This window comes from Zea mays, chromosome 9 (genome assembly GCF_902167145.1).
Source record: "Zea mays cultivar B73 chromosome 9, Zm-B73-REFERENCE-NAM-5.0, whole genome shotgun sequence".
Classification (NCBI taxonomy): domain Eukaryota; kingdom Viridiplantae; phylum Streptophyta; class Magnoliopsida; order Poales; family Poaceae; genus Zea; species Zea mays.
In genome coordinates this window covers 12,189,210-12,260,584 of record NC_050104.1, presented here as the reverse complement: position 1 = coordinate 12,260,584, position 71,375 = coordinate 12,189,210, and the positions used below count along the sequence as shown (strand labels likewise).

At 48.9% G+C, this 71,375-nt stretch overlaps 1 protein-coding gene across 4 annotated transcripts; it reads left to right on the top strand.

Moving 5' to 3' along the window:
* The first annotated feature begins 30,501 nt into the window (after nt 1-30,501).
* Nucleotides 30,502-57,864, top strand: LOC103625985 (polyadenylate-binding protein-interacting protein 7). Of its 4 annotated transcripts, none has more exons than XM_020544203.3 (7): nt 30,502-30,826; nt 40,501-41,289; nt 41,966-42,083; nt 42,176-42,367; nt 42,589-42,659; nt 42,833-42,957; nt 57,629-57,864. In XM_020544203.3, exons 2-7 carry the CDS (start codon nt 40,900-40,902, stop codon nt 57,648-57,650), a joined length of 918 nt encoding a protein of 305 aa, XP_020399792.1. In that variant the 5' UTR covers nt 30,502-30,826; nt 40,501-40,899; the 3' UTR covers nt 57,651-57,864. The 4 variants fall into 4 exon arrangements, 3 of the variants coding, with proteins under 3 accessions (XP_020399792.1, XP_035818341.1, XP_020399793.1); XM_035962448.1 differs by lacking the exon at nt 57,629-57,864 and adding an exon at nt 56,520-56,642; XR_004852547.1 differs by lacking the exon at nt 57,629-57,864 and adding an exon at nt 56,520-56,642 and having other exon boundaries at nt 41,966-42,367; nt 42,589-42,719.
* Nucleotides 57,865-71,375: the final 13,511 nt, after the last annotated feature.

Here is a 71,375-nt window from a genome sequence, read left to right as displayed (position 1 = left end):
GGGGCTATAAAAGGGACCCCTAGGCGCATGGAGGGAGACACCAAGCAACCTTAGAGCATTCTTGATCATCCACACTCAGTCTTTGCGCATCCGTTTGTTATTCTAAGTGATTCGAGCTCCGTTCTTGTGAAAACTGTGAGATAGTCTTTGAGCTCGATTCTTGGCCGTGTGTGTGCGCATTTCGCTGTGGATTTGTGTGTGTTGCTTCCCTCCCTTACTCCGTGCTTCTTTGTGAATCTTAAGTGTAAGGGCGAGAGACTCCAATTTGTGGAGATTCCTCGCGAGTGGGATAAAGATAAGCAAGGCAAAACACCGTGGTATTCAAGTGGGTCTTTGGACCGCTTGAGAGGGGTTGATTGCAACCCTTGTCCGTTGGGACGCCACAACGTGGAGTAGGCAAGCGTTGGTCTTGGCCGAACCACGGGATAAACCACTGTGTCATCTCTGTGATTAATCTCTTGTGGTATTGTGTTTTGTTGAGACTCCTTTCTAGCCACTTGGCAATAATTGTGCTAACACTTAACAAGTTTTTGTGGCTATAAGTTTAAGTTTCCACAGGATCACCTATTCACCCCCCCCTCTAGGTGCTCTCAATTGGTATCAGAGCCATTCTCTTCAAGAAAGGGACTAACCGCCCGAAGAGATGGATCCTAAGGGGAAGGGAATCGTGATCAACGACAAGGAAAAGGAGTTCTTCGTCAACGAGCCAAAAGATGACAAATCCAACGACTCTGGCTCGGGCCACAGACGTAAAGATGGGAAGAAGAAAAAGACAAGACGTATCAAGGAGATCGTCTACTACGACAGCGACGAGTCTACTTCTTCCCACAAGGACGACGACTACGACAAACAAAAGACGGTTAACTCAAACTTCTCTTTTGATTATTCGCGCATTCCGCACAGCTCAAATGCTCATTTGCTCCCCATTCCACTTGGCAAGCCTCCTCACTTTGATGGAGAGGACTACGGATTTTGGAGTCACAAAATGCGTACACACCTATTTTCTCTCCATCCAAGCATTTGGGAGATTGTGGAAAGTGGAATGAAATTTGATAGCTCGGATAGTCCTTCATTTATTAATGAACAGATCCATAAAAATGCACAAGCTACTACTGTGTTGCTAGCTTCTTTGTGCAGGGACGAGTATCACAAGGTGAGCGGCTTGGACAATGCCAAGCAGATTTGGGACACCCTCAAGATCTCTCATGAGGGGAATGATGTCACCTTACTCACCAAGATGGAGTTGGTGGAGGGCGAGCTCGGACGATTCGCGATGATAAGGGGCGAGGAGCCGACGCAAACATACAACCGGCTCAAGATCCTTATCAACAAAATAAGGAGCTACGGAAGCACGCGATGGACGGATCACGACGTCGTCCGCCTAATGCTAAGGTCATTTACCGTTCTTGATCCTCATCTCGTGAACAATATTCGTGAGAATCCCAGGTACACGAAGATGACGCCCGAGGAGGTTCTCGGAAAATTCATAAGCAGGCGGATGATGATCAAGGAGGCAAGATACGTGGACGACGCCTTGAATGGACCAATCAACGAGCCTCAACCCCTTGCTCTCAAAGCAACAAGAAGCAAGGAGGCGCTACCTAGCAGGGTGGCACAAATTGAGGCAGCCGGACTTAATAATGAAGAGATGGCCCTCATCATTAAAAGATTCAAGATGGCGCTTAAAGGTCGCAAGGGACAGCCAAGCAAGACCAAAGCCAAGGGGAAGCGTTCATGCTTCAAATGCGGTAAGCTTGGTCATTTTATTGCTAACTGTCCCGACAATGATAGTGATCAGGACCAAGGGAACAAGAGGGAGAAGAAGAAGAATTATAAGAAGGCAAAGGGCGAGGCTCATCTTGGCAAGGAGTGGGATTCGGACTGCTCCTCGTCTGACTCCAACAATGAGGGACTCGCCGCCACTGCATTCAACAAGTCATCCCTCTTCCCCAACGAGCGTCACACTTGCCTCATGGCAAGAGAGAAGAAGGTAATCACTCGTAATGATGTCACTTATGATTCTTCTAGTGACGATGAGTCTAGTGATGATGAAATAGATTATTCTAGTTTGTTCAAAGGATTGGATAGAAATAAAATTGATAAAATCAATGAATTAATTGATGCCTTGAATGAGAAGGATAGACTCTTAGAGAAACAAGAGGATTTATTGTATGAAGAACATGATAAATTTGTAGAGGCACAAAAATCCTATGCTTTAGAAGTTAAAAGAAATGAAGTACTTTCTAGTGAATTATCTTCTTGTCATGAAAACATTGCTACTTTAAAGAGTGTTAATAATGACTTAAATGCTAAACTAGAAGTAGCTAGTAAATCAACATCTTGTGTAGAACATGTTGTGATTTGCACTAGGTGTAAAGATTTTGACATTGATGCATGTAGTGAACACCTAGCTTCAATTTCTAAATTGAATGATGAAGTGGCTAGTCTTAATGCTCAACTTAAGGCTAGCAAAAGCGAATTTGATAAGCTAAAATTTGCAAGGGATGCCTACACGATTGGTAGACACCCCTCAATTAAGGATGGACTTGGCTACAAAAGGGAAGCCAAGAACTTAACAAGCCATAAGGCTCCCATTCCCGCTAAGGAGAAAGGGAAGGCCCCTATGGCTACTAGTGCTAAAAGGAACCATGCCTTTTTGTATCATGATAGGAAAAATTCTAGAAATGTTTTTAGAAGTTATGATGCCTTTGATTCACATGCTTATGATTCTTATGCTATGACTGCCTCTAGTTCTCATGTTGTGCATGATAGAAAGGTTTGTAGAAGAAATGTTATTCACAATATGCCTAGGAGAAATGTTGCTCATAGGAAAGTTCATGGACCTTCTACAATTTATCATGCCCTAAATGCTTCCTTTGCTATTTGTAGAAAGGATAGGAAAATAGTTGCTAGGAAGTTAGGGGCAAAATGCAAGGGAGACAAAACTTGCATTTGGGTCCCTAAGGAAATTTGCACTAACCTTGTAGGACCCAACAAGAGTTGGGTACCTAAGTCCCAAGCCTAAATTTGCCTTGCAGGTTTATGCATCCGGGGGTTCAAGCTAGATTATCGACAGCGGATGCACAAACCATATGACGGGGGAGAAGAAGATGTTCACTTCCTACGTCAAGAATAAGGATTCCCAAGATTCAATTATATTCGGTGATGGGAATCAAGGCAAGGTAAAAGGGTTAGGTAAAATTGCAATTTCTAATGAGCATTCTATCTCTAATGTATTTTTAGTAGAGAGTCTTGGATATAATTTGCTATCTGTTAGTCAATTATGTCATATGGGATATAACTGTCTATTTACAAATGTAGATGTGTCTGTCTTTAGAAGAAGCGATGGTTCATTAGCTTTTAAGGGTGTAAACTTTATTTAGTTGATTTTGCAAAAGAAGAGGCCGGTCTAGATGCATGCTTAATAGCTAAGACTAGCATGGGCTGGCTGTGGCATCGCCGCTTAGCACATGTGGGGATGAAGAACCTTCACAAGCTTCTAAAGGGAGAACACGTGATAGGTTTGACTAACGTGCATTTCGAAAAAGATAGACCTTGTGCAGCTTGTCAAGCAGGTAAACAAGTGGGAGGAGCGCATCACAGCAAGAATGTGATGACCACTTCAAGACCCCTGGAGCTGCTGCATATGGACCTCTTCGGACCCGTCGCCTATCTGAGCATAGGAGGGAGTAAGTATGGTTTAGTTATTGTTGATGACTTTTCCCGCTTCACTTGGGTATTCTTTTTGCATGATAAGTCTGAAACCCAAGGGACCCTCAAGCGCTTCCTCAGGAAAGCTCAAAATGAGTTTGAGCTCAAAGTGAAGAAGATAAGGAGCGACAACGGGTCCGAGTTCAAGAACCTTCAAGTGGAGGAGTTCCTTGAGGAGGAAGGGATCAAGCACGAGTTCTCCGCTCCCTACACACCACAGCAAAATGGTGTGGTAGAGAGGAAGAACAGGACGCTAATCGATATGGCGAGGACAATGCTTGGAGAATTCAAGACCCCCGAGTGTTTTTGGTCGGAAGCCGTGAACACGGCTTGCCACGCCATCAACAGGGTCTATCTTCATCGCCTCCTCAAGAAGACTTCGTATGAGCTACTAACCGGCAACAAACCCAATGTATCTTACTTTCGTGTATTTGGGAGCAAGTGCTACATTCTAGTGAAGAAGGGTAGAAATTCTAAGTTTGCTCCCAAAGCTGTAGAAGGGTTTTTGTTAGGTTATGACTCAAATACAAAGGCGTATAGAGTCTTCAACAAATCATCGGGTTTGGTTGAAGTCTCTAGCGACGTTGTATTTGATGAGACTAATGGCTCTCCAAAAGAGCAAGTTGTTGATTGTAATGATGTAGATGAAGAAGATGTTCCGACGGCCGCTATACGAACCATGGCGATTGGAGAAGTGCGGCCACAGGAACAAGATGAACGAGATCAACCTTCTTCCTCAACTATGGTGCATCCCCCAACCGAAGATGTCGAACAGGTACCTCAAGTGGAGGCGCTTGATCAAGGGGAGCACAAGATGATCAAGTGATGGAGGAAGAAGCGCAACCGGCACCTCCAACCCAAGTTCGAGCGATGATTCAAAGGGATCATCCCGTCGACCAAATTCTGGGTGATATTAGCAAGGGAGTAACTACTCGATCTCGATTAGTTAATTTTTGTGAGCATTACTCCTTTGTCTCTTCTATTGAGCCTTTCAGGGTAGAGGAGGCCTTGCTAGATCCGGACTGGGTGTTGGCCATGCAGGAGGAACTCAACAATTTCAAGCGCAATGAAGTTTGGACACTGGTGCCTCGTCCCAAGCAAAATGTTGTGGGAACCAAGTGGGTGTTCCGCAACAAACAGGACGAGCACGGGGTGGTGACAAGGAACAAGGCTCGACTTGTGGCAAAAGGTTATGCCCAAGTCGCAGGTTTGGACTTTGAGGAGACGTTTGCTCCTGTGGCTAGGCTAGAATCAATTCGTATCTTGCTAGCATATGCCGCTCACCATTCTTTCAGGTTGTATCAAATGGATGTGAAGAGCGCTTTCCTCAACGGGCCAATCAAGGAGGAGGTGTACGTGGAGCAACCCCTTGGCTTCGAGGATGAACGGTACCCCGACCACGTATGTAAGCTCTCTAAGGCGCTCTATGGACTTAAGCAAGCCCCAAGAGCATGGTATGAATGCCTTAGAGACTTTTTGATTGCTAATGCTTTCAAGGTTGGGAAAGCCGATCCAACTCTTTTTACAAAGACATGTGATGGTGATTTGTTTGTGTGCCAAATTTATGTCGATGACATAATATTTGGTTCTACTAACCAAAAGTCTTGTGAAGAGTTTAGCAGGGTGATGACGCGGAAATTCGAGATGCCGATGATGGGCGAGTTGAACTACTTCCTTGGGTTCCAAGTGAAGCAACTCAAGGACGGCACCTTTATCTCCCAAACAAAGTACACGCAAGATCTGCTAAAGCGGTTTGGGATGAAGGACGCCAAGCCCGCAAAGACTCCGATGGGGACAGACGGACACACCGACCTCAACAAAGGAGGTAAGTCCGTTGATCAAAAAGCATACCGGTCAATGATAGGTTCGTTGCTTTACTTATGTGCTAGTAGACCGGATATTATGCTTAGCGTATGCATGTGTGCTAGATTTCAATCCGATCCTAAGGAGTGTCACTTAGTGGCGGTGAAGCGAATTCTTAGATATTTGGTTGCTACGCCTTGCTTCGGGCTCTGGTATCCAAAGGGGTCTACCTTTGACTTAGTTGGATACTCAGACTCCGACTATGCTGGATGTAAGGTCGATAGGAAGAGTACATCGGGGACGTGCCAATTCTTAGGAAGGTCCCTGGTGTCATGGAACTCTAAGAAACAAACCTCCGTTGCCCTATCCACCGCTGAGGCCGAGTATGTTGCCGCAGGCCAGTGTTGCGCGCAACTGCTTTGGATGAGGCAAACCCTCCGGGACTTTGGCTACAATCTGAGCAAAGTCCCACTCCTATGTGATAATGAGAGTGCTATCCGCATGGCGGAGAATCCTGTTGAGCACAGCCGCACAAAGCACATAGACATCCGGCATCACTTTTTGAGAGATCACCAGCAAAAGGGAGATATCGAAGTGTTTCATGTTAGCACCGAGAACCAGCTAGCCGATATCTTCACTAAGCCTCTAGATGAGAAGACCTTTTGCAGGTTGCGTAGTGAGCTAAATGTCTTAGATTCGCGGAACCTGGATTGAATTGTAGCATACATGTATTTATGCTTTTGATCATGTTCCTTTTTGCATTTTGTTGCTTATTATGGTGCTCAAGTTGTACAAACACTCCCTGGACCTCACAAGTCCGTTGCAAAGTGATGCACATGTTTAGGGGGAGATGTGTTACAACTTGACCCTTTAAGACTAACCATGTGCTTGAGTTGATGATTTAGTCTCGAAGGAGGATTGAAAGGGAAAAGGTGGACTTGGACCATGAAAGACTTCCACTGCACTCCGATGAGAGGGTAACTTATTCCAAGTTCATCTCATGAAATCTTATTGCCATTTGCTCTTAATTGAAGACTTTGGTGAGGCAATGGGGTTAAAGGGCCAAGATTGATCCCGTTTTGGTGCTTGATGCCAAAGGGGGAGAAAATAAAGGCCAAAGCGATAAATGGATCAGCTACCACTTGAGAGATTTTGAAAATAGTAGAATAGAGTTTTTGTTTTGTCAAACGCTTTTATTGTCTCTCTTGTCAAAAGTTGGCTTCTTATGGGGAGAAGTGTTGATTATGGGAAATAGGGGGAGTTTTTGAAATCTTTGATCAATCTCTTTTGGAATGACTCTCTTTATGCTTCAACATGTGTGTTTGACATAGAAATAGAGATTTGAGTTTGATTTGCAAAAACAAACCAAGCGGTGGCAAAGGATGATCCATATATGCCAAAATTGAATCAAAATCAATTTGAGTTTTATCTGAGGTGATTTTGCACTTGTTCTAGTTGCTTTATGTTGTGTTGGCATAAATCACCAAAAAGGGGGAGATTGAAAGGGAAATGTGCCCTTGGGCCATTTCTAAGTATTTTGGTGATTGAGTGTCAACACAAGTGCTTAAATGTGAATCAATGCCCATGGATGAACAAAGTGCAAATCTAGAGCAAAGGTATGTTTCTAAGTCTTAGTACATTGGTTTTGTGTACTAACATACTTGTCTAAGTGTCAGAAACAGGAAGAAGAAGAAAAGAGGAGAGTTGGCTGTGTACAGCCAAGAGGCTGTTTCGGTCTGGGGCACCGGACTGTCCGGTGGTGCACCGGACAGTGTCCGGTGCGCCAGGCTGCCTCGGCCGAAGAGGCCGCTCTCGGGAATTTGGTGGCGGCGTACGGCTAAAATTCACCGGACTGTCCGGTGTGCACCGGACTGTCCGGTGAGCCAACGGTCGGCCGCACGATCTGCGCGGGACACGTGGCCGAGCCAACGGTCGGAAGGGGGCACCGGACTGTCCGGTGTGCACCGGACATGTCCGGTGCGCCAACGGCTCCCGCATCTGCAACGGTCGACCGCGCTGTTTAAGGAAGGAAATCGGGCACCGGACAGTGTCCGGTGTGCACCGGACTATCCGGTGCGCCCGACGACAGAAGGCAAAGATGGCCTTCCAGATTTGTTCTCAACGGCTCCTAGCTGCCTTGGGGCTATAAAAGGGACCCCTAGGCGCATGGAGGGAGACACCAAGCAACCTTAGAGCATTCTTGATCATCCACACTCAGTCTTTGCGCATCCGTTTGTTATTCTAAGTGATTCGAGCTCCGTTCTTGTGAAAACTGTGAGATAGTCTTTGAGCTCGATTCTTGGCCGTGTGTGTGCGCATTTCGCTGTGGATTTGTGTGTGTTGCTTCCCTCCCTTACTCCGTGCTTCTTTGTGAATCTTAAGTGTAAGGGCGAGAGACTCCAATTTGTGGAGATTCCTCGCGAGTGGGATAAAGATAAGCAAGGCAAAACACCGTGGTATTCAAGTGGGTCTTTGGACCGCTTGAGAGGGGTTGATTGCAACCCTCGTCCGTTGGGACGCCACAACGTGGAGTAGGCAAGCGTTGGTCTTGGCCGAACCACGGGATAAACCACTGTGTCATCTCTGTGATTAATCTCTTGTGGTATTGTGTTTTGTTGAGACTCCTTTCTAGCCACTTGGCAATAATTGTGCTAACACTTAACAAGTTTTTGTGGCTATAAGTTTAAGTTTCCACAGGATCACCTATTCACCCCCCCTCTAGGTGCTCTCAGATAATGAGAGTGAAATCCGCATGGCGGATAATCCCATTGAGCATAGCCGCACTAAACACATAGCCATTCAGTATCATTTCTTAAGGGATCACCAACAAAAGGGAGATATCGAGATTTCATACATTAATACTAAAGATCAATTAGCCGATATCTTTACCAAGCCACTTGATGAACAAACTGAGAGCACCTAGAGGGGGGGGTGAATAGGTGATCCTGTGAAACTTGAAAACTTAAGCCACAAAACTTGGTTAATCGTTAGCACAATAGTTGCCAAGTGGCTAGATAGGAATCCTCAACAAAATACAATAACCAACAAAGATCAATCACAGAGATGACACGGTGGTTATCCCGTGGTTCGGCCAAGACCAACGCTTGCCTACTCCACGTTGTGGCGTCCCAACGGACGAGGGTTGCAATCAACCCCTCTCAAGCGGTCCAAAGACCCACTTGAATACCACGGTGTTTTGCTTTGCTTATCTTTATCCCACTTGCGAGGAATCTCCACAAATTTGGAGCCTCTCGCCCTTACACTTAAGATTCACAAAGAAATACGGAGTAAGGGAGAAACTAGCAACGCACACAAGACTCAAAATCAGAGCAACAGCACACACACAAGTCGCAACAAGAGCTCGCAACACAACTCAATGAGTCCACAACTCAACAAGAGCTCTAGATGCTATCACAATGAACCAAATGCGTGGAATCGATGTCTTGGTGCTTAGGAATGTTGTAGGAATGCTTGATATCCTCCTCCATGCGCCTAGGGGTCCCTTTTATAGCCCCAAGGCAGCTAGGAGCCGTTGAGAGCAGTTCTGGAAGGCTGATCTTGCCTTCTGTCATCGGGCGCACCGGACAGTCCGGTGCACACCGGACACTGTCCGGTGCCCGATCTCCTTCCTAAAATGGCGCAGCCGACCGTTGCAGATCTGGGAGCCATTGGTGCACCGGACATGTCCGGTGCACACTGGACAGTCCGGTGCCCCCTTCCGACCGTTGGCTCGGCCACGTGTCCCGCGCAGATCACGCGGCCGACCGTTGGCCCGGCCGACCGTTGGCTCACCGGACAGTCCGGTGCACACCGGACAGTCCGGTGAATTTTAGCCGTACGCCGTTGGCAAATTCCCGAGAGCGGCCACTTCGCTCAAGGCAACCTGGCGCACCGGACACTGTCCGGTGCACCACCGGACAGTCCGGTGCTCCAGACCGAACAGCCTTTTGGCTGTACACAGCCAACTTTTCTTTGACTCGGTTTCTCCTGTTTCAAGCACTTAGACGCAATACATTAGTCTTCAAAACAATGTACTAAGGCTTAGAAACATACCTTTACTCTTGATTTTCACTTTGTCCATCCATGGGTATAGATTCACATTTAAGCACTTGTGTTGGCACTCAATCACCAAAATACTTAGAAATGGCCCAAGGGCACATTTCCCTTTCAATCTCCCCCTTTTTGGTGATTTATGCCAACACAACATAAAGCAACTAGAACAAGTGCAATATCACTTCAAATAAAACTCAAATTTATTTTGATTCAATTTTGGCATATATGGATCATCCTTTGCCACCACTTGGTTTGTTTTTGCAAATCAAACTCAAATCTCTATCTCTAAGTCAAACACACATGTTGAAGCATAAAGAGAGTCATTCCAAAAGAGATTGATTAAAGATTTCAAAAACTCCCCCTTTTTCCCATAATCAACACTTCTCCCCACAAGAGGCCAACTTTTGACAAAAGAGACAACAAAAGTGATTTGACAAACCAAAAGCTCTATTCTACTGTTTTCAAAATCTCTCAAGTGGTAGCTGATCCATTTAGTGGTAGCTGATCCATTTATCACTTTGGCCTTTATTTTCTCCCCCTTTGGCATCAAGCACCAAAACGGGATCAATCTTGGCCCTATAAACCCCATTGCCTCACCAAAATCTTCAATTAAGAGCAAAATAGGCAATAAGAGCTTAAAGATGAACTTGGAAAAGTTACTCTTTTCATCGGAGTGCAGTGGAAGTCTTGCATGGTTCAAGTCCACCTTTTCCCTTTCAATCCTTCTTTGAGACTAAAGCATCAAACTCAAGTACAGGGTTAGTCTCAAAGGGTCAAGTTGTAACACATCTCCCCCTAAACATGTGCATCACTTTGCAACGGACTTGTGAGGTCCAGGGAGTGTTTGTACAACTTGAGCACCATTATTAAGCAACAAAGTGCATAAGGAATATGATCAAAGGCATAAACACATGTATGCTATAAATCAATCCAGGTTCCGCGAATCTAAGACGTTTAGCTCACTACGCAGCCTGCAAAAGGTCTTCTCATCTAGAGGCTTGGTAAAGATATCGGCTAGCTGGTTCTCGGTGCTAACATGAAACACTTCGATATCTCCCTTTTGCTGGTGGTCCCTCAAAAAGTGATGCCGGATGTCTATGTGCTTTGTGCGGCTGTGTTCAACAGGATTTTCCGCCATGCGGATAGCACTCTCATTATCACATAGGAGTGGGACTTTGCTCAGATTGTAGCCAAAGTCCCGGAGGGTTTGCCTCATCCAAAGTAGTTGCGTGCAACACTGTCCTGCGGCAACATACTCGGCCTCAGCGGTGGATAGGGCAACGGAGGTTTGTTTCTTAGAGTTCCACGACACCAGGGACCTTCCTAAGAATTGGCACGTCCCTGATGTACTCTTCCTATCGACCTTACATCCAGCATAGTCGGAATCTGAGTATCCAACCAAGTCAAAGGTAGACCCTTTTGGATACCAGAGCCCGAAGCAAGGCGTAGCAACCAAATATCTTAGAATTCGCTTCACCGCCACTAAGTGACACTCCTTAGGATCGGATTGAAATCTAGCACACATGCATACGCAGAGCATAATATCCGGTCTACTAGCACATAAATAAAGTAGAGACCCTATCATTGACCGGTATGCTTTTTGATCAACGGACTTACCTCCTTTGTTGAGGTCGGTGTGTCCGTCGGTCCCCATCGGAGTCTTTGCGGGCTTGGCGTCCTTCATCCCAAACCGCTTTAGCAGATCTTGCGTGTACTTTGTTTGGGAGATGAAGGTGCCGTCCTTGAGTTGCTTCACTTGGAACCCAAGGAAGTAGTTCAACTCGCCCATCATCGACATCTCGAATTTCTGAGTCATTACCCTGCTAAACTCTTCACAAGACTTTTGGTTAGTAGAACCAAATATTATGTCATCGACATAAATTTGGCACACAAACAAATCACCATCACATGTCTTAGTGAACAGAGTTGGATCGGCTTTCCCAACCTTGAAAGCATTAGCAAGTAAAAAGTCTCTAAGGCATTCATACCATGCTCTTGGGGCTTGCTTAAGTCCATAGAGCGCCTTAGAGAGCTTACACACGTGGTCGGGGTATCGTTCATCCTCGAAGCCAGGGGGTTGCTCTACGTACACCTCCTCCTTGATTGGCCCGTTGAGGAAAGTGCTCTTCACATCCATTTGGTACAACCTGAAAGAATGGTGAGCGGCATATGCTAGCAAGATACGAATTGATTCTAGCCTAGCCACAGGAGCAAACGTCTCCTCAAAGTCCAAACCTGCGACTTGGGCATAACCTTTTGCCACAAGTCGAGCCTTGTTCCTCGTCACCACCCCGTGCTCGTCCTGTTTGTTGCGGAACACCCACTTGGTTCCCACAACATTTTGCTTGGGACGAGGCACCAGTGTCCAAACTTCATTGCGCTTGAAGTTGTTGAGTTCCTCCTGCATGGCCAATACCCAATCCGGATCTAGCAAGGCCTCCTCTACCCTGAAAGGCTCAATAGAAGAGACAAAGGAGTAATGCTCACAAAAATTAACTAATCGAGATCGAGTAGTTACTCCCTTGCTAATGTCACCCAGAATTTGGTCGACAGGATGATCCCTTTGAATCATCGCTCGAACTTGGGTTGGAGGTGCCGGTTGCGCTTCTTCCTCCATTACTTGATCATCTTGTGCTCCCCCTTGATCACACGCCTCCTTTTGATGAACCTGTTCATCGTCTTGAGTTGGGGGATGCACCGTTGTTGGGGAAGAAGGTTGATCTCGTTCATCTTGTTCCTGTGGCCGCACTTCTCCAATCGCCATGGTTCGTATAGCGGCCGTCGGAACATCTTCTTCATCTACATCATCACAATCAACAACTTGCTCTCTTGGAGAGCCATTAGTCTCATCAAATACAACGTCGCTAGAGACTTCAACCAAACCCGATGATTTGTTGAAGACTCTATACGCCTTTGTATTTGAGTCATAACCTAACAACAACCCTTCTACAGCTTTGGGAGCAAACTTAGAATTTCTACCCTTCTTCACTAGAATTTAGCATTTGCTCCCAAATACACGAAAGTAAGATACATTGGGTTTGTTACCGGTTAGAAGCTCATACGACGTCTTCTTGAGGAGGCGGTGAAGGTAGACCCTGTTGATGGCGTGGCAAGCCGTGTTTACGGCTTCCGACCAAAAGCACTCGGGGGTCTTGAACTCTCCAAGCATCGTCCTCGCCATATCGATTAGCGTCATGTTCTTCCTCTCTACCACACCATTTTGCTGAGGTGTGTAGGGAGCGGAGAACTCGTGCTTGATCCCTTCCTCCTCAAGGAACTCCTCCACTTGAAGGTTCTTGAACTCGGACCCGTTGTCGCTCCTTATCTTCTTCACCTTGAGCTCAAACTCATTTTGAGCTCTCCTTAGGAAGCGCTTGAGGATCCCTTGGGTTTCAGATTTATCCTGCAAAAAGAATACCCAAGTGAAGCGGGAAAAGTCATCAACAATAACTAGACCATACTTACTTCCTCCTATGCTTAGATAGGCGACGGGTCCGAAGAGGTCCATATGTAGTAACTCCAGGGGTCTTGAAGTGGTCATCACATTCTTGCTGTGATGCGCTCCTCCCACTTGTTTACCTGCTTGACAAGCTGCACAAGGTCTATCTTTTTCGAAATGCACATTAGTCAAACCTATCACGTGTTCTCCCTTTAGAAGCTTGTGAAGGTTCTTCATCCCTACATGTGCTAAGCGGCGATGCCACAGCCAGCCCATGCCAGTCTTAGCAATTAAGCATGCATCTAGACCGGCCTCCTCTTTTGCAAAATCAACTAAATAAAGTTTGCCGTCTAATACACCCTTAAAAGCTAGTGAACCATCACTTCTTCTAAAGACAGACACATCTACATTTGTAAATAGACAGTTATATCCCATATTGCATAATTGACTAACTGATAGCAAATTATATTCAAGAGACTCTACTAAAAACACATTAGAGATAGAGTGCTCATTAGAAATTGCAATTTTACCTAACCCTTTTACCTTGCCTTGATTCCCATCACCGAATATAATTGAATCTTGGGAATCCTTGTTCTTGACGTAGGAGGTGAACATCTTCTTCTCCCCCGTCATATGGTTTGTGCATCCGCTGTCGATAATCCAGCTTGAACCCCCGGATGCATAAACCTGCAAGGCAAATTTAGGCTTGGGACTTAGGTACCCAACTCTTGTTGGGTCCTACAAGGTTAGTGCAAATATCCTTAGGGACCCAAATGCAAGTTTTGTCTCCCTTGCATTTTGCCCCTAACTTCCTGGCAACAATTTTCCTATCCTTTCTACAAATAGCAAAGGAAGTATTTAAAGTACAATAGATTGTAGAGGGTTCATTCACTACTTTCCTAGGAGTATAAATAATGTTCTTTCTAGGCACATGATGAATAGCATTTCTCCTAGACATATTTCTACCATGCATATAGGAAGAACTAGAAGCAAACATGGCATGAGAGTCAAAATCATCATAAGTATTATAACTCCTATAAGTATTTCTAGTTTGTCTCCTATCATGATACATAAAAGCATGGTTCCTTTTAGTACTACTAGCCATAGGAGCCTTCCCTTTCTCCTTGGCGGAGATAGGAGCCTTATGGCTTGTTAAGTTCTTGGCTTCCCTCTTGAAGCCAAGTCCATCCTTAATTGAGGGGTGTCTACCAATCGTGTAGGCATCCCTTGCAAATTTTAGCTTATCGAAATCATTCTTGCTAGTCTTAAGTTGAGCATTAAGACTAGCCAACTCATCATTAAGCTTGGAAATTGAAACTAGGTGTTCACTACAAGCATCAATGTCAAAATCTTTACACCTAGTACAAATTACAACATGTTCTACACAAGAATTAGATTTATTTGCTACTTCTAATTTAGCATTTAAATCATTGTTGACACTTTTTAAAGTAGAAATGGTTTCATGACAAGTAGATAGTTCAAAAGAAAGCATTTCATTTCTCTTAATCTCTAATGCAAGTGATTTTTGTGCTTCTACAAATTTGTCATGTTCTTCATACAACAAATCCTCTTGCTTTTCTAGTAATCTATTCTTGTCATTCAAAGCATCAATCAACTCATTAATCTTATCTATCTTAGATCTATCTAAGCCCTTGAATAAGCATGAATAGTCTATGTCATCATCATCACTAGAATCATTATCACTAGAAGAAGCATAAGTGGAGTCTCGAGTACTCACCTTCTTCTCCCTTGCCATAAGGCATGTGTGACGCTCGTTGGGGAAGAGGGATGACTTGTTGAAGGCGGTGGCGGCGAGTCCATCATTGTCGGAGTCGGAAGAGGAGCAGTCCGAGTCCCATTCCTTGCCTAGATGCGCCTCGCCCTTTGCCTTCTTATAGTTCTTCTTCTTCTCCCTCTTGTTCCCTTGATCCTGATCACTATCATTGTCGGGACAGTTAGCAATAAAATGACCAAGCTTACCACATTTGAAGCATGAGCGCTTCCCCTTTGTCTTGGTCTTGCTTGGTTGCCCCTTGCGGCCTTTTAGTGCCGTCTTGAATCTCTTGATGATGAGAGCCATCTCTTCATCATTAAGTCCGGCCGCCTCAATTTGTGCCACCTTGCTAGGTAGCATTTCCTTGCTTCTTGTTGCCTTGAGAGCAAGAGGTTGAGGCTCATTGATTGGACCGTTTAGAGCGTCGTCGACGTATCTCGCCTCCTTGATCATCATCCGCCCGCTTACGAATTTTCCGAGTACCTCCTCGGGCGTCATCATCGTGTACCTGGGATTCTCACGAATATTGTTTACGAGATGAGGATCAAGAACAGTAAAGGACCTTAGCATTAGGCGGACGACGTCGTGGTCCGTCCATCGCGTGCTTCCGTAGCTCCTTATTTTGTTGATAAGGGTCTTGAGCCGGTTGTAAGTTTGGGTTGGCTCCTCTCCCCTTATCATTGCGAATCGTCCAAGCTCGCCCTCCACCAACTCCATTTTAGTGAGCATGGTGATGTCGTTCCCCTCGTGAGAGATCTTGAGGGTGTCCCATATCTGCTTGGCGTTGTCCAAGCCGCTCACCTTATTGTACTCTTCCCTGCACAAAGATGCTAATAGAACAGTAGTAGCTTGTGCATTTCTATGGATTTGTTCATTTATAAGCATAGGGCTATCCGAGCTATCAAATTTCATTCCATTCTCTACAATCTCCCATATGCTTGGATGGAGAGAGAATAAGTGACTACGCATTTTGTGACTCCAAAATCCGTAGTCTTCCCCATTGAAGTGTGGAGGTTTGCCAAGAGGAATGGAAAGTAAATGCGAATTCGAACTGTGTGGAATACGAGAATAATCAAATGAAAAGTTCGAATTGACCGTCTTCCTGTAGTCGTTGTCGTCGTCCTTTTGGGAAGAGGTAGACTCATCGCTATCGTCGTAGTAGACGATCTCCTTGATGCGTCTTGTCTTCTTCTTCTTCCCATCTTTGCGTCTGTGGCCCGAGCCCGAGTCATTGGACTTGTCATCCCTTGGCTCGTTGACGAAGGACTCCTTCTCCTTGTCGTTGATCACGATTCCCTTCCCTTTAGGATCCATCTCTTCGGGCGGTTAGTCCCTTTGAGAAGAGAACGCCTCTGATACCAATTGAGAGCACCTAGAGGGGGGGGGGGGTGAATAGGTGATCCTGTGAAACTTGAAAACTTAAGCCACAAAACTTGGTTAATCGTTAGCACAATAGTTGCCAAGTGGCTAGATAGGAATCCTCAACAAAATACAATAACCAACAAAGATCAATCACAGAGATGACACGGTGGTTATCCCGTGGTTCGGTCAAGACCAACGCTTGCCTACTCCACGTTGTGGCGTCCCAACGGACAAGGGTTGCAATCAACCCCTCTCAAGCGGTCCAAAGACCCACTTGAATACCACGGTGTTTTGCTTTGCTTATCTTTATCCCACTTGCGAGGAATCTCCACAAATTTGGAGCCTCTCGCCCTTACACTTAAGATTCACAAAGAAATACGGAGTAAGGGAGAAACTAGCAACGCACACAAGACTCAAAATCAGAGCAACAGCACGCACACAAGTCGCAACAAGAGCTCGCAACACAACTCAATGAGTCCACAACTCAACAAGAGCTCTAGATGCTATCTGAAAGGGAATTTGGCTTACACCTAGTCCCTAATTAATTTTGGTGGTTGAATTGCCCAACACAAATTTATTGGACTAACCAGTTTGCCCAAGTGTATAGATTATACAGGTGTTAAAGGTTCACACTCAGCCAATAAAAAAAAGATCAAATTTTGGATTCAACAAAGGAGCAAAGGGCCAACCGAAGGCACCTCTGGTTTGGCGCACCGGACTGTCCGGTGTGCCACCGGACAGTGTCCGGTGCACCACCGGACATGTCCGGTGCACCAGAGGACTCCAACGCAAACTCGCCACCTTCGGGAATTTCCAGAGGCACTCGCGCTATAATTCACCGGATTGTCCGGTGTACACCGGACAGTGTCCGGTGCGCCAAGGAGGAGCGGCCTCAGGAACTCGCCAGCTTCGGGAAACTCCAACGGCCAGTCCGCTATAATTCACCGGACTGTCCGGTGTACACCGGACTGTCCGGTGCGACTCCGGAGCAACGGCTATCTCCGCGCCAACGGCTCTCTGCCGCGCATTTAATGCGCGCTCTGCGCGCGCAGAAGTCAGGCGCGCCCATACTGGCACACCGGACAGCAAACAGTACCTGTCCGGTGTGCACCGGACACCCAGGCGGGCCCACAAGTCAGAAGCTCCAACGGTCAGAATCCAACGGCAGTGATGACGTGGCGGGGGCACCGGACTGTCCGGTGTGCACCGGACTGTCCGGTGCGCCATCGAACAGACAGCCCAGCCAACGGTCAAGTTTGGTGGTTGGGGCTATAAATACCCCAACCACCCCACCATTCATTGCATCCAAGTTTTCCACTTCCCAACTACTACAAGAGCTCTAGCATTCAATTCTAGACACACCAAAGAGATCAAATCCTCTCTAAATTCCACACAACGCCTGAGTGACTAGAGAGAGAGATTTGCTTGTGTTCTTTCGAGCTCTTGCGCTTGGATTGCTTCCTTCTTTCTTGATCCTTTCTTGATTCTTTCTTGTGATCAAACACTCACTTGTAATTGAGGCAAGAGGCACCAATTGTGTGGTGGCCCTTGCGGGAAGTTTGATTCCCAAGTGATTTGAGAAAGAGAAGCTCACTCGGTCCGAGGGACCGATTGAGAGAGGGAAGGGTTGAAAGAGACCCGGCCTTTGTGGCCTCCTCAACGGGGAATAGGTTTGCAAGAACCGAACCTCGGTAAAACAAATCCGCGTGTCACACTCTTCATTTGCTTGGGATTTGTTTTTGCTCCCTCTCTCACGGACCCGTTTATATTTCTAACGCTAACCTGGCTTGTAGTTGTGATTATTTTTGAGAATTTCAGTTTCGCCCTATTCACCCCCCTCTAGGCGACTTTCAATTGGTATCAGAGCCCGGTGCTTCATTAGAGCCTAACCGCTCGAAGTGATGTCGGGAGATCACGCCAAGAAGGAGATGGAGACCGGCGAAAAGCCCACTACAAGCCACGGGAGCACTTCATCGGAAGAGTCCCGCACCAAGAGGAAGGAGAAGAAGAAGAGCTCCTCCAACAAAGGAAAGGAGAAGAAATCTTCTTCGCACCACAAAGAGAAGAAGGAGAGATCTTCCTCCCACAAGCCACATCGGAGAGGGGACAAGCACAAAAGGATGAGGAAAGTGGTCTACTACGAGACCAACACTTCATCAACATCGACCTCCGACTCCGATGCGCCCTCCGTAACTTCTAAACGCCAAGAGCGTAAGAAGTTTAGTAAGATCCCCCTACATTACCCTCGCATTTCTAAAAATGCACCTTTACTTTCCGTCCCATTAGGCAAACCACCAACTTTCGATGGTGAAGATTATGCTAGGTGGAGTGATTTAATGCGATTTCATCTAACCTCACTCCACAAAAGTATATGGGATGTTGTTGAGTTTGGTGCACAGGTACCATCCGTAGGGGATAAAGACTATGATGAGGATGAGGTGGCCCAAATCGAGCACTTCAACTCTCAAGCGACAACAATACTCCTCGCCTCTTTAAGTAGAGAGGAGTATAACAAAGTTCAAGGGTTGAAGAGCGCCAAGGAGGTTTGGGATGTGCTCAAAACCGTGCACGAAGGAGATGAGCTCACCAAGATCACCAAGCGGGAAACGATCGAGGGGGAGCTCGGTCGGTTCCGGCTTCGCAAAGGGGAAGAGCCACAACACATGTACAACCGGCTCAAGACTTTGGTGAACCAAGTGCGCAACCTCGGAAGCGTCAAGTGGGACGACCACGAAATGGTTAAGGTTATTCTAAGATCTCTCATTTTCCTTAACCCCACTCAAGTTCAATTAATTCGTGGTAATCCTAGATATACTAAAATGACCCCCTAGGAAGTTATCGGGAATTTTGTAAGTTTTGAGTGCATGATCGAAGGCTCAAGGAAGATCAACGAGCTTGATGATCCATCCACATCCGAAGCTCAACCCGTCGCATTCAAGGCGACGGAGGAGAAGAAGGAGGAGGCTACACCAAGTCGACAACCTATAGACGCCTCCAAGCTCGACAATGAGGAAATGGCGCTCGTCATCAAGAGCTTCCGCCAAATCCTCAAACAAAGGAGGGGGAAAGACTACAAGCCCCGCTCCAAAAAGGTTTGCTACAAATGTGGTAAGCCCGGTCATTTTATTGCTAAATGTCCTATATCAAGTGACAGTGACCGAGGCGACGACAAGAAGGGGAGAAGAAAGGAGAAAAAGAAGTACTACAAGAAGAAGGGCGGCGATGCCCATGTTTGTCGGGAGTGGGATTCCGACGAAAGCTCAAGCGACTCCTCCGACGACGAGGACGCCGCCAACATCGCCATCACCAAGGGACTTCTCTTCCCCAACGTCGGCCACAAGTGCCTCATGGCAAAGGACGGCAAACGGAAGAAGGTTAAATCTAACTCCTCCACTAAATATGAGTCTTCTAGTGATGATAATAATAGTGATGAGGAGGATAGTTTGCGTGTTCTCTTTGCCAATCTTAACATGGAGCAAAAAGAAAAACTAAATGAATTGATTAGTGCTATTCATGAAAAGGATGACCTTTTGGACTCCCAAGAGGATTGTCTAATTAAAGAAAACAAGAAACATGTTAAGGTTAAAAAGGCTTATGCTCTAGAAGTAGAAAAATGTGAAAAATTATCTAGTGAGCTAAGCACTTGCCGTGAGATGATTAACAACCTTAGGAATGAAAATGCTAGTTTAAATGCTAAGGTTGATTCTCATGTTTGCATTGTTTCAACTCTCAATCCTAAAAATAATAATGATGATTTGCTTGCTAGGATTGAAGAATTGAATATTTCTCTTGCTAGCCTTAGAGTAGAAAATGATAATTTGATTGCTAAGGCTAAAAATTATGATGTTTGCAAAGTTACAGTTTCCGATCTTAGAGATAAAAATGATATTCTTCATGCTAAGATTGTTGAACTTAATTCTTGCAAACCCTCTACATCTATTGTTGAGCATGTATCTATTTGTACTAGATGTAGAGATGTTGATGTTAATGCTATTCATGATCATATGGCTTTAATTAAACAACAAAATGATCATATAGCAAAACTAGATGCTAAAATTGCCGAGCACAACTTAGAAAATGAGAAATTTAAATTTGCTCGTAGCATGCTTTATAATGGGAGACGCCCTGGCATTAAGGATGGCATTGGCTTCCAAAAGGGAGACAATGACAAACTTAATGCCCCTCCTAAGAACTTGTCTAACTTTGTTAAGGGCAAGGCTCCCATGCCTCAGGATAACGAGGGCTACATTTTGTACCCTGCCGGCTATCCTGAGAGCAAAATTAGGAGAATTCATTCTAGGAAGTCTCACTCTGGCCCTAATCATGCTTTTATGTATAAGGGTGAGACATCTAGCTCTAGGCAACCAACCCATGCTAAGTTGCCTAGAAAGAAAACTCCTGGTGCATCAAATGATCATAACATTTCATTTAAAACTTTTGATGCATCTTATGTTTTGACTAACAAATCCGGCAAGGTAGTTGCCAAATATGTTGGGGGCAAACACAAGGGCTCCAAGACTTGTGTTTGGGTACCCAAAGTTCTTGTGTCTAATGCCAAAGGACCCAAAACCATTTGGGTACCTAAAGTCAAGAACTAAACTTGTTTTGTAGGTTTATGCATCCGGGGGCTCAAGTTGGATACTCGACAGCGGGTGCACAAACCACATGACAGGGGAGAAAAGAATGTTCTCCTCATATGAGAAAAACCAAGATCCCCAACGAGCTATCACATTCGGGGATGGAAATCAAGGTTTGGTCAAAGGTCTGGGTAAAATTGCTATTTCACCTGACCATTCCATTTCCAATGTTTTTCTTGTTGATTCATTAGATTACAATTTGCTTTCCGTTTCACAATTATGTCAAATGGGCTACAACTGTCTATTCACTGATGTAGGTGTCACTATCTTTAGAAGAAGTGATGATTCAATAGCATTTAAGGGAGTGTTAGAGGGTCAGCTATACTTAGTAGATTTTGATAAAGCTGAACTCGACACTTGCTTAATTGCTAAGACTAACATGGGTTGGCTCTGGCACCGCCGACTAGCCCATGTTGGAATGAAGAATCTTCATAAGCTTCTAAAGGGAGAACACATTTTAGGATTAACAAATGTTCATTTTGAGAAAGACAGGATTTGTAGCGCATGTCAAGCCGGGAAGCAAGTTGGAACCCAACATCCACACAAGAACATTATGACGACCGACAGGCCGCTTGAGCTACTCCACATGGATCTATTCGGCCCGATTGCTTACATAAGCATCGGCGGGAGTAAGTACTGTCTAGTTATTGTAGATGATTATTCTCGCTTCACTTGGGTGTTCTTTTTGCAGGAAAAATCTCAAACCCAAGAGACCTTAAGGGGATTCTTGAGACGGGCTCAAAATGAGTTTGGCTTAAGGATCAAGAAAATTAGAAGCGACAACGGGACGGAGTTCAAGAACTCTCAAATCGAAGGCTTTCTTGAGGAGGAGGGCATCAAGCATGAGTTCTCTTCTCCCTACACCCCACAACAAAATGGTGTAGTGGAGAGGAAGAATCGAACTCTATTGGACATGGCAAGGACCATGCTTGATGAGTACAAGACTTCGGATCGGTTTTGGGCCGAGGCAGTCAACACCGCCTGCTACGCCATCAACCGGTTATATCTTCACCGAATCCTCAAGAAGACATCCTATGAACTCCTAACCGGTAAAAAGCCCAACATTTCATATTTTAGAGTTTTTGGTAGCAAATGTTTTATTCTTGTTAAGAGAGGTAGAAAATCTAAATTTGCTCCTAAAAATGTAGAAGGCTTTTTACTAGGATATGAATCAAACACAAGGGCATATAGAGTCTTTAACAAGTCCTCAGGACTTGTTGAAGTTTCTTGTGACATTGTGTTTGACGAAACTAACGGCTCTCAAGTAGAGCAAGTTGATCTTGATGAGATAGGTGAAGAACAGGCTCCATGCATAGCGCTAAGGAACATGTCCATTGGGGATGTGTGTCCTAAGGAATCCGAAGAGCCTCCACATGCACAAGATCAACCATCCTCCTCCACGCTAGCATCTCCACCGACTCAAAATGAGGATGAAGCTCAAGTTGATGAAGTAGAAGATCAAGCAAATGAGCCACCTCAAGATGACGGCAATGATCAAGGGGGAGATGTAAACGATCAAGACAAGGAGGATGAAGAGCAAAGGCAGCCACACCCAAGAGTCCACCAAGCAATCCAACGAGATCACCCCGTCGACACCATTCTCGGTGACATTCATAAGGGGGTAACCACTCGATCTCGTGTTGCACATTTTTGTGAACATTACTCTTTTGTTTCCTCTATTGAGCCACACAAGGTAGAGGAAGCACTACAAGATTCGGATTGGGTGGTGGCAATGCAAGAGGAGCTCAACAATTTCACAAGGAACGAGGTATGGTACTTAGTTCCACGTCCTAACCAAAATGTTGTAGGAACCAAATGGGTCTTCCGCAACAAGCAAGATGAGCATGGTGTGGTGACAAGGAACAAAGCTCGACTTGTGGCCAAAGGATACTCCCAAGTCGAAGGTTTGGATTTCGGTGAAACCTATGCACCCGTAGCTAGGCTTGAGTCAATTCGCATTCTATTAGCCTATGCTACTTACCATGGCTTTAAGCTTTATCAAATGGACGTGAAAAGTGCTTTCCTCAATGGACCAATCAAGGAAGAGGTCTATGTTGAGCAACCTCCCGGCTTTGAAGACAGTGAGTATCCTAACCATGTCTATAAGCTCTCTAAGGCACTTTATGGGCTCAAGCAAGCCCCAAGAGCATGGTATGAATGCCTTAGAGATTTTCTTATTGCTAATGGCTTCAAAGTCGGAAAAGCCGATCCTACACTCTTTACTAAAACTCTTGAAAATGACCTGTTTGTATGCCAAATTTATGTTGATGATATAATATTTGGGTCTACTAACGAATCTACATGTGAAGAGTTTAGTAGGATTATGACACAGAAATTCGAGATGTCTATGATGGGGGAGTTGAAGTATTTCTTAGGATTCCAAGTAAAGCAACTCCAAGAGGGCACCTTCATTAGCCAAACGAAGTACACTCAAGACATTCTAAACAAGTTTGGGATGAAGGATGCCAAGCCCATCAAGACACCCATGGGAACCAATGGGCATCTCGACCTCGACACGGGAGGTAAGTCCGTGGATCAAAAGGTATACCGGTCGATGATTGGTTCATTGCTTTATTTATGTGCATCTCGACTGGACATTATGCTTTCCGTTTGCATGTGTGCAAGATTCCAATCCGACCCTAAGGAATCACACCTTACGGCCGTAAAACGAATCTTGAGATATTTGGCTTATACTCCTAAGTTTGGGCTTTGGTACCCTCGGGGATCCACATTTGATTTGATTGGTTATTCGGATGCCGATTGGGCGGGGTGTAAGATTAACAGAAAGAGCACATCGGGAACTTGCCAGTTCTTGGGAAGATCCTTGGTGTCTTGGGCTTCAAAGAAGCAAAATTCGGTCGCTCTTTCAACCGCCGAAGCCGAGTACATTGCCGCAGGTCACTGTTGCGCGCAATTGCTTTGGATGAGGCAAACCCTGCGGGACTACGGTTACAAATTAACCAAAGTCCCTTTGCTATGTGATAATGAGAGTGCAATCAAAATGGCCGACAATCCTGTCGAGCATAGCCGCACTAAACACATAGCCATTCGGTATCATTTTCTTAGGGATCACCAACAAAAGGGGGATATCGAGATTTCATACATTAACACTAAAGATCAATTAGCCGATATCTTTACCAAGCCACTTGATGAACAAACTTTTACCAAACTTAGGCATGAGCTCAATATTCTTGATTCTAGAAATTTCTTTTGCTAGTTTGCACACATAGCACACAAGTATACCTTTGATCATATCTCTTTTGTATATGCTATGACTAATGTGTTTTCAAGAGTATTTCAAACCAAGTCATAGGTATATTGAAAGGGAATTGGAGTCTTCGACGAAGACAAAGGCTTCCACTCCGTAACTCATACTTCGCCATCACTCCAAGCAACTCTCTATTCTTTGGGGAGAAATGAGCATCAAAGAAAAGGACTTCGTCTTTGGGAGAGAGTAAGAGCCCAAAGCTAAAGGACCGGACTTCGCCTTTGGTATAATCTTAACTCATTTATTTATGACCAAAGGGGAAGATAGCACTTCGAGGGCTCTAATGATTCCGTTTTTGGCGATTCATGCCAAAAAGGGGGAGAAATGAGCCCAAAGCAAAAGGACCGCACCACCACCGATTTCAAAAACTTAGTGTTGAATATTTATCAATTGATTTTCCTATTGTGTTCAAAAAGGGGGAGAAAGTAGTATTTCAAAATGATATATCAAAACCCTCTTGAACACTAAGAAGTGGATCTCTTCTAGGGGGAGTTTTGTTTAGTCAAAGGAGAAGCATTTGAAACAAGGGGAGAAGAATTTTAAATCTTGAAAATGCTTTGCATAATCTTATTCATTTACCTGTGACTATTTGCAAAAGAACTTTGAAAAGGATTTCCAAAAGAGTTTGCAAAAACAAAACATGTGGTGCAAGCGTGGTCCAAAATGTTATTTAAGAAAGAAACAATCCATGCATATCTTGTAAGTATTAATATTGGCTCAATTCCAAGCAACCTTTACACTTACATTATGCAAACTAGTTCACTTATGCACTTCTATATTTGCTTTGGTTTGTGTTGGCATCAATCACCAAAAAGGGGGAGATTGAAAGGGAATTTGGCTTACACCTAGTCCCTAATTAATTTTGGTGGTTGAATTGCCCAACACAAATTTATTGGACTAACCAGTTTGCCCAAGTGTATAGATTATACAGGTGTTAAAGGTTCACACTCAGCCAATAAAAAAAGATCAAATTTTGGATTCAACAAAGGAGCAAAGGGCCAACCGAAGGCACCTCTGGTTTGGCGCACCGGACTGTCCGGTGTGCCACCGGACAGTGTCCGGTGCGCCACCGGACAGTGTCCGGTGCACCACCGGACATGTCCGGTGCACCAGAGGACTCCAACGCAAACTCGCCACCTTCGGGAATTTCCAGAGGCACTCGCGCTATAATTCACCGGACTGTCTGGTGTACACCGGACAGTGTCCGGTGCGCCAAGGAGGAGCGGCCTCAGGAACTCGCCAGCTTCGGGAAACTCCAACGGCCAGTCCGCTATAATTCACCGGACTGTCCGGTGTACACCGGACTGTCCGGTGCGACTCCGGAGCAATGGCTATCTCCGCGCCAACGGCTCTCTGCCGCGCATTTAATGCGCGCTCTGCGCGCGCAGAAGTCAGGCGCGCCCATACTGGCACACCGGACAGCAAACAGTACCTGTCCGGTGTGCACCAGACACCCAGGCGGGCCCACAAGTCAGAAGCTCCAACGGTCAGAATCCAACGGCAGTGATGACGTGGCGGGGGCACCGGACTGTCCGGTGTGCACCGGACTGTCCGGTGCGCCATCGAACAGACAGCCCAGCCAACGGTCAAGTTTGGTGGTTGGGGCTATAAATACCCCAACCACCCCACCATTCATTGCATCCAAGTTTTCCACTTCCCAACTACTACAAGAGCTCTAGCATTCAATTCTAGACACACCAAAGAGATCAAATCCTCTCCAAATTCCACACAACGCCTGAGTGACTAGAGAGAGAGATTTGCTTGTGTTCTTTCGAGCTCTTGCGCTTGGATTGCTTCCTTCTTTCTTGATCCTTTCTTGATTCTTTCTTGTGATCAAACACTCACTTGTAATTGAGGCAAGAGGCACCAATTGTGTGGTGGCCCTTGCGGGAAGTTTGATTCCCAAGTGATTTGAGAAAGAGAAGCTCACTCGGTCCGAGGGACCGATTGAGAGAGGGAAGGGTTGAAAGAGACCCGGCCTTTGTGGCCTCCTCAACGGGGAATAGGTTTGCAAGAACCGAACCTCGGTAAAACAAATCCGCGTGTCACACTCTTCATTTGCTTGGGATTTGTTTTTGCTCCCTCTCTCACGGACTCGTTTATATTTCTAACGCTAACCCGGCTTGTAGTTGTGATTATTTTTGAGAATTTCAGTTTCGCCCTATTCACCCCCCCTCTAGGCGACTTTCACTATCACAATGAACCAAATGCGTGGAATCGATGTCTTGGTGCTTAGGAATGTTGTAGGAATGCTTGATATCCTCCTCCATGCGCCTAGGGGTCCCTTTTATAGCCCCAAGGCAGCTAGGAGCCGTTGAGAGCAGTTCTGGAAGGCTGATCTTGCCTTCTGTCATCGGGCGCACCGGACAGTCCGGTGCACACCGGACACTGTCCGGTGCCCGATCTCCTTCCTAAAATGGCGCAGCCGACCGTTGCAGATCTGGGAGCCGTTGGCGCACCGGACATGTCCGGTGCACACCGGACAGTCCGGTGCACCCTTCCGACCGTTGGCTCGGCCACGTGTCTCGCGCAGATCGCGCGGCCGACCGTTGGCCCGGCCGACCGTTGGCTCACCGGACAGTCCGGTGCACACCGGACAGTCCGGTGCACACCGGACAGTCCGGTGAATTTTAGCCGTACGCCGTTGGCAAATTCCCGAGAGCGGCCACTTCGCTCGAGGCAACCTGGCGCACCGGACACTGTCCGGTGCACCACCGGACAGTCCGGTCCTCCAGACCGAACAGCCTTTTGGCTGTACACAGCCAACTTTTCTTTGACTCGGTTTCTCCTGTTTCAAGCACTTAGACGCAATACATTAGTCTTCAAAACAATGTACTAAGGCTTAGAAACATACCTTTACTCTTGATTTTCACTTTGTCCATCCATGGGTATAGATTCACATTTAAGCACTTGTGTTGGCACTCAATCACCAAAATACTTAGAAATGGCCCAAGGGCACATTTCCCTTTCACAAACTTTTAACAAACTTAGGCATGAGCTAAATATTCTTGATTCTAGGAACTTCTTTTGTTGATTTACACACATAGCTCATTCATATACCTTTGATCATGTCTCTTTCACATGCTATGACTAATGTGTTTTCAAGTCTATTTCAAACCAAGTCATAGGTATATTGAAAGGGAATTGGAGTCTTCGGCGAAGACAAAGGCTTCCACTCCGTAACTCATTCTTCGCCATCGCTCCAAGCAACTCTCCATCTTCGGGGGAGAGAGCCTAAGTCCAAAGCAAAAGGACTCCGTCTTTGGTATAATCTTCACTCTTATGTCTTTTACCAAAGGGGGAGAAAGTAATTTCAAGGGCTATAATGACTCTGTTTTTGGCGATTCATGCCAAAGGGAGAGAGAGTATTAGCCCAAAGTAAAAGGACCGCACCACCACCTATTTTTAAAATGATTTTCAATTGGAAATTTCAAATTAGTATCTTATTGTGTTCAAAAGGGGGAGAAAGTAGTATTTCAAAATTGATATCTCAAAACCCTCTTGAACACTAAGAGGAGGATTTCATTTAGGGGGAGTTTTGTTTAGTCAAAGGAAAAGCATTTGAAACAGGGGGAGAAAATTTCAAATCTTGAAAATACTTTGCAAAATCTTATTCGTTTACCTTTGACTATTTGCAAAAGAACTTTGAAAAGGATTTACAAAAGAATTTGCAAAAACAAAACAAGTGGTGCAAGCGTGGTCCAAAATGTTAAATAAGAAAGAAACAATCCATGCATATCTTATGAATTTATATTGGCTCAATTCTAAGTAACCTTTGCACTTACAATTATGCACTTCTATATTTGCTTTGGTTTGTGTTGTCATCAATCACCAAAAAGGGGGAGATTGAAAGGGAATTAGGCTTACACCTATTTTCCTAATTGATTTTGGTGGTTGAATTGCCCAACACAAATAATTGGACTAACTAGTTTGCTCTAGTGTATAAGTTATACAGGTGCCAAAGGTTCACACTTAGCCAATAAAAAGACCAAGAAATGGGTTCAACAAAGAGAGCAAAGGGATAACCGAAGGCACCTTGGTCTGGCGCACCGGACAGTGTCCGGTGCACCAGGGAACTTCACGATGAACTCCTCACCTTCGGGAAAATCCAGAGGCGCTTCGCTATAATTCACCGGACTGTCCGGTGTACACCGGACAGTGTCCGGTGCCCCAGGGGAGAGCGACTCTGGAACTCGCCAGCTTCGGGAATTTGCTCCGCTATAATTCACCGGACGTGTCCGGTGTACACCGGACTGTCCGGTGAGCCAGCGGAGCAACGACTACTTCGCACCAACGGTCACCTGCAGAAGCATTAAATGCGCGCAAGAGCGTGCAGAAGACAGGCACGCGCGAAGTGGCGCACCGGACACTCTACAGTGCATGTCCGGTGTGCCACCGGACATCCAGGCGGGCCCAGCAGTCAGAGCTCCAACGGTCGGAACTCAACGGCCTGGTGACGTGGCTGGCGCACCGGACACTTTCCGGTGTGCACCGGACTGTCCGGTGCACCATGCGACAGACAGCCTCCACCAAACGGCTAGTTTGGTGGTTGGGGTTATAAATACCCCAACCACCCCACATTCAAGTCATCCAAGTTTTCCACCTTCCAACTACTTACAAGAGCTAGGCATTCAATACAAGACACACCCAAGTGATCAAATCCTCTCCCAATTCCACAAAAGCTTTAGTGACTAGTGAGAGTGATTTGTCGTGTTCTTTTGAGCTCTTGCGCTTGGATTGCTTTCTTCTTTCTCATTCTTTCTTGAGATCAATACTCACTTGTAACCTAGGCAAGAGACACCAATTGTGTGGTGGTCCTTGTGGGGAAGTTTTGTTCCCGGTTGATTTGAGAAGAGAAAGCTCACTCGGTCCAAGGGAAGGTTTGAGAGAGGGAAGGGGTTGAAAAAGACCCGGCCTTTGTGGCCTCCTCAATGGGGAGTAGGTTTGCAAGAACCGAACCTCGGTAAAACAAATCCGCGTGTCACACTCTTTATTCGCCTGCGATTTGTTTTGCACCCTCTCTCGCGGACTCGATTATATTTCTAACACTAACCCGGATTGTAGTTGTGATTAACTTTGTAAATTTCAGTTTCGCCCTATTCACCCCTCTCTAGGCGACTTTCAGTGTTGTTGCTCCATGCGCCTAGGGGTCTCTTTTATAGCCCCAAGACAGATAGGAGCCGTTGGAGATCAACTTGGAAGGAAAATCTTGCCTTCTGTCGAGTGGTGCACCGGACAGTCGGGTGCACCACCGAACAACTATAGTACATGTCCGGTGCTCGATTTCTTTCCATATTGGGCGCTGCCGACCGTTGGTCCTACGGGCCAGTTGGCGCACCGGACACTGTCCGGTGCACACCGAACAGTCCGGTGTGCCCAACCGACCGTTGGCACGGGCCACGCGTCGCCCGCTGATTGCGCAGTCGACCGTTGGCCGCGAGCGCTGTTGGCTCACCGGACAGTCCGGTGATTTTTAGCCGCAGCGTCTTTTTTCCCGAGAGTGGCCAGTTCGCCGCTGGGCCAGCTTGGGCACCGGACACTGTCCGATGTACCACCGGACAGTCCGATGCGCCACAGGCTGGTGCTGGTTTGGCTGAACCGAGCCATTCTTTCTCCATCTCTTTTCCTCTTTCCTTGGCTATGTCTCTGGCACTTAGATGAACATGTTAGCACCTTAAAACAATTTACTAAGTCTAGAAACATACCTTGTTTCATGATTTGCATCTTGGCACTTATAAACTTAAAACAATGTATTGGGCATCTAATCACCAAAACAATTATAGAAATGGCTCAAAGGCACATTTCCCTTTCAGCGAGTAGCAAAGCGACGAGGATGATTGGAGGAGGGAGGGACCGAGCTGAGGCGTCCAGTGGCTAGGGCGGTAGCTACAGGAACAAGAGTCTGGCCGACTGAGGGAGCCGAGAGCCTGGGAGCGTGGCGTGGGAGACGTACTAGGGTTGTTGTTGCTTGTTTTTTGGTGGACTATTTTAGTGGGCTAGTGGCTGGGCCTCCGAGTCCGTGGCTTATGTGACCGTGTGACTATTCGGGGCGGGTTAGCGGGTTTCGGGGATGGAAAATGGGTAACCATACCTAACCTCGTCATACCCGACAGATTCTAGACTTGACCCGGATCCTGAGGCTGCCACCACATTAAGTCATTCCCTTCACGCCACGTCGCCCTATATATTGCCCTATGCCCCGCAAATGCCACACCACATCGCCCGTATGGACCCTCACCGCCACGTTGGGTCAAACTCCACCGGACGATCACCCCTTACTTTCAGGGGTGTTTGGTTTCTAGATATTAATTTTTAGTCAATATATTTTTATTCTATTTTAGTCTTTAAATTTACGAAACTAAAACTTTATTTTAATTTCTGTATTTAGCAAATTAGCAATTAAAATAGAATAAAATATAAGAACTATAAATCAGTCACTAGAACCAATCACCGCTCAAGCTCACGGCCTCACCTCACCCACCCGCCCGCCTCGCCTCCATCCACAGCGCCACAGCGGCCACGCCATCTCCGTCTCTCTGCTCACCTCCACTTCTTCCGTTCTTCTTCACCGTCTCCGTCCTTGACACGGGCGCACCCGTCCCCCTCCGACTTCCCCGTGGCCTCGTCCCGATCCGTAGTCAACTCGACCTTGTTCAAGAGGGTGAGCCCGAACCACGGCGCGCGGGAGGGCTCTTTTTATTTTGACCCACCGGAGGACAGCCGCCCCATGGGCTGGTCGCCTGAGCGCGCTATGTATCAGCTCATCGACCGGCGGAAAGGTACTGGTTCCATGTCTCCTTGCTTCTCTAGATCTGGTGAATTCCGCGTAGATCTGGTCCGGATGGTACACTGTGTCGGTTAGTTGGTTATTCACTAGTATCCCGTCGCCTGCCTGCTTTGAAAAAAGCCCTTCTTTTCTCGCCGCTTTAGGTTCGGGTGAACGTCGTGAGCGCGCACCGCATACGAGAGCAATTAAGCAAAGCAGCTGCACTCTTTGCTCAGATTTTTATTGCTATCTTTGCTATGCTCGAGTGTAATTATTAGTATGCTTAAGCCTGTTGTTGCAAGCAATTGATGGGTTTGAGGCCTTGTGAGGGCGCTGGTTTGAGAACTAGGGCAGCATCTCAAACTTATCCTTTGCTGGCTTTGCTGATAACATCAACAATTCGTTTTTTGTTGCATATTGTCTGCTTTGTTTGCTGTTTATGTATATTCAATGATATTTCGTTAGGCCTCGTTCGTTTTCAGCGGATCAGCCTATTCCATACCTTGTTCCGGGTGGAACGAATGAACCTGGTTTGGAATTTGGTATAACTCATTGAAATTGTTCGTTTCGGCCCGAATTGGAATCGAAACTGGCCCGGATTAAAATTTCCCTTCACCCCACGGCCCGGAACCAACCCTTGTGTCGTACCCACCGGATCGAAGCCTAGACACGACGCGACCGGCGCGACGGCGGCTCGACGCGACCGGCACGGCGGCGGCGCACAGCCCCGACGACGACCCTCCCCGCTGCCTTCTCCCCGGTGAGGATTTTCTCTCTTCCTTCCCTCTCCTATCCTCTGCTCTCGCTGCCCCAAACTCACGCCCTCGATCTCGCTCCTCTCCGCTCTCGCACCGCGACGCTGCGACTCCGCTCCCGTCCTCGTGCTCACTGCTACGGAGTCGGATCCAGTTGGGGTCATCACAGGCCGCCGGGCCCTCCGTCGCGGTTACAGGAGGGTGATGGGAAGGGCTCGTGCTTCCACATCCTCTGCTCCATCCGACACCGACGGCGGCAGGTCAGGGTCTGACAGTGCAGGGGCGTTCATGAGCCTGGGGTCGGGGCCTAGATCAGGTGGTGTTGGAGGCCAGATGCGTGCGCGGTGCGCGCCAGCCATCGGCACCGGTCGGTGCGCCGCGACGTGTGGACGCGTGATCTCGGAAGACCTCACGCATGAGACACACGCATCTGATGTGGATCGTGACAGCTAAACCATGTAGAAACAATCCAATCACGAAGAGGTTATTGGGATTCTTCTCCGATTCATTCCATAAGTGCACCATTTTAGGAAAGAAAATTGGTCAACGAGAAAAGAAAAAAGGCCTACTGTTGTACAGCTAGGAAAAAAGTGTTAGCTCCACCCTTGTTTTAAAGGCGTCGCCTAGGCGACGCCTAGGCGTCCAGGCGCCCGAAAGATCCAAGGCGTCCCCGTCGCCTAGGTAAGAAGCAGCAAGAGGGCATAGGGCAGAGGGGAAGGGAAAGGGGCGGCGCTGTTTCGGGTTGGCAGCGTCGAATCGGGAGCGGCAGAGGCCAAATCCAGGGCGGCGGAGGCCAAATCGTTGGCGGCAGCGTCCAAATCGGCGGCGGCGGCGGCGGCGAATCTGAGGCGGCGACGGCGAATCTGAGGCGGCGACGGCGAATCTGAGGCGGCGGCGGCTCAATTGGGGGCAGCGGCAGCTGAATCGTGGGGGAGAGAGGCAACCTAGGGTTGCCAGAGGAAGGATTATATGGGCTGGCTGGTGGGCTGGGCCTCCTACCCCTTCCTTCTCCTTTTTTTCTTTTTCTTTTTTTCTTTTTCTTCCTCCTCCATGGGGCTGTTTTGCTGATTCTCAGGTTGATAAGGCGTCGCCTTGCTCGCCTTAGGCGTCGCCTAGGCGTCGCCTAGGCGTCTAGGCGGTGGTCCGGCGCCTTATCTCGCCTTACCGCCTTAAGAACCATGAGCTCCACTTTCGCATATTGTTTGTACTGCTATTTGATTTATTAGTTCAATACATATTGTTTGTAATGCTATTTGATTTATTAAAGAATTTGCAGCTCATAGTTTCTTGTTCGTGCGCAGGGTTGATTTTGCGTCCACATTATAGCTGAGCAACTCATGTTAGAAATTTTCTCATTTCCATGATCCAATTTCTAGCAAGAAAGATTTCATGTATCAATTGACTAGAATAGAGAAAGAAGCTAATTGAGTAATTCTAACCGGCCTGGTGGCTAAACCAACTGATAACAAGGGCCTATGATGTAATCAAGTAGCTAAAAATTTATACTAACTACACTTACGAAGTCACACGAATTTTCTTCTGCTTTGTTCGACCAATTCAATCAGTAAATTCAATTGTATTTGGAACCTGCGAAGAAACAATTAGGGTTAGACACTTCAACTCCCCAGTAAATTTGAACAAGAGAAATAACATAGAGTTCTCAAACTTTAGTTATAGCAAGAAAAAGAAATTTCAATTTTTGCAATTCAAATGGTAATTTGGTAATTTTTGTATTAAATTATTATATTAACCCTAGCTCATATATAGATGGCCAATTTTCAGTTATACTGTTTCCATGCAGTAGTATTCAATTTTCAATTGAATACAAGCATCTGAATTTTTAATGAATAACATCAGCGAACATATCATTTTACTGCATAATAATTAGTTAAAATAACTTCAACAGCTACAAATGCACTTCCTAGCAAAATTTACCTAAGATTAGAGTTATGCATCCCAACGCCGTTTAAAAAAGCATATAGATCTATTGGCTGGACCGTTTAAATTAGTATCTGATCCTAATGTTAAACTATTGTTAGTTCTTTACGCCATTGATCCTATGTTACTTACAGTACGCCCGAGATCCGAAAACTTCCTAGCGCCGGTCCTCGCCGCTCGCTCGGCTGAGATGGCGGCTTTAGGTCGCCTTTCACGTTTGCTTAGTTCTACCGTCCACCGCTCTGGAGGCCTTGTGCGCGCCTTCTCCATGTTGGCCGAGGTCGTCGATGTTGCCGATGTCTCCGATCTGTACCTCCCACGTGACGCTCATTGCTACTACATCTTGTATGTGTACCATTTCTGTATTCATATTCCTTGTGAGATTGTTTCTGTTCATATATTTTGGTCTGCTTAAATCATAAACATAGTTTATGTTTAGTTCGGTATATAAATTTGTTTTAGCTTGTGGTCATTCAAATTTAGTACATTGTTTGAATTTTGAATGCATCTTTCATTGTGTTTGGACGAAGCTTTAGCCAATGATTACTTAATTAATATGCAGATATGCTTTTGTGATACAAAACATAAGTTTCTTGTCATATGAACCTAGTAACATTCAATGCATCTTTTTTGTGGTCTTCTAAATGTGATTTCTTTTAAACTAACTCAATTAAAACTTCCAGTGGAAAGCATGAGCTTCTGAAGTTATCCTCTACCAGAGTAATCAGCATTACAGAGTATTTCAAAGAAGTGTCTTTACTGGACAGGGCACCTAGGAACCGTCTCGTTGAAGATATTGACGATAACCTCCCGTTTTTAATCCATGATAGGGTTCGCAAGCTACTGAGATCTAGATTACTTCCTTTGTATTTCAGCAAGACCTGTGGCTTATCGATTCCTGACACCGATTTCATTGAATAAAACCTTGGTGTGCTGCCTGAGTTGGATTTACTGGTATTCATATCACTGAACATTAGTCGCTCTGAGTCTGAAATATATAATTGCTACAAGCAATTCGTGAAGCTCTTCAAGGCTCTTGTGGGTAAGTATCCTGAAAGGGATGCAATCTTCAAGCTACCTAAGTCACTTGATCTGCATTTTAAATTCCTTGAGTTGCTTATTGTAAAGGACTATCGTGTGATATATGGTCCAGTCCTCTTCCCCAAGCTTTTGATCTCTATAATGTACTGCGAAGTGCATCAACTTTTGAGAGAGCAGTGACCGACACGTGGACAGGGTGCTGCATCCAATGCAATCATGGTGACGATTGAAGAGAAAATCTTTGACTTAATAAAGTCATGCAGTACAAATGCTCTGCTAATTAGCTATTCTGGTGCTCATGGTGAGAGGGCAAAGAAGCACATTGTGGGCAGTGAAGATGGAAGTGATGAGACGCTGATATATGAAGTTAGTGATGACACTAAAGATCTCAAAGCGTCGAATGTCCCACTGAAAGTTAGAAATTTTATGGGCAACAAAGAGCTCAGTGATGAGACCAAAAGTACTACCGCAGAAGGAAACGTTGAGATTGTTCCAGGAGATGAGCTGACAACTACTCTTTTGGACGCTGTGAATACTATTCAGCGCACTACTGGATATGGTCAGATTCGTTCAGCAAAGAAAAAAGTGATGTCACACATCAAACAGATTTTGATGTTACAGATTAGGCTTCTTAAGCTGCTACAAGAGAAAGATATGCACATTCCAAACTCTCGCCCTCGATCTCGCTCCTCTCCGCTCTCGCATCATGACGCTGCGACTCCGCTCCCGTCCTCGTGCTCACTGCTACGGAGTCAGATCCAGTTGGGGTCATCAAGGCCGCCGGACCCTCCGTCGCGGTTACAGGAGGGTGATGGGAAGGGCTCGTGCTTCCACTTCCTCTGCTCCATCCGGCACCGATGGCGGCAGGTCAGGGCTTCCTGCTGGTGGCGTTGGCGATCCTGACAGTGCAGGGGCGTTCATGAGCCTGAGGTCGGGGCCTAGGATCAGGTGGTGTTGGAGGCCAGATGCGTGCGCGGTGCGCGCCAGCCATCGGCGCCGGTCGGTGCGCCGCGACGTGTGGACGCGTGATCTCGGAAGACCTCACGCATGGGACACACACATCTGATGTGGATCGCGGCTGCTAAACCATGTAGAAACAATCCAATCACGAAGAGGTTATTGAGATTCTTCTTCGATTCATTCCATAAGTGCAGCAGTTTAGGAAAGAAAATTGGTCAACGGGAAAAGAAAAAAGTCCTACTGCTGTACAGCTAGGAAAAAAGTATTAGCTCCATTTTGTGCATATCTTTCTCTTGTAGCAGATTAAGAAGCTGAATCTGGTACATCCTCATCTGTTTGACGTGTGACATCACTTTTTTCTTTGCTGAACGAATCTAATAATATCCAGTAGTGCGCTGAATAGTATTCACAACGTCCAATAGAGTAGCTGTCAGCTCATCTCCTGGAACAATCTCAACATTTCCTTCTGCGGTAGTTCTTTTGGCCTCAACACTGAGCTCCTTGTTGCCCATAAAATTTCTAACTTTCAGTGAGACATTCGACGCTTTGAAATCTTTAGTGTCATCACTAACTTCAGATGTCAGTGTCTCATCTCCTCCATCTTCACTGACCACAATGTGCTTCTTTGCCCTCTCACCATGAGCACCAGAATAGCTAATTAGCAGAGCATTTGTACTGCATGACTTCATGAAGTCAAAAATTTTCTCTTCAATCGTCACCATGATTGCATTGGCTGCAGCACCCTGTCCACGTGCTGGGCACTGCTCCCTCAAAAGTCGATGCACTTCGCAGTACATTATAGAGATCAAAAGCTTGGGGAAAAAAGCTGGACCATATATCACACGATAGTCCTTTACAATAGGCAACTAAAGGTACTTCAAATGCAGATCAAGTGAATTGGGTAGCTTGAAGATTGCATCTCTTACAGCATACATACCTACAAGAGCCTTGAAGAGCTTCACGAATGACTTGTAGCAATTATCTATTTCAGACTCAGAGTGACTCATGTTCAGTGATCTGAATACCAGTAAATCCAACTCAGGCAGCACACTAAGGTTTTCTTTAATGAAATCAGTGTCAGGAATTGATAAGCCATAGGTTTTGCTGAAATACGAAGAGAGTAATCCAGATCTCAGTAGCTTGCAAACCCTATCATGAATTAAGAACGGGAAGTCATCGTCAATATCTTCAATGAGACGGTTCCTATGTGACCTGTCTAGCAAATACACTTCCTTAAAATACTCGGGAATGCTGATCACTTTGGTAGAGGATAACTTTAGAGGCCCATGCTTTCCACTGGAAGATTTAATTGAGTTAGTTTAAAAGAAATCACATTTAGAAGAGCACAAAAAGATGCATTGAATGTTACTAGATTCATATGACAAAAAACTTATGTTTTGTATCACAAAAACATATCTGCATATTAATTAAGTAATCATTGACTAAATCTTTCTCCAAAAACAATGAAAGATGCATTCTAAATTCAAACAATGTACTAAATTTGAAAAACCACAAGCTAAAACAAATTTATATACCGAACTACACATAAACTGTGTTTATGAATCAAGCAGAACAAAATATATGAACAGAGACAATCTCAGAAGGAATATGAATACAGAAATGGTACACATACAAGATGTAGTAGCAATGGGCGTCACGTGGCAGGTACAGATCGAAGACATCGACGACCTCGACCAACATGGAGAAGACGCGCACAAGGCCTCCAGAGCGGTGGACGGTAGAACTAAGCAAACGTGAAAGGCGACCTAAAGCCGCCATCTCAGCCGAGTGAGCGGCGAGGACCGGCGCTGGGAAGCTTTGGGATCTCGGGCGTACTGTAAGTAACATAGGATCAATGGCGTAAAGAACTGACACTAGTTTAACATTAGGAATAGATACTAATTTAAACGGTTCAGCCAATAAATCTATATGCTTTTTTTAAACGGCGCTGGGATGCATAACTCTAATCTTAGGTAAATTTTGCTAGGAAGTGCATTTGTAGCTGTTGAAGTTATTTTAACTGATCATAATTGAATACTACTGCATGGAAAAAGTATAACTGAAAATTGGCCCTCTATATATGAGCTAGGGTTAATATAATAATTTAATATAAAAATTATCAAATTACCATTTGAATGCATTACAATAATTGAAATTTCTTTTTCTTGCTATAACTAAAGTTTGAGAACTCTATATTATTTCTCTTGTTCAAATTTACTAGGGAGTTGAAGTGTCTAACCCTAATTGTTTGTTCGCAGATTCCAAATACAGTTGAATTTGCTGACTGAATTGGTCGAACAAAGCAGAAGAAAATTCGTGTGACTTCGTAAGTGTAGTTAGTATGAATTTTTAGCTACTTGATTACACCATACACCCTTGTTATCAGTTGGTTTAGCCACCAGACCGGTTAGAATTACCCAATTAGCTTCTTTCTCTATTCTAGTCAATTGATACATGGAATCTTCCTTGCTAGAAATTGGATCATGAAAATGAGAAAATTTCTAAAAAGCACAACAGAGTACAACTAATTAGTACTTACCGGAGAGATGAATCTGCTAGGGATGAAAGAGTTGCTCAGCTATAATGTGGACGCAAAATCAACCCTGCGCACGAACAAGAAACTGTGAGCTGCAAATTCTTTAATAAATCAAATAGCAGTACAAACAATATGTATTGAACTAATAAATCAAATAGCAGTACAAACAATATGCGAAAGTGGAGCTAACACTTTTTTCCTAGCGGTACAACAGTAGGGTTTTTTTCTTTTCCCGTTGACCAATTTTCTTTCCTAAACTGCTGCACTTATGGAATGAATCGGAGAAGAATCCCAATAACCTCTTCGTGATTGGATTGTTTCTATATGGTTTAGCTGCCGCGATCCACATCAGATGCGTGTGTGTCTCATGCGTGAGGTCTTCGAGATCACGCGTCCACACGTCGCGGCGCACCGACCGGTGCCGATGGCTGGCGCGCACCGCGCACGCATATGGCCTCCAACACCACCTGATCCTAGGCCCCGACCCCACCAGCAGGAAGCCCTGACCTGCCGACATCGGTGCCGGATGGAGCAGAGGAAGTGGAAGCACGAGCCCTTCACCCTCCTGTAACCGCGACAGAGGGCCCGACGACCTGTGATGACCCCAACTAGATCCGACTCTGTAGCAGTGAGCACGAGGACGGGAGCGGAGTCGCAGCGTCGCGGTGCGAGAGCGGAGAGGAGCGAGATCGAGGGCGAGAGTTTGGGACAGCGAGAGCAGAGGGAAGGAAGAGAGCAGATCCTCACCGGGGAGAAGACAGCGGGGAGGGTTGTCGTCGGGGCTGTGCGCCGCCGTGCCGGTCGCGTCGTGTCCATGGTACGACACAAGGGTTGGTTCCGGGCCGTGGGGTGAAGGGAAATTTTAATCCGGGCCAGTTTCGATTCCAATTCGGGCCGAAACGAACAATTTCAATGAGTTGTACCAAATTCCAAACTAGGTCCATTCGTTCCACCCGGAACAAGGTCTGGAATGGGCTGATCCGATGAAAACGAACGAGGCCTTAAGGAGAAGAAAAATAGCATAGTTGTGAATTTGGAGAGATTATTGCATTATAGAAAACGGTAAAGTGGGCTTCGCTCATATGAAAAGCATGCCATGGGTTTAGGCTGGATAGGAACGAGACAGAGGCAAGAACTCCCATTTGGAAACAGTGTGGCCATCTCGTGTTTTGAGCTCTGATTAAGGCAGACAAACGTCGTGAACTTTCTCATGTCTTATTGTCCTTCACCTCATCTACCGTCCAACACCAAGAACCCTAGCCACCGCCTGGAACGTACTCATGTAGCGCTACGCCGGTGAGAAAGAAACGATGGCATGTCGCAGTCTTTCGGCAACCCCCGGTCACACAGCCCTGGGTTCCGCTGGAGGAACACGGCGGGAAGCTCGGTGATCAGAGATGGCGGCATGTGGCTGGAGAGCTGGTTGTACAGTGGGATCGTGACAGAGAGTGCGTTGCGGGAGGTGTTGATGATGCTCATCGCGGGTGAGATGCAGAGGTTGTTTGGCAAGCTGCCGTTGAGCTCGTTGAGGGAGGTGGAGAAACGGTACATGGTGTGGACCAGGCTGATGCTCTGAGGTATCCCGCCGGAGAAGTTGTTGTCAATCTGAACCTGCTCGAGCCGGAGAAGATTGGTCAGGGTACATGCAGCAATCAACCTCTGAATCAGTTACCTCCCCTTCATCAGAGACAGTGTAGAATGGTAGATCTCCAAGACATTGTTTAATGGTAGCAATTGTGCTTTAAACCTCAACAATGTGAATGTAAAAATAAAAAAGCTACGATGGCTGGACTTGTGGAGTGTGCGAATGGCTGCCTTGGCATGGTGGGCTTTTTGAATGTCATTAATTCTTGCACTGGCTCTCGCGCCCCGCGCCCACAAAAACAAACAGGATGGCTCATGTGAGAGAGAGACAGGCAGGACCGCAGCACGGCGGTGCCGGGGAGCGCGCAGCATGCCCTGCGTTAGGAAGTTGTCGTACCACTGTGATCGGCCTGCGCGAGAAAGGCAGAGAGACGAGGAGGAAGAAGAACAGGAGACGAGAGCGACACGCCGTTTGGTTCGTCGGCTCAGTGACCGTCGATGGTGTCTTAATCGAATCTCAGGTCTCATAATTGTCTGCCTTTCCAAACAGGCGAGAATGGTACTGTCTTCTTCCTATTTTGTTTAAGCCCACCTCTTGCTTTCCATTTTAGTGAAGTCTAACCTGCTGTTTTCTACAATCGCAATAATCTCGAATTTGGAGGGTGTCCTGTATCTTTTTTAGTAAAGGAGGCATGCATATGAGTCATGAGTGACAGGAAACATCTGGTTTTGTGTAGACTATTGCATTTTGAAGTGTATTTTATCTATTTAGGCTACATTAATGATTCTTGAAAAGTATACTTTTTATGGTTGTCCAAGGATTGGGAGCTCTAACATGCCTTTACATAACTCTTTTTTCTTGTTTCTTTGCAGGGCTTGGGTAAATAATTGACACATCTCCCTTGTAATTGCATGTGATTTTTGTTAAGATGAGTTCACAAAATAAAGTTTTTTCAAATACTGGAGATGCATGTTCAGTGTTACCTAGTAAAGTCACGTCATTAAATCCCAATGCAGCGGAGTTTGTACCTTCATCTGTTAAACCATCTCTTGGAAGCAGTACAGTTCCAGATGTAACTAAGTTAGATTTTAGGGGTTCTTCTGGAAAAACAATCCTAGATAGGTCTGAATCATCAAAGTCTAATAACTCAGATGATGAGGCACACCAGTTTTGGCGTAAGCAGCTTCCTGATGACATTATTCCAGACTTCACTTCTTTTGAGAAAGTTGAACAAGGGCCTGAATAATTGTCCCTTGCTGGATTATCTTTGAATGCACCTCCCTTTTTATGGGACAACATCCAGTCGCTTCTCAAGAGAGTATCACGAATTATCTTCTCCAGCTACTAAGGGCCTAGAAGTGGAACACACTAATCTGCTGTATGAAGATAATTATCTGGGTTCAAGCAACTGGGAGCAGAATTATATTGGTGATCTTCATATTGCTAATGGAAACCAGGGCCTTCATTATGATTCTGAAACTGGTGTAAGCTTTTCTGATAGTTTTGCTAGTGAGTATGCTGCCTCATCAGATGGCCTTGTTGCTCCCCTGGAGTACTTAGCATCTCAGTTCCCTGGATTTTCAGCAGAGAGCCTTGCAGAGTTGTACTACGCAAATGAGTGTGATTTCAACCATACTATTGAAATACTAACCCAGCTAGAGGTAATTACTTACTGCAATACTAATTTAAGTCTTCCAGATAACCACTCAGAAATAGCTTTACCAAAAAAAAGTGAAGCAATTAAATGTATGCTCTTTGCTCAGATGTCAGATCGATGTTATTTAGAATTATTTTCAAAGTGGTTTGGAAGTTTTTTTGGGACATGTGGTTTGGAAGTACTCCCTCTGTTCCAATTGTAAGAAGTTTTTTTAAAGACATCTGTGGTTTGGAAGTACTCCCTTTGTAAGATGTTCTGGCTTTTCTAGATATGCATATCTTTTGCTATGCACCTAGATATACATTATATCTAGATACATAGTAAAAGCTATGTATATAGAAAAGCCATAATGTCTTACAAAAATGAAGTGATTGTGATGCGCAACGGAATACATCATCCACCTTGTCAATCAAAATGTTACTTGTTGCCACCTGTTAGACAAGAACCATATACTAGCGTAAGATTTTTTGTGGAGCTCATGAAGCATGCCATGGACTGGTTGCACAACATCGTTATCCTGCTGTTTACGAGCACTCTTTACTAAAGCAGTAATGCTACATGAAAAGACAATTTGAATCCTCACATCTTCAATTGCAATTCGATTTCAAAATGCTTGGTGTACATCAAGAACATTTTGGCACTATCCATATTCCATAATTACGTTTTTCCCGATTTTTCAGATGCAAGTTGATGCTACACCCAATCACACATTGAATCTGGCCCAGAGCACACCGAACTTTAGCACTGGGGATTTCCCTGCACTTCCAACAGTCGAGGACCAAAATGGTTTCAATAAGGGTAATGTGGATGTACTTGGCATGTTCAATGCGCGCGGCTCATCTGAAATGCCTATCTGAAATGCCTACTGGAGCTGGTGATTTTTGTTTCAGCTGTTTGCAAATTTGCGTCACAGAATTCTGGCCCGTGGAAGTTTAAAAAAGGTCCTGAATATGGTAATGGTGTTTCAGCTCTTTCTGTACCCAAACAGTACAGTTCTGGCACTAAACAATCATCTAGGAACAAGTTTCAAAGCATCAGCAGTGCAAGAGTTGCCCCATGGCTTCAGACCGGAGATGCAGTGGGTAATACTCATCTGATACTCTGAAGTCTTCCTGGTCCATATTGCACAGTTCCCTCCTCTATGTTTCATGTTTGGATGAGGATTGCTCTTGCTTTTTTCCCCTTCATTTAGTGGAAATCGTGAATGGCTAGAAATCAGAGAGAATTATGCTACCTTTTGAGGTCCTTTACTATGCTTCAATTATCTGCTGATTAATTTATCTCTGTATATGCAATCCACCAGCAAGTATGTACTCAGAATCAAGGGGAGAAGCCCGTGATTTTGCTAGGGTTCGAAATGCGTGTTTTGAGCAGGTAAGCACTATCACATATGGTTACTGAAGCCTACACTTGCAATTTCTTTTGCTTGTTCGGGTAAGATTCAAATTTTTTTTCATGAATAGAGATCACTATCTGCAACATACCTTTTTTTAAAGTTTGGTATCTTACGAATTGCTAAGGTTTTCACATAAGGAAACCCTTGACAGGCTAGACAGGCTTACTTGGTTGGCAACAAGGCTGTTGCGAAGGAATTGAGCATGAAGGGGCAGACATACAATGTGCAAATGAAAGCAGCTCATGAGAAAGCTAGAGAAGCTATTTACCGGCAAAGGTCTGACTGCTGTTTTTACATGTTGACTTTTGGTTGTTGCAGCTTACTTCCTCCATCCCTTGTTAATTGGTCAAACTTTTTTTTACAGTTTGACTAGGTTCATATAAAATATTAGTAACATTTACATCTCTAAATAAGTTTATTATGAAGACATATCCAAAGATCTATCTAATGATACTAATTATGCATTGTAGATATTACTATTTTTTATATATGTCGGCGTTTCGAGACCGGGGGGTCCCTAAGCCGACGAGTGAATGTCGCCGCGTGCCCCAGCCCAGATGGGTCGAGCGCGAGGCCGAGCGCGAAGGGAGGAAGTGAGGTGGCCGGAGATGGGCGTGAGAGAGGTGGAAATCCCGCGGCCTTCGTGTTCGTCCCACGCCCAGGTCGGGTGCGCTTGCAGTAGGGGGTTACAAGCGTCCACGCGGGAGAGGGAGCGAGCGGCCTCACGCGAGCGCCTGTCTCGTCCTCGTCCCCGCGCGGCCAACCCTCTCTAAGAGGGCCCTGGTCCTTCCTTTTATAGACGTAAGGAGAGGATCCAGGTGTACAATGGAGGGCGCAGCAGAGTGCTACGTGTCTAGCGGAGGAGAGCTAGCGCCCTAAGTACATGTCGTTGTGGTAGCCGGAGAGATTTTGGCACCCAGCTGGTGTGATGTCGTGGCCGTCGGAGGAGCGATGGAGCCTGGCGGAGGGACAGCTGTCGGAGCTGTTGAGTCCTTGCTGACGTCCTCTTGCTTCCGTAAGGGGGCTGAGAGCCGCCGTCGTCACAGAGTATGCGGGGCACCATCATTGCCTATCTGGCGGAGCGAGCCAGATGGGACGCCGGTCTTGTCCCCCGTGGCCCGAGTCAGCTCGGGGTAGGGTGATGATGGCGCCTCCTGTCGACGTGGCTGGTCTGCGCCCTAGGTTGGGCGATGTGGAAGCTCCTCCGAAGCCGAGGTCGAGTCTGTCTTCCGTGGCCGAGGTCGAGTCCGAGTCCCTGGGTCGGGCGAGGTGGAGACCGTCAGCTGAGGCCGGGGCGTAGTCCGAGCCCTGGGGTCGGGCGAGGCGGAGTTCATCGTCTTCTGGGGCTGAGCCCGAGTCCGAGCCCTGGGTCGGGCGGAACGGAGTTCGTCGTCTTCTGGGGCTGAGCCCAAGTCCGAGCCCTGGGTCGGGCGGAGCGGAATTCGCCGTCTTCCGGGGCTTAGCCCGAGTCCGAGCCCTGGGTCGGGCGGAACGGAGTTCGTCGTCTTCCGGGGCTTAGCCCGAGTCCGAGCCCTGGGTCGGGCGAGGCGGAGCTTCCTATGGTGCCTGCGGCCGGGCCTGACTGCCTGTCAGCCTCACTCTGTCAAGTGGCACCGCAGTCGGAGCGGCGCAGGTGGCGCTGTCTTTCTGTCAGGCCAGTCAGTGGAGCGGCGAAGTGACGGCGGTCACTTTGGCTCTGTCAGCTGGGGGCGCGCGTTAGGATAAAGGTGTCAGGCCACCTTTGCATTAAATGCTCCTGCGATTTGGTCGGTCGGTGCGGCGATTTGGTCAGGGTTGCTTCTTGGCGAAGACAGGGCCTCGGGCGAGCCGGAAATATGTTCGCCGCTGGAGGGGGGCCTCGGGCGAGACGGAGATCCTTCGGGGTCGGCTGCCCTTGTCCGAGGCTAGGCTCGGGCGAGGCGTGATCGAGTCCCTCGAATGGACTGATCCCTGACTTAATCGCACCCATCAGGCCTTTGCAGCTTTATGCTGATGGGGGTTACCAGCTGAGAATTAGGAGCCTTGAGGGTACCCCTAATTATGGTCCCCGACAGTAGCCCCCGAGCCTCGAAGGGAGTGTTAGCACTCGCTTGGAGGCTTTCGTTGCACTTTTTTGCAAGGGGACCAGCCTTTCTCGGTTGCATTTTGTTCCGGTGGGTGCGCGCGAGCGCACCCGCCGGGTGTAGCCCCCGAGGCCTCGGAGGAGTGGTTTCACTCCTCCGAGGTCTTAATGCCTCGCGTAATGCTTCGGCTGGTCTTGTCGTCCCTCATGCGAGCTGGCCGTAGCCCGGGTGTATGGTCGGGTCCCAAGTTCTCGGGCTGGTATGTTGACGCTGTCAACGGTTCGGCCGGAGCCGGATTTGCGAGAGCAGCCCCCGAGCCTCTGCATAGGGCGAGAGGGCGATCAGGGACAGACTCAACTTTTTCACATACGCCCCTGCGTCGCCTTTCCGCAAGGAGGAGGGGGGAAAGCGCCATGTTGCCCTTGATGGGCGCCGAACATGGTGTCTCCGGTGAGCTGCAAGCGGGTAATCCGAGTGGACGTCCGTGCCCCGTTCGTTAGGGGTCGGCTAGGGGCCCAGAGGCGCGCCCAAAAGTACCTGCGGGTGATCTGCCGGACCTGGTCCCCCTGGCGCCGAGGTCCGAGGGCTCGATGCCTCCCTCTGATGGGATTCCGTTACAAGATCGTTCCCGCTGGTCTCGGAAATGTCCTAGGGTACCTCGGGAGCGCAGCCCGAGCCTCGGTTATGTATCGAACGTACTCATGGTCATCCCTCGCTCTGTGTCTGAGGCGGCTGTGAACCCTTCGGGGGCCAGCCTTCGAACCCCTGATCAGTAGTGGGCGCGGAGCCCGAGTAGCCTGAGGCGGCCGTTGAACCCTTCCGAGGGACCGGCCTTCGAACCTCTGACCAGTAGTGGGTGTAGGGCCCACGCGATCTGAGGCGCCTGTCGAACCCTTCCGAGGGGCCAGCCTTCGAACCTCTGATCAGTAGGGAGGCTCGGAGCCTGGTTCCTTCACGGGGAAGGATCCTTTTCGGGGTATCCCCCTTTCCCGGTCCCTGTTGCAAGAGAGAGAAAGAGGAAAAAAGGAAAAGGATACGAAATCGAACGACGCGGCGTACCTTTTTTGACGCGGTCATTATGGCGAAGGCGAAGCGTCGCCCGCTTCTCCTGCCAGAGGCGCCGCCTGTCCCGCCGCGGAGTTAATGCGACGGGGCGAGTGGTTGGCGGGGCGGCCGTTGCGCGTGCGCGAGCCGTTCGAGGAACGGAACACGGGCGCGTTGTCTTCACGCCGTGAGAGAGGGTTCTCTCGTTGCCCCCGGATGGGACGTGAGCTTGGCTGACGACGTGGCCGCTGCTCCTGCCCGCCTGCCACTGCCATTACTGCCGGCCCATTTTTGGCCGCATTGACCGTCGCGCCAGGCTGGCGCTGCTGGGTCGTGCGCTGGGTCGCCTCGAGTCGCGGTATTGGTTCCGCAGTCGAGGAGGCACGGTAGTGGCGCAAGTGGCGGTGCAGTTGCATGCACGAAGCATTCGGCGCGCCGGTTGCATGACGCGTGGGCCTGGGCCTCCATGCTGGGCGTGTTGGGAGTCGGAGAAGTGCGCCCACTTGGCGCGGTTGCATGCCGCCTGCATGGCTGCCCGCCCCTTTCGCCCGTTGGTCTGGGCAAAAGTGGAGAGTCGCTTGTAACCGTTGGGCGGTTGTACGCACCGCGCACGGCGGTTTGGCTTCTTCTGCTCTGAGCCGGCTCGCATGACGTGTGGGACCCAGCCCCCGCGCTGCAGGGGAGGACCTTGGAGCGTGTTGGAGAAGACTCAGCCCGCGACGGCTGGGTACGCAAGTAGGGAGAGTCGCCTTTAAAAGGAGGGTGACCCCCTTGGAAGGCGACCATGTCTTCGCGCTCCCTTATGCATCGTGTCTTTCCACCTTCCAAGCCCCCGGATGGGGGATACCCGCCGTCTTTCCGCCTCGTCGTTGGAAGAATGCAACTCCGTGGGAGTTGGCACCTTTCAGCCATCGTTCGGCTTCAAGGATTTTCATCAGGCAGCCCGGCTGTACCCCCCCCCCCCCGCCGGCGGTCACCCAAGACGGTGACCACCAGCCCCTGGGTGGGGAGAAGCAAGCCGGGCTGCGATCTTGGTCCCACCCTCAGCTTCAAGGATGTTCATCATCCTCGCTGGGGTGGAGGCCGGGCTGAGCCAGAGCTCTACCTCCCGCGCGGGTTCGTGGGTCAGCCTCTCCTGCGGCGTTCGAGGGAGAGGGCGCTCACTGGCCCTGCGGGCGGGTCAGACTTCGACAACGTGGGGCTGGTCGACGGCGGGCGTCGTCAGCCTCAGCGCGTCGAGCTCGTCGGCTTGGCTCCCGGTGCCCCGCCGGGAGGCGGCTGCCGCGCCGTGTGCACGGGAGGACCGCCCAAGATGTCGCGAGCTGCTAGGGCGGCGTTCGTGTTCTGGGGCGGTCTTGCCTTTGCACCGGTATGGCGCCTCCGCGCGGAGGTCGGTGCCCCACTCGTCCGGGAGGATCTGAGTGGGGATCTGCCGGAGGGCTGACGGCCCCTGTCGTCGGTGCCGAGGTGGAGGCGGCTCGAGAAGTCCCCGTTGCCGACGGGATCACCGCCACCATCCGCGCTTCGGGCCTCCGGCTCTTTGTACTTGTCCTCGCCCCTCGAGCGTCGGCGTGGGCGAGGGCAAGATTGCAGCAGCACCCGCCCTGAGGCCTACGCTGCTGCAGTTCGACCACCCGGAGCGGGGGTTGTTGTTGCCGCTGCCAGAGCGGGCGGCGGCGAGCCGCCCGTCAGTCTTCTGTTGCTCCGCAGCCCCCCCCCATCGAGTGGGGTTGTTCGTACTTGCGGAGGTGGAACCGAAGTTCCGTTTGTAATGGCACTTTGAATGCCAGTGTTTTTGTTCATTGTGGCTGTCGAGGCCTAAACATGTATGTATTTTTTCCTCATTTTCGAGCACTAAGACTCGCCTGTTGGTTGTCTGAACCGCTTCACCAAGCATGAGTCGCCCCGTGTAAAGGTGACGAGTGAGGTATCCGTATCCCGAAGGCGTAGGAGTCCCTCGGCTCGGTCAGCCTTGTTGCCCGAGGCTTCTCTTGCTCAGTTAAAGGAACCCCTCGGCCGCTCTTCGATGAGCCGAGGCCAGGGGTAGCGGTGTCAGCGCGAACAGAGGCAGAGTTGGCTCGGTAAGAAGACCTGGTCGGCCGGAGCCTGGCCGGGTCGTCCGTTAGCGGGACCGACGCCGGAATTGACCAGCCGAGGCCTCGGGTCGGGCTGGCGTCCTCGGAGGACAGCTGGCCGAGGCCCCGGGGTGACTGGCCGAGCCGCCTGCTCGGGCTGGGTTCTCGGAGAAGACCCTGGCGGCGATGGCCCAGGCTTGGCGATGACGTCGTCCTTCAGAGTGGAGATCTTCGGACCGCGCCGCCGTCCGAGGCTAGGTCGGACCTCGCCAAAGGTGTTGTCGACGCCGAGGGTGCTGCTGCTCCTTCAAGCGTCAAGACCCGAGCCTGCAGGATCGGATTGTCTTGTAGCGTGTGTTTCCTGCGGCCGCCGAGGCCAAAACACACCCTCGCTGTGTTGTAAAGCTGTGTCTCTTTTCCTCTTGTTTCGAGTATCTGGACCTTTTTGTCGGTAACAAAATTGCTTGTGCGAGCGAGAGTTGCTTCTCACGGAAGGTGATGAGTGAGGTATCCGTATCCCGGAGGCGTAGGAGTCCCTCAGCTCGGTAGGCCTTGCCGCTTACGCGCACTCTTACCCGTCCATGGGGTTCTGTCACCGACGCAGTCGAGAAGGCTCGAAGAATCGCTCCGGTAGAAGAGCTTCCGAGCGTGAAGACTTGTTCGGTCCGCGGAATCACTTATCCGAACGTGAGTTACTTATCGCAGAAGGTGATGAGTGAGGTATCCGTATCCCGGAGGCGTAGGAGTCCCTCGGCTCGGTCACCCTTGACTGCTTACGTGTACTCCGTCGTTTTCAGGATCCACTTTCGAAGTAGTCAAAAAGCACGAAAGACATTCTGGCAGAAAGGATCTTTTTTCGAGGAAAAAATTCGACGCAGAGGGGGTTCCCCCCTTTTAGCCCCCGAGGGAGGGTCGGGCTTTGCCGAGGCAAGGCTGACCCTTCCTTGATGACTAAACTTTGCGTGGGAGCGAGGTATATGAACAACTTGAAAACATCTTAAGGGTAGAAGCGACGTAGCTGTTGGATGTTCCAAGCGTTGCTGTAGACCTCGCCTTGACTGTTGGCCAGCTTGTACGTTCCGGGCTTCAGAACCTTGGCGATGATGAACGGCCCCTCCCAGGGGGGCGTGAGTTTGTGCCGCCCTCGGGCGTCTTATCGCAGCCGAAGCACCAGGTCGCCCACCTGGAGGTCTCGGGACCGGACCTCTCGGGCGTGGTAGCGTCGCATGGACTGCTGGTACCGTGCCGAGTGTAGTAAGGCCCTGTCCCGAGCCTCTTCCAGCTGGTCCAGCGAGTCTTCTCGACTAGCTTGGTTGCTTTGGTCGGCATAGGCCCTTGTCCTCGGGGAGCCGTATTCCAGGTCTGTGGGCAAGATAGCCTCGGCCCCATAGACCAGAAAGAACGGCACGAAGCCCGTGGCTCGGCTCGGCGTTGTCCTCAGACTCCAGACCACCGAGGGGAGTTCCTTCATCCATCGCTTGCCGAACTTGTTGAGGTCGTTGTAGATCCGAGGCTTGAGCCCTTGTAGAATCATGTCGTTGGCACGCTCTACTTGCCCATTTGACATGGGGTGAGCTACGGCGGCCCAGTCCACCCGGATGTGGTGATCCTCGCAGAAGTCCAAGAACTTTCTGCCGGTGAACTGGGTACCGTTGTCGGTGATGATGGAGTTCGGGACCCCGAAACGATGGATGATGTTGGTGAAGAACGCCACCGCCTGCTCGGACCTAATGCTGTTTAGGGGTCGGACCTCGATCCACTTGGAGAATTTGTCGATGGCGACCAACAGGTGTGTGTAGCCCCCGGGTGCCTTCTGCAAGGGGCCGACGAGGTCCAGACCCCATACAGCAAAAGGCCAGGTGATGGGTATCGTCTGCAGAGCCTGAGCGGGCAGGCGGGTCTGCCTTGCGTAGAACTGACACCCTTCGCAGGTGCGGACAATTCTAATGGCGTCGGCCACCGCCGTCGGCCAGTAGAAACCTTGTCGGAAAGCATTTCCGACAAGGGCTCGAGGTGCTGCGTGATGGCCGCAAGCCCCCGAGTGTATCTCTCGAAGGAGTTCCTGACCTTCGGCGATGGAGATGCATCGCTGGAGGATGCCTGAGGGGCTGCGGTGGTAGAGCTCCTTCCCATCTCCCAGCAAGACGAACGACTTGGCGCGCCGCGCCAACCGCCGAGCTTCGGCTCGGTCGAGGGGTAGCTCTCCTCGGTGGAGATATTGCAGGTACGGTATCTGCCAGTTTTGATCAGGCGTGACCCCGCTTTGCTCCCCCTCGGGGGCCGAGGGTACCTCGGGCTGAACCGAGGGCGCCTCGGGCCGAGCCGAGGGTGCCTCGGACTGTGCTGAGGGTACCTCGGACTGGACCGAGGGTGCCTCAGGCTCGGGCGTGTCGTCGATCTTGACGGAGGGTTGATGCAGGTCTCGGGAGAAGACGTCCGGGGGAACCGTTGTTCGCCCCGAGGCTATTTTAGCCAGCTCATCCGCGGTCTCGTTGTAGCGCCGGGCGATGTGGTTGAGCTCGAGCCCATAGAACTTGTCTTCTAGGCGCCGAACCTCATCGCAGTAGGCCTCCATCTTCGGGTCGCGGCAGTGGGAGTTCTTCATGACTTGGTCGATGACGAGCTGTGAGTCACCGCGAGCGTCGAGGCGTCGGACCCCTAGCTCGATGGCGATCCGCAACCCGCTGACCAGAGCCTCATACTCGGCCACATTGTTGGACGTCGGGAAATGGAGGCGTAGCACATAGCGTAGGTGCTTCCCGAGGGGCGAGATGAAGAGTAGGCCCGCGTCGGCTCCTGTCTTCATCAGCGACACGTCGAAGAACATGGTCCAGAGCTCCGGTTGGATCGGAGCTGTTGGGAGCTGAGTGTCGACCCATTCAGCTACGAAGTCCGCCAAGACCTGGGACTTGATGGCCTTCCGAGGAGCGAACGAGATTGTCTCGCCCATGATTTCCACCGCCCACTTTGCAATCCTACCCGAGGCCTCCCGGCACTGGATGATCTCCCCCAGGGGGAAGGATGACACCACAGTTACCGGATGAGACTCGAAGTAGTGTCGCAACTTCCGCCGCATTAGGATCACCGCGTACAGCAGCTTCTGAACTTGGGGGTAGCGGATCTTGGTTTCGGACAGTACCTCGCTGACGAAGTAGACCGGCCTCTGAACGGGCAATGCATGCCCCTCTTCTTGCCTCTCGACCACAATCGCGGCGCTAACCACCTGAGTGGTCGCGGCGACGTAGACCAAGAGGGCTTCTCCTGCAGCCGGGGGCACCAAGATAGGTGCCTTCGTGAGGAGCGCCTTCAGGTTCCCGAGGGCTTCCTCAGCCTCAGGGGTCCAAGTGAAGCACTCGGCCTTCCTTAAGAGGCGGTACAAAGGTAGACCTCTTTCGTCGAGGCGTGAGATGAAGCGGCTCAGAGCCGTGAGACATCCCATGACCCTCTGTACGCCTTTCAAGTCCTTGATGGGCCCCATGCTGGTGATGGCTGCGATCTTCTCCGGGTTGGCTTCGATACCCCGCTCAGAGACGATGAACCCCAAGAGCATGCCTCGGGGCACCCCGAAGACACACTTTTCGGGATTGAGCTTGACGCCTTTCGCCTTGAGACATCGGAATGTCACTTCAAGGTCGGAAAGGAGGTCGGAGGCTTTCCTCGTCTTGACTACGATGGCATCGACGTAGGCCTCGACCGTGTGGCCAGTGTGTTCACCGAACACATGGTTCATGCACCGCTGGTACGTCGCGCCCGCATTCCTCAAGCCGAACGGCATGGTGACATAGCAGTACATGCGGAAGGGTGTGATGAAAGAAGTCGCGAGCTGGTCGGACTCTTTCATCCTGATTTGGTGATACCCTGAGTAGGCATCGAGGAAAGACAGGGTTTCACACCCAGCAGTTGAATCCACGATTTGATCGATGCGAGGCAGAGGGTAGGGAACCTTCGAACATGCTTTGTTTAGACCAGTGTAGTCTACACACATCTGCCATTTCCCCCCTTTCTTTCTCACAAGCACAGGGTTGACAAGCCATTCGGGATGGAATACCTCTTTGATGAACCCTGCCGCCATTAGCTTGTGGATCTCCTCGCCTATGGCTCTGCGCTTCTCCTCGTCGAATCGGCGGAGAGGTTGCTTGATGGGTCGGGCTCTGGCTCGAATATCCAGCGAGTGCTCGGCGACCTCCCTTGGTATGCCAGGCATGTCCGAGGGACTCCACGCGAAGACGTCGGCGTTCGCGCGGAGAAAGTCGACGAGCACTGCTTCCTATTTGGGTTCGAGCCCGGAGCCGATCCGGATCTGCTTGGAGGCGTCGCCGCTGAGGTCGAGGGGGACGGCCTTAACCGTCTCCGCTAGCTCGAAGTTGCCGGCATGACGCTTCATGTCTGGCACCTCCTTAGAGAGGCTCTCCAGGTCGGCGATGAGGGCCTCGGACTCGGCGAGGGCCTCGGCGTACTCCACGCACTCCACGTCGCATTCGAACGCGTGTTTGTACGTGGGGCCGACGGTGATGACCCCGTTGGGGCCCGGCATCTTGAGCTTCAGGTAGGTGTAGTTGGGGACGACCATGAACTTCGCGTAGCATGGTCTTCCCAGCACCGCGTGGTAGGTTCCTCGGAACCCGACCACCTCGAACGTCAGGGTCTCCCTTCGGAAGTTGGAGGGTGTTCCGAAGCAGACGGGAAGGTCGAGTTGTCCGAGGGGCTGGACGCGCTTCCCGGGGATGATCCCATGGAAAGGCGCAGCGCCTGCCCGGACCGAGGACAGATCGACACGCAGGAGCCCGAGGGTCTCGGCGTAGATGATGTTGAGGCTGCTGCCTCCGTCCATGAGGACCTTGGTGAGCCTGACGTCGCCGATGATGGGGTCGACGACGAGCGGGTATTTCCCCGGGCTCGGCACATGGTCGGGGTGGTCGGCTTGGTCGAAGGTGATGGGCTTGTCGGACCAGTCTAGGTAGACTGGCGCCGCCACCTTCACCGAACAGACCTCCCGGCGCTCTTGCTTGCGGTGCCGAGCCGAGGCGTTCGCCGCTTGCCCACCGTAGATCATGAAGCAGTCGCGGACCTCGGGGAACTCTCTTGCTTGGTGATCTTCCTTTTTGTCGTCGTCGCGGGCCCTGCCACCCTCCGCGGGTGGCTCGGCCTTGTGGAAGTGGCGCCGAAGCACGACGAACTCCTCAAGGGTGTGCTTGACGGGCCCCTGGTGATAGGGGCACGGCTCCTTGAGCATCTTGTCGAAGAGGTTGGCACCTCCGGGGGGTTTCCGAGGGTTCTTGTACTCGGCGGCGGCGACAAGGTCCGCGTCGGCGGCGTCGCGTTTCGCTTGCGACTTCTTCTTGCCCTTCTTCTTGACGCCGCGCTGAGTTGACGCCTCGGGGGCATCTTCCGATGGGCGGCTCTGGGGATGCTTGTCCTTCCAGAAGATAGCCTCGACCGCCTCCTGGCCGGAGGCGAACTTGGTGGCGATGTCCATCAGCTCGCTCGCTGTGAGACCCCAGTGTCACCTAGGGTTTTTCTCAAATGCCAAACCAAGAATCATTATTTTATGTGAGCCAAAGTAAGCATGAGCATCAAAATAACTTAAGTAATAAAGAATTCACCAAGTATATACTTAAAAGTGTCATGATCAAAACAATTGAGACTTTTAAAAGATAAGAATGTGCAACCCAAATTTAAAAACCCTAAGTGAGCCCCATGAGCAAAACTCAAGAAAATAAGAAAAAGGGAATGAAAAGTTTAAAATTTTGACTTGAGCCAATTATGAAAATTAAAGTATATTTAATGGGCAACAAGAGATGTTGAGAAAGCTTAGCCAAAATAACTCAAATAAAACCCCAAATCAAGCTTCTCATATGGGGACTCATTGGGAATTCTGAATTTCAGAATTCTAAAATTCAGACCTTGAGCCAAAGATCAGGGATGTTCACCTTGATCCCTAACTCGAATCCTAATGGCCCCATTGACAAAATTGTGTCTAACTAACCCCTCTGTCGTGTGCCAGAAGATGGCATTGGGACGCGAGCCCTAGACACGACAAAACCTTGGATTTGCCTCGGGTTTAGGCAGGGAGACAGACCAGATTTCCTGGCTCCATATCTCTGCAACCAGTAGGCAAAATCCTATGACCCCCACACAAAAATGGTAGCTTGTAGGGAGGAGAAGAGGTTTCGTGCACTGACCAAGGCGAGAGCAGGCTCGGATGAGCGACCACACGCGCCAGAACTTGGGCAGAACGCACGGGCACACGTGTTCGACCCTGGTCAGCACGCCAGAGCTCGCCCAACCCGCGCGCGCGCTCACCCCGGCGTCCGGTCAAGTCCGCCGCGCGCCCACGCCCTCGGTCGTGCCCGCCCGCGCCTATAAAGCCTCCCCGGGCGCACCTCTCTTCGCCCCGCACTCACCCTCACCGGCCAGCCACCTTTCCTTAGCTCCGGCGAGCTTAATTCCGCCCGCCATTGCCGCTAGAGCTTCGGCCACCGTGGCCAGCCAACTCCAGCCACCCTCAAGCCCAGCCAGTGCTTCGGCTAGCTCCGCCAGTAGCCCGTAAAGCTCGCCAAGCCCTCGGACCCGGCCGGACTTCACCGGAGGCCCGAGATCGACCTCACCGGACTTCGGTCTTCCGCCGCCGCGCGTGGACCGAGCTATCCAGTGAGTCTCCGCCCAATTCCTTGCGCTCATATCTTCTCTGGCATCCCATGGACCTCCCTGACCCATTTGATTGAACTATCTCGCTGTGACCAGGCTGGTCTCCTCGCCGCCGACGAGCATCCCCGCCTGCGCGCGTGGACCGACCGACTCCGGCCATCTCCGACGGCGTTCCGCACACCGTTGTGATCCCCGAGACCTCCCCTTCGTCCTCGACCACTTCACCGGAGCTATCTCGCCGCCGGTAAGCCCCTCCGCCCTTTCTTCCGCCGCGGTTACTGTTTAAGGTAGAAGAAGGACCTCGGGTTAGGATTTGTAGAACCCGAGGGGTTTTCTGTGATGTCAGTGACTCATGTGAATAGTAGCTTATGGGCTGATTCGCGAAGAAAACTTAGAAAACCCGCCAGGGACCCCAGTGCAAAGTGGATTTCCATTTAATCAATTCTGTTAATCTTTTTAAAAGACCAGAGAACTTAGAAAATCCATAACTTGATGAAATCTTAATAAAAAGTTGTCAAGCCAGTTTTGCTAGCTCCTGAATATTATGATCTATCATTTAAAAATAGTAAACCCCATGCTTTCTGTTCAAAGTTTTAGAGTTTAAATTTAAAAACAGAAACCCACTAAACCTTGTTTAATTAAGAAAAAATAGTTTTTCTTCTATGCTGAACTTAAGAAAATTTGTAGATGTTTAAACCTCATTTAGACACTGTTTAAAAATAATGGGAACCCCAGCATTGAAAAATATGATGTAGTTATTCCTTTAAAGCTAAATTGTCTAAAACTTAGAGAAAATCAGAAAGGCCTTAGAAATTAATGAACAGTGATTAAGGTTATTTTTCCTAGTTTACTTATGCAACAGAGAACCTAGGAAAAATACAGAGACCATTAATTTGGACCAGTTTTAAATTAAAATGATTTGTTTAGCCTTATATAGACTGAAAATCAATTATTAAATAGGCAAAACTATAACCAAAATGCTTGATAAAAATCCAGTGGACTTGTAACCACCAGAGCCCCACTACAAAAATACAGAGCACCTCAGCCCAACTTTTTAAGTAAGGAAAATAAATATGAAATGCTAATAAGACATTTTTCAATTAAATCATGAACAACCCCTTTTAATGTGATAATGGGCAACTAAAAATTTGCTAAGTCCATGATGAGATAAACCACCAGAGAAAAATACAAACCCATGAAAAAGAAGTAAACCCATACCTTTTGCTAATGATTTAAGAGAAAGGCCACTTAATTCAAATAATGCATACCACCCCTTCCCTTAAGCAAAAAGAGGCCAAACTTCAGAATGATTGCTCTTGCACAAAATACTAACTAAGAAAAATGAGAACTCTGTTGTTGGATGTTTCTCAAATATAGTGGTAGTAGAAAGCACCCATTTGGCTAGAAACTTGAGAAAACCATAGAAAAATAATTACGAGGTATTAATGACTAGAAATTTGTATCAAGTCAGGTTATGACACCTAAAAGCCAGCAAAAATAAGTTTTAGAGAATTACCCACTGTTAAATAATAGTTGTAGTTCAAAGCACCCCTTCTGCCCTAAACTTTGGTAATTTTGTCCAGAGAAAACCATTCACTTTCTGACCCCCAAATTTTGAGACAGGGAAACATACACTAGTAGCAAGCCACTGTAAGTTTTGCATAATTTTTAGAATTTTATAAAAGCAACTTGTAGTTCAAACCTACTCCAAAACATTAAAGAGAATAAAGGAAAAGGGAAGAAGAAATGAACCTCACCCCAATAAGTCTAACTTAAGAACTTAATCAACTCTCACCAAGACTTAAAGGAATCCAGTGGAACCCCAAAAAAAATAAACCTACCCCTTACCTTAGCTAAGCATAGCCCAACTTACCAAGCATACCACTAAGGGTTTTCCCTAAGTAAAGTTAACCTTGTTTAACTCAAGAAAGATCATACACCTTTAAAGTTGTAATTTCGAAAAGCACATATCATATCATGCATATATCTTACGCATTGCATTCATTAGATTGCAATCTTGCCGACGGAGAGTACGTGCTCATCCCCGAGCAAGGACCTGTCTAAGAGGAGGACCAGGAGCAGGCTTCAGAGGCTGCTATTGAGGATCTCCCCGCAGCTCCAGCAATTGAAGGCAAGCCCTGGTTTTATGCATAACCATGTTATTATATGCTACTTTACTACACTTAATGCTTGTAGGATTGCAATGTGCACTTAAGTGTAGGAGTTGCTTGAAATCTCTAGTTGCATGAACTTAGGATTCCTTTTTGAGATGAATACTAGTATACTAGGTCGAGTAGCTGCTTGCTAATCAGGATCTCGGTAGAAGTTGAGTGATTTTTCTAGCACTCGCGCGAGGTCAGGAATTGATTGTATTCATCTTGATAACGGGATCTATGTTGGTCTATGGATTTGGATCCAGGGAGGATGCCTTGTCCATGAGACGGGAAAAAGGAATTAAGGATTAATGTGTGGATACCTGAGTCAAGCTTTTGAACGTACTAAGCACATGCCGGGAAAAATGGTAACCGGTAAACCTAGTACCTGAGTGAAGCCGGGCGCGGACTTTATCCCTCATGCGACCTGAGACAGGGTCTCCCATGCTAGCTATGGTGGGTACAAGTGCGGTCACTGCACGGCGGCAGCCGGGGTCAGTGGAGCATTGTATGCCAAGGCGGTGAGGCCTGGACGCGAACGGGGAATCGATGGGGACGGTTGTCATGTGCGGGGTCGGAGTACCCTGACATGCCGTGTGTTTAGGTTTACCTTGCAAGGTTTAAAAACTCGATTCGAATCGTCTGCTTCTCGCAGCTAATGAGACTCCTTGATTTCTTGTACTGCATCGAGTAAGAAGTGAAATGTGGATTATATGAGATAACTTGATGGTTGAACTAATTGATTGTTACCATGTATGCTTAGAAGGAGCAAATCTAGCTAAGTTAATGATGGTAGAATTGAAAAGCTAAAATTTGATTTTAGAAACAGCTAGTGCTTTTGGCAAACCAAACCCCTCAGCCAAACAGCTGCATAGTCTAGAGGTAGAGAAGTAGACTCCTCACACCGGTTAAGTCTAGCTGAGTATTAGTATACTCAGCCTTGCTTGTGGCACCATTTTTGCAGGTACCATGCAGGAATTGGTTGATGGTGTGACTTGGCCTACCACCCTGCCACCGGGTTGGACGGTCGAGTGGGATGTTGCTCCGGCAGGAGAGGAGCCTGAGGAGTAGTGGGCTAGGCCTTGCCCATTTCCTCATTACCGACGACATCGATTATCCGCTGCACTTTATGTTGTGAACCTTATTTGCTACTCAAAAACTCCGATGTATGTAATAATTCAGTACTTAATTTGAGGTTTCCTGTTTTATTGTATTTCTTCTGTGACTCACCTTCGAGTGAGATTGTGGAATTTGATCCTGGTTAAGTGGCTCTATCAGACTAGATCTGAGGGACTGACGGGTTATTCCGATTTAAGTGTGTTACGACCCCTGGGGCGTGACTCAGGCACTTAAGCTGGAATAATTCGGGCGGTTCTGCCACAGCTGGTATCGGAGCAAATTCCACCATAGATGAGGACAATAAACCATGAATACCAATTTTCAAAATCTAAAACTTGCCTAGAAACTGCTAAGGATCGTCAGGACTAGACCGCTAGACCTAGGACGAAAGGCCTTAGGCATAGAGGGAGAAATAGGTGGCTAATTAATTAGGCCCCGTGGGCCAATACTTATATTTTTAGGATGCCCTAAAAAGGCACCCTATTTTCTCCTTGAGAGGCAACGTTTCTTCCGGCATGCATGCATTATAAAAAAATAAAGAGGAATTAAAAATTGAGCTAACCCCCTTTTCTTTAAAAAAACCATCCGGGCTCTCTTTTTCTATTCCTTCCACCATAATCTTTATCTTTGATTCCCTTCCGCAGATGAATTCACCCACCCCCGCCAGTGGAGGAGACTCTCGTTTCAGTTTTGACTTCCTTTCTCGCGATGGCTTTCCTTCCATCTTGTGGGAAGTGCTTAACTCCGCCGGTTACCCTACGCCCCCTTTGTACACGGTGCAGTTGTATGAGGAGCATCGGGTACCTCGTTGTCGGGTCTGGCTGACTTTGGAGGCTCATCCCCTTCAGCCGGGTTGGCGTTCTCTTGACTCTGAGACGATTGGACTCAGGACGGACGACACCGTTGAGGCAGCAGCCATGAAGACTCTGACGACTTTTTGTGGCTACCATCTCCTGGAGATGGTGATGCACCCTTTGGGACTCTTCCCTGCTGAGAAGAAGGATGATCCCATGTGGTGTAACCGTGTGAGCCATGTGAAGGATGTGTGGGCAATGTATCCTGACTTGGTTGGGAGGGTCACTGTTCAGTGCATGAGTGCGCTGTACCGCCTTCAGGCCCTTCAGAGCGATGCTATGACACTTCTTGCTAACACCGCTCAGACTGCCAAGCTCACTCTCGACAGTCGGGAAGATTTTGTGGTCGACCTATCCACAGAGTTGGTGGAGAAGGATCTGCAGGTGGAAAGGCTGAGCCAGCGTATCACCACCCTGGAGCAGCAAGTGGAAATCCGAGACAACACTATTGATGTCTTGGAGAACCAGCTTCACGATGTGCAGAGAGAACTCGAGGAAGCAAATGACCACTTGGACATGCACCACCTGGAGATGGAGGCCAATGAAGCAGGAAGCGAGGGAGAAGAGGCTCCCGAGGAGCTAGGACCAGCCCCTGGTGCCAATGGGACTACCTCCGCGATGCCTCCTTCACCCGTATCCAGTGTCGCTTCCACCGCTCAGGGTTAAGCAGTCGCTTTGACATTTTTAGGCGGATAGAAACCTATGCGAGCTTAGTAGTATCACATTTTGGACTAGGCTTATGGGTACTTTCCCCTGATTGATGTAACCCGGTAAACTTTTGAAATCTGTGGGATCTTGTCACCGTGTTATCTTCATTTCGAACCTAATATTATGATTATGGCATTTTTCCTTCCATATGAGATGATATCTTGTCGTTCGAAACTGTGAGTTGGGATAACAATAGCGACAATCTCTGTTTTCAGATGGCAGCTAGGCAGCGTCGCGGGCAGAACGAGCAGGTTCCCCCGCCACCTCCTCCAGCTCCCACAGTGCAGGAGCTGATGGCCCAGCAGAATGAGATTCTGCGACAGCTCTTGCAGCGCCAGCCCCACCCTCAGCAGCATGGTGGAGGCCAGCATCAGCGACCTCCGGCTATGGCAACATACCAGAAGTTTCTGAGCACGCAGCCGCCCTTGTTCACCAAGGCAGAGGATCCGTTGGACGCCGACGTGTGGCTTCACGTCGTCGAGTCCAAGTTTCCCCTCCTCACAGGAGACTGCCCTGATGAGGCTAAGGCTCGCTTCGCCGCACAGCAGCTTCGCGACCCTGCTCGGACTTGGTGGGACCACTTCCGTGCTATGCTCCCTGATGATCGTGAAGTATCTTGGGAGGAATTCAAGACTGCCTTCAGAGGACACCACATCCTAGCTGGCATTCTTGATCGGAAGTTGAATGAATTCCTGGCCCTTAATCAAGGAACCCGCACGGTACTGCAGTATGCACAAGCCTTCAACGACTTATGCCAGTATGCAGGGTATCATGCTGATTCTGATGAAAAGAAGAGGGATCGCTTCCGCAGGGGTCTCAATACCAAGCTGCGGGAACGACTCAACACTGTCCGGGCTGATAGCTTCAATGAGTTGGTCAATATGGCCATCTCTCAGGAAGATTGCATTGTTGCTCACCGGGCAGAGAAGAAGAGGAAGGCACCAATGGCAGCACCATCCGCTCAGGCTCAGAGGTTCCGGATTGTTTCTCACAATCAGAGCAGGGGTTTTTAGCAGCAGGCAGGCAGATGGGTGATCAGGCCACCTCAGCAGCAGCAGCCGGCACCCAACCGCTACCCAGCTCCCGCCCCAAGGAACAATGAGCCTCAGCAGCAGCAGCAGTTCCGCCAGGGCAATGGGAACAAGTGTTTCACTTGTGGCAATGTGGGCCACTATGCCAAGAATTGTCCCAGGAACCAGCAGAGGCAGATGCCAGCACCAAATCAAGACAAGGGAAGAAAGCAGAAGGTGCAAGTCAGGCAAGGGAAGCTCAACTTCACTGCTCTGGAGGAAGTACCAGAAGGAGCTCCTATCATGACCGGTACCTTTTTAGTTTATAATCAACCTGCTTTAATTCTGTTTGATTCTGGTGCATCTCATAGTTTCATTAGCCAAAAGTTCAGTGCTAATTGCAAACTGCCATTCTCTCACTCAAAAGGGTCATTCATGATAGTCACACCTGGAGGTACATTATCACCCAGGGAAAGCTAATGTGGTAGCAGATGCCTTGAGTCGGAAGTTGCAGTGCAACTGTATTCTGATGGATTCTCGCATTAACACCTTGTGTGATGAGTTGAGCAAGATGCAAATTGAAGTGATTCCTTCTGGTTCCTTGTCTCATTTCTGTGGAGCCAGCTTTGCAAGACCAGATTATCATGGCCCAGCTCAGTGACAAGGGAGTGCAGATTATCAAGAAGAATCTCCATCAGAAGGTTGAGAAGTATAATTGTTTCCGCCAGGATGAGAAGGGTGTATTATGGTTCAAAAGCAGATTGGTAATTCCTAAAGACCAGGATCTCAAGAGGAAAATTTTGGATGAGGCTCATCTCTCCAAATTCTCTATGCATCCGGGAAGCACCAAGATGTACCATGATCTGAAGCTTTTGTACTGGTGGACCAGAATGAAGAGGGAGATAGCCCAGTATGTATCAGAGTGTGACACCTGTCAGAGGATAAAGGCAAGCCACTTGAAGTCAGCTGGAGCTTTGCAACCACTATCCGTACCTTCGTGGAAGTGGGACGACATCAGCATGGATTTCATTGTGGGTCTGCCCAACACCTCTCGTCATCATGATTCGATTTGGGTTATTGTGGACCGATTGACGAAAGTGGCACATTTTCTTCCTGTGCACACCACTGATAAGGATCAAAAATATGCAGAATTGTATATTGACTGAATCGTGTGTTTGCACGGATTACCTCGGACCATTGTTTCTGACCGAGGAGCCCAATTTGTTGCCAGATTTTGGGAACAATTGCAAGAGTCTTTGGGAACCAAGCTAATCCGGAGTTCAGCTTACCACCCACAGACTGATGGTCAGACGGAAAGGGTAAACCAAATTCTGGAGGATATGCTGAGAGCTTGTGCGATCGATTGTGGCAAGAACTGGGATAAGCACCTCTCCTTGGCAGAGTTTGCTTATAACAATAGTTATCAATCCAGCCTAAAGATGGCACCTTTTGAAGCTCTCTATGGAAGAAGGTGCAGGACACCACTCGATTGGTCTCAACCTGGTGAAAGAGAAGTTTTTGGACCTGATTTAGTGACTGAAGCCGAAAGGAAGGTCAAGCTAATTAGGAAGAATCTAGAAGCTGCTCAAGCCAGGCAGAAGAGTTATCATGATAGAAGAAGGAAACCTCTCCAGTTCGAGGTGGGAAGTTTCGTATACCTCAAGGTATCACCCACCAAAGGAGTGCAGAGGTTTGGGATCAAAGGCAAGCTAGCCCCTCGTTACATTGGACCTTATGAGATCATCGAAGCATGTGGACCCGTGGCATACAAGCTGAAGTTACCTTCAAAGATGTCTGCCATTCACAGTGTATTCCATGTATCTCAGCTGAAAAAGTATGTTCGATTGCCGACTGAGATCATAGCAGAGCCAGAATTGGAGATAGAGCCAGATCTATCGTACCAAGAGTACCCCTCCAAGATTCTGGATTGCAAAGAAAGATCAACTCGGGCTAAATCGATCAAGATGTTCAAGGTCCAGTGGAGTAATCACTCAGAGGAGGAAGCTACTTGGGAAACCGAGGAATTCCTGAGATCCAACTTCCCCGATTGCCTACCTAAGGAAGCTGGTACGTAATCACCCCCAACCCCTCCTCCTGCCCTTCGAATCTAATTTTCAAAAATATGATCTTAATTCAGAATGAAGAAACTATAAAGTAAAACTTAAAAGGACTTCCTTCTGAAGTTGCAAAGAGAATGACATTCGAAGAGCAGTTTTGCCCTAATAATAACAATAATCACCCATTTCCTATAAGTCTCACCCTTTGCTCACCCTGGGAGGACTCTGGCCCGAATCTCGGGACGAGATTCCTTTAAGGGGGGAAGGCTGTGACACCCCAGTGTCACCTAGGGCTTTTCTCAAATGCCAAACCAAGAATCATTATTTTATGTGAGCCAAAGTAAGCATGAGCATCAAAATAACTTAAGTAATAAAGAATTCACCAAGTATATACTTAAAAGTGTCATGATCAAAACAATTGAGACTTTTAAAAGATAAGAATGTGCAACCCAAATTTAAAAACCCTAAGTGAGCCCCATGAGCAAAACTCAAGAAAATAAGAAAAAGGGAATGAAAAGTTTAAAATTTTGACTTGAGCCAATTATAAAAATTAAAGTATATTTAATGGGCAACAAGAGATGTTGAGAAAGCTTAGCCAAAATAACTCAAATAAAACCCCAAATCAAGCTTCTCATATGGGGACTCATTGGGAATTCTGAATTTCAGAATTCTGAAATTCGGACCTTGAGCCAAAGATCAGGGATGTTCACCTTGATCCCTAACTCGAATCCTAATGGCCCCATTGACAAAATTGTGTCTAACTAACCCCTCTGTCGTGTGCCAGAAGATGGCATTGGGACGCGAGCCCTAGACACGACAAAACCTTGGATTTGCCTCGGGTTTAGGCAGGGAGACAGACCAGATTTCCTGGCTCCATATCTCTGCAACCAGTAGGCAAAATCCTATGACCCCCACACAAAAATGGTAGCTTGTAGGGAGGAGAAGAGGTTTCGTGCACTGACCAAGGCGAGAGCAGGCTCGGATGAGCGACCACACGCGCCAGAACTTGGGCAGAACGCACGGGCACACGTGTTCGACCCTGGTTGGCACGCCAGAGCTCGCCCAACCCCCGCGCGCGCTCACCCTGGCGTCCGGTCAAGTCCGCCGCGCGCCCACGCCCTCGGCCGTGCCCGCCCGCGCCTATAAAGCCTCCCCGGGCGCACCTCTCTTCGCCCCGCACTCACCCTCACCGGCCAGCCACCTTTCCTTAGCTCCAGCGAGCTTAATTCCGCCCGCCATTGCCGCCAGAGCTTCGGCCACCGTGGCCAGCCAACTCCAGCCACCCTCAAGCCCAGCCAGTGCTTCGGCTAGCTCCGCCAGTAGCCCGTAAAGCTCGCCAAGCCCTCGGACCCGGCCGGACTTCACCGGAGGCCCGAGATCGACCTCACCGGACTTCGGTCTTCCGCCGCCGCGCGTGGACCGAGCTATCCAGTGAGTCTCCGCCCAATTCCTTGCGCTCATATCTTCTCTGGCATCCCATGGACCTCCCTGACCCATTTGATTGAACTATCTCGCCGTGACCAGGCCGGTCTCCCCGCTGCCGACGAGCATCCCCTCCTGCGCGCGTGGACCGACCGACTCCGGCCATCTCCGACGGCGTTCCGCACACCGTTGTGATCCCCGAGACCTCCCCTTCGTCCTCGACCACTTCACCGGAGCTATCTCGCCGCCGGTAAGCCCCTCCGCCCTTTCTTCCGCCGCGGTTACTGTTTAAGGTAGAAGAAGGACCTCGGGTTAGGATTTGTAGAACCCGAGGGGTTTTCTGTGATGTCAGTGACTCATGTGAATAGTAGCTTAAGGGCTGATTCGCGAAGAAAACTTAGAAAACCCGCCAGGGACCCCAGTGCAAAGTGGATTTCCATTTAATCAATTCTGTTAATCTTTTTAAAAGACCAGAGAACTTAGAAAATCCATAACTTGATGAAATCTTAATAAAAAGTTGTCAAACCAATTTTGCTAGCTCCTGAATATTATGATCTATCATTTAAAAATAGTAAACCCCATGCTTTCTGTTCAAAGTTTTAGAGTTTAAATTTAAAAACAGAAACCCACTAAATCTTGTTTAATTAAGGAAAATTAGTTTTTCTTCTATGCTGAACTTAAGAAAATTTGTAGATGTTTAAACCTCATTTAGACACTGTTTAAAAATAATGGGAACCCTAACATTGAAAAATATGATGTAGTTATTCCTTTAAAGCTAAATTGTCTAAAACTTAGAGAAAATCAGAAAGGCCTTAGAAATTAATGAACAGTGATTAAGGTTATTTTTCCTAGTTTACTTATGCAACAGAGAACCTAGGAAAAATACAGAGACCATTAATTTGGACCAGTTTTAAATTAAAATGATTTGTTTAGCCTTATATAGACTGAAAATCAATTATTAAATAGGCAAAACTATAACCAAAATGCTTGATAAAAATCCAGTGGACTTGTAACCACCAGAGCCCCACTACAAAAATACAGAGCACCTCAGCCCAACTTTTTAAGTAAGGAAAATAAATATGAAATGCTAATAAGGCATTTTTCAATTAAATCATGAACAACCCCTTTTAATGTGATAATGGGCAACTAAAAATTTGCTAAGTCCATGATGAGATAAACCACCAGAGAAAAATGCAAACCCATGAAAAAGAAGTAAACCCATACCTTTTGCTAATGATTTAAGAGAAAGGCCACTTAATTCAAATAATGCATACCACCCCTTCCCTTAAGCAAAAAGAGGCCAAACTTCAGAATGATTGCTCTTGCACAAAATACTAAGTAAGTAAAATGAGAACTCTGTTGTTGGATGTTTCTCAAATATAGTGGTAGTAGAAAGCACCCATTTGACTAGAAACTTGAGAAAACCATAGAAACATAATTAAAAGGTATTAATGACTAGAAATTTGTATCAAGTCAGGTTATGACACCTAAAAGCCAGCAAAAATAAGTTTTAGAGAATTACTCACTGTTAAATAATAGTTGTAGTTCAAAGCACCCCTTCTGCCCTAAAATTTGGTAATTTTGTCCAGAGAAAACCATTCACTTTCTGACCCCCAAATTTTGAGACAGGGAAACATACACCAGTAGCAAGCCACTGTAATTTTTGCAGAATTTTAGAATTTTATAAAAGCAACTTGTAGTTCAAACCTACTCCAAAACATTAAAGAGAATAAAGGAAAAGGGAAGAAGAAATGAACCTCACCCCAATAAGTCTAACTTAAGAACTTAATCAACTCTCACCAAGACTTAAAGGAATCCAGTGGAACCCCAAAAAAAATTAAACCTACCCCTTACCTTAGCTAAGCATAGCCCAACTTACCAAGCATACCACTAAGGGTTTTCCCTAAGTAAAGTTAACCTTGTTTAACTCAAGAAAGATCATACACCTTTAAAGTTGTAATTTCTAAAAGCACATATCATATCATGCATATATCTTACGCATTGCATTCATTAGATTGCAATCTTGCCGACGGAGAGTACGTGCTCATCCCCGAGCAAGGACCTGTCCAAGAGGAGGACCAGGAGCAGGCTTCAGAGGCTGCTTTTGAGGATCTCCCCGCAGCCCCAGCAATTGAAGGCAAGCCCCGGTTTTATGCATAACCATGTTATTATATGCTACTTTACTACACTTAATGCTTGTAGGATTGCAATGTGCACTTAAGTGTAGGAGTTGCTTGAAACCTCTAGTTGCATGAACTTAGGATTCCTTTTTGAGATGAATACTAGTATACTAGGTCGAGTAGCTGCTTGCTAATCAGGATCTCGGTAGAAGTCGAGTGATTTTTCTAGCACTCGCGCGAGGTCTGGAATTGATTGTATTCATCTTGATAACGGGATCTATGTTGGTCTATGGATTTGGATCCAGGGAGGATGCCTTGTCCATGAGACGGGAAAAAGGAATTAAGGATTAATGTGTGGATACCTGAGTCAAGCTTTTGAACGTACTAAGCACATGCCGGGAAAAATGGTAACCGGTAAACCTAGTACCTGAGTGAAGCCGGGCGCGGACTTTATCCCTCATGCGACATGAGACAGGGTCTCCCATGCTAGCTATGGTGGGTACAAGTGCGGTCACTGCACGGCGGCAGCCGGGGTCAGTGGAGCATTGTATGCCAAGGCGGTGAGGCCTGGACGCGAACGGGGAATCGATGGGGACGGTTGTCATGTGCGGGGTCGGAGTACCCTGACATGCCGTGTGTTTAGGTTTACCTTGCAAGGTTTAAAAACTCGATTCGAATCGTCTGCTTCTCGCAGCTAATGAGACTCCTTGATTTCTTGTACTGCATCGAGTAAGAAGTGAAATGTGGATTATATGAGATAACTTGATGGTTGAACTAATTGATTGTTACCATGTATGCTTAGAAGGAGCAAATCTAGCTAAGTTAATGATGGTAGAATTGAAAAGCTAAAAATTGATTTTAGAAACAGCTAGTGCTTTTGGCAAACCAAACCCCTCAGCCAAACAGCTGCATAGTCTAGAGGTAGAGGAGTAGACTCCTCACACCGGTTAAGTCTAGCTGAGTATTAGTATACTCAGCCTTGCTTGTGGCACCATTTTTGCAGGTACCATGCAGGAATTGGTTGATGGTGTGACTTGGCCTACCACCCTGCCACCGGGTTGGACGGTCGAGTGGGATGTTGCTCCGGCAGGAGAGGAGCCTGAGGAGTAGTGGGCAAGGCCTTGCCCATTTCCTCATTACCGACGACATCGATTATCCGCTGCACTTTATGTTGTGAACCTTATTTGCTACTCAAAAACTCCGATGTATGTAATAATTCAGTACTTAATTTGAGGTTTCCTGTTTTATTGTATTTCTTCTGTGACTCACCTTCGAGTGAGATTGTGGAATTTGATCCTGGTTAAGTGGCTCTATCAGACTAGATCTGAGGGACTGACGGGTTATTCCGATTTAAGTGTGTTACAACCCCTGGGGCGTGACTCAGGCACTTAAGCTGGAATAATTCGGGCGGTTCTGCCACACTCGCCCTGGTGGGGGTCTTGTGACCCAGCTTGCTCACCAGGTCGCGGCAGGTGGTGCCAGCGAGGAACGCGCCGATGACATCCGAGTCGGTGATGTTGGGCAGCTCGGTGCGCTGCTTCGAGAACTCGCCGGATGTAGTCCCGGAGAGACTCTCCCGGCTGCTGTCGGCAGCTTCGGAGGTCCCAGGAATTTCCGGGGCGCACGTACGTGCCCTGGAAATTGCCGGCGAAAGCTTGGACTAGGTCGTCCCAGTTGGAGATCTGTTCCGGAGGCAGGTGCTCCAACCAGGCGCGGGCGGTGTCGGAGAGAAACAGGGGGAGGTTGCGGATGATGAGGTTGTCATCGTCCGTTCCACCCAGTTGGCAGGCCAGACGGTAGTCCGCGAGCCACAGTTCCGGTCTCGTCTCCCCCGAGTACTTTGTGATAGTAGTCGGGGGTCGGAACCGGGTCAGGAACGGCGCCCGTCGTATGGCCCGGCTGAAGGCCGGCGGACCGGGCGGTTCGGGCGAGGGACTCCGATCCTCCCCGCTGTCGTAGCGTCCCCCACGCCTGGGGTGGTAGCCTCGGCGAACCCTCTCGTCGAGGTGGGCCCGACGGTCGCGGTGATGGTGCTCGTTGCCGAGGCGACCCGGGGCCGCAGGCGCTGTGTTGCGCGTGCGCCCGGTGTAGACCGAGACTTCCCGCATGAATCGGGAAGTCGCGGCATGAGGTTCCGAGGGGTACCCTTGCCTTCGGGAGGCGGAGCTCTCGACCCGTCGGACCGCGGCACCTTCCAGGAGATTCTTGAGCTCTCCCTGGATTCGCCGCCCCTCGGTGGTTGATGGCTCCGGCATTGCGCGGAGGAGCATTGCCGCTGCAGCCAGGTTCTGGCCGACCCCACTAGATGCGGGTGGCGACCTGACCCTAACGTCGTCGGCAATGCGGTGCTGGAAGCCCTGGGGTAGATGATGTATTTCTCCGGCCGGAGGTTGGCCCGCCCATGCCTGCCCGACGTCCCGGCGGATCGGCTCAAGCGCTCTTGCTCCCTCGTCGAGCCTGGCCTGCACCCCGCGGATTTGCTCGAGCTGTGGGTCATGGCCCCCCGCCTGAACGGGGACCACAACTAGCTCCCATGGGATGTCAACGCGAGGCACCGGCCTAGGGAGATCACCGTCCTCCGGCATGCCGAGATGGTTGCCTTCGGAGGGACCCCCTAGATCGACGTGGAAACATTCGCGGCTGGGGCCGCAGTCCTCGTCGACGAGGCTACGGCTACCGTCGGAACAGTCGGAAAGGCAGTAGTCGCATGCGGTCATGAAGTCCCGCATGGCACTGGGGTTGCCAAGTCCAGAGAAATCCCAACAGAAGCTGGGCTCGTCGTCTTCCTCGGACCCAGAGGGCCCGTAGGTCGAGACGTCCGTCAGCCGGTCCCAAGGTGACCGCATACGAAACCCCAGAGGGTTTGGGCTCGCCTCTACGAGAGCGCCCGCCAAAGCGAAGCCGCTAGGTGGGTCGAGGCTGAATCCGAATGACGTGGGCTGGGAATCGGTCGGTACCTCTTGGTCGACGGGTGGTGATGAAGTCACGTCTGGGACTGACTGCACCGTCGTCTCAGGTACGAGGGCGACGTTCTGCAAGCCTTTCGCGAGCGTGCCGGCGTCGTCCGTTTGCTCGGAGTTGGCGTGTCGCGGGGAGACGGCGCTCGCCTTCGTCTCAAACGCGAGGTCGATGTCCGGCGCGCCCCTCGTTGGGGCGCTGGGGCCGTCGACTCGCTCGACAGTCGACGAGGCGCTGCCTCCCGCTTGGCCTTGGTTGCCCCGCCTCCTCCTCCGTTGGCGAGGGAGAGGACGGGGCGAGCTTGAATGTTGTTCTTCCACCACGCGGGGAAGACGTCGTCGATTCTGCCGCCGGCGGGCGGGTTGTCGGCCGCCGTTGCCGCTGCCGCCCGGCGGTGGAATGAGTATCATGTCGTAGCTGCCGTCGAGGGACATGAACTCAAGACTCCCGAAACGGAACACTGTCCCGGGTTGGAGAGGTTGCTGGAGACTGCCCATCTGGAGCTTGACGGGAAGTTGTTCGTCAACACGCAGCAGGCCCCTACCTGGCGCGCCAACTGTTGGCGTATCGAGACCGGGGGGTCCCTAAGCCGACGAGTGAATGTCGCCGCGTGCCCCAGCCCAGATGGGTCGAGCGCGAGGCCGAGCGCGAAGGGGGGAAGTGAGGTGGCCGGAGATGGGCGTGAGAGAGGTGGAAATCCCGCGGCCTTCGTGTTCGTCCCACGCCCAGGTCGGGTGCGCTTGCAGTAGGGGGTTACAAGCGTCCACGCGGGAGAGGGAGCGAGCGGCCTCACGCGAGCGCCTGTCTCGTCCTCGTCCCCGTGCGGCCAACCCTCTCTAAGAGGGCCCTGGTCCTTCCTTTTATAGGCGTAAGGAGAGGATCCAGGTGTACAATGGGGGGCGCAGCAGAGTGCTACGTGTCTAGCGGAGGAGAGCTAGCACCCTAAGTACATGCCGTTGTGGCAGCCGGAGAGATTTTGGCACCCAGCTGGTGTGATGTCGTGGCCGTCGGAGGAGCGATGGAGCCTGGCGGAGGGACAGCTGTCGGAGCTGTTGAGTCCTTGCTGACGTCCTCTTGCTTCCGTAAGGGGGCTGAGAGCCGCCGTCGTCACAGAGTATGCGGGGCGCCATCATTGCCTATCTGGCGGAGCGAGCCAGATGGGACGCCGGTCTTGTCCCCCGTGGCCCGAGTCAGCTCGGGGTAGGGTGATGATGGTGCCTCCTGTCGACATGGCTGGTCTGCGCCCTAGGTTGGGCGATGTGGAAGCTCCTCCGAAGCCGAGGTCGAGTCTGTCTTCCGTGGCCGAGGTCGAGTTCGAGCCCCTGGGTCAGGCGAGGCGGAGACCGTCAGCTGAGGCCGGGGCATAGTCCGAGCCCTGGGGTCGGGCGAGGCGGAGTTCGTCGTCTTCTGGGGCTGAGCCCGAGTCCGAGCCCTGGATCGGGCGGAACGGAGTTCGTCGTCTTCTGGGGCTGAGCCCAAGTCCGAGCCCTGGGTCGGGTGGAGCGGAATTCGCCGTCTTCCGGAGCTTAGCCCGAGTCCGAGCCCTGGGTCGGGCGGAACAGAGTTCGTCGTCTTCCGGGGCTTAGCTCGAGTCCGAGCCCTGGGTCGGGCGAGACGGAGCTTCCTATGGTGCCTGCGGTCGGGCCTGACTGCCTGTTAGCCTCACTCTGTCAAGTGGCACCGCAGTCGGAGCGGCGCAGGCGGCGCTGTCTTTCTGTCAGGCCGGTCAGTGGAGCGGCGAAGTGACGGCGGTCACTTCGGCTCTGTCAGCTGGGGGGCGCGCGTTAGGATAAAGGTGTCAGGCCACCTTTGCATTAAATGCTCCTGCGATTTGGTCGGTCGGTGCGACGATTTGGTCAGGGTTGCTTCTTGGCCAAGATAGGGCCTCGGGCGAGCCGGAAATATGTTCGCCGCTGGAGGGGGGCCTCGGGCGAGACGGAGATCCTTCGGGGTCGGCTGCCCTTGTCCGAGGCTAGGCTCGGGCGAGGCGTGATCGAGTCCCTCGAATGGACTGATCCCTGACTTAATCGCACCCATCAGGCCTTTGCAGTTTTATGCTGATGGGGGTTACCAGCTGAGAATTAGGAGCCTTGAGGGTACCCCTAGTTATGGTCCCCGACAATATATTTGGTCAAAGTTGAAATATGTTTGAGTTTTCGGGAAGGGAGAAAGACAGTTATTTAAGGACGGAGGGAGTGTAATATATTGAAGTCTAATTTAGTTTCCTACCTATCATTTTCTGATGTGCAGGAATCTTGTTTCTTCCCAACGTGGGTGTGACCGCCTGATTGATTTATATGGCTTGCATGTGAACGAAGCAATCCACATCCTGAAAGGTGAGCTCACTGCCTTGAAGAGCACAGCGAGGGCAGCAGGGAAGAGGATGCAAGTCATGGTTTGCGTTGGAACAGGCCACCACACCAGGGGCTCTCGCACTGCGAGGTTGCCTATCGCTATGGAGCA

Bases quoted from the DNA above. Each gene is read 5' to 3' on its own strand.
- LOC103625985 (XM_035962448.1), top strand. From the start codon at position 40,900: ATGCACCTCCCTTTTTATGGGACAACATCCAGTCGCTTCTCAAGAGAG. The intron at 42,084-42,175 runs GTAATGTGGATG...TTTTTGTTTCAG, and splicing joins CCAAAATGGTTTCAATAAGG to CTGTTTGCAAATTTGCGTCA. The intron at 42,368-42,588 runs GTAATACTCATC...GCAATCCACCAG, and splicing joins TCAGACCGGAGATGCAGTGG to CAAGTATGTACTCAGAATCA.